This window comes from Quercus lobata, chromosome 3 (assembly GCF_001633185.2).
Source record: "Quercus lobata isolate SW786 chromosome 3, ValleyOak3.0 Primary Assembly, whole genome shotgun sequence".
NCBI classification, from domain to species: domain Eukaryota; kingdom Viridiplantae; phylum Streptophyta; class Magnoliopsida; order Fagales; family Fagaceae; genus Quercus; species Quercus lobata.
In genome coordinates, this window is record NC_044906.1 from 61382441 (window position 1) to 61453804 (window position 71364).

General features: G+C 34.7%; 6 protein-coding genes across 18 annotated transcripts in view; 4 read left to right on the plus strand and 2 right to left on the minus strand.

The window, feature by feature from the left end:
- The first annotated feature begins 2647 nt into the window (after positions 1-2647).
- On the plus strand, positions 2648-3580 carry LOC115981210. Its single transcript, XM_031103377.1, has one exon. The coding sequence runs from the start codon at positions 2648-2650 to the stop codon at positions 3578-3580; it is 933 nt and encodes a 310-aa protein (XP_030959237.1).
- Positions 3581-8048: 4468 nt separating this feature from the next.
- Positions 8049-10898, plus strand: LOC115981847 (serine/threonine-protein kinase STY13-like). Its single transcript, XM_031104241.1, has 6 exons — positions 8049-8348; positions 8443-8561; positions 9361-9557; positions 10036-10210; positions 10383-10517; positions 10606-10898. Exons 1-6 carry the CDS (start codon positions 8099-8101, stop codon positions 10801-10803), a joined length of 1074 nt encoding a protein of 357 aa, XP_030960101.1. The 5' UTR covers positions 8049-8098; the 3' UTR covers positions 10804-10898.
- A 10430-nt stretch (positions 10899-21328) lies between these two features.
- Positions 21329-24686, plus strand: LOC115981212 (serine/threonine-protein kinase STY13-like). The gene is made up of 6 exons (XM_031103378.1): positions 21329-21602; positions 21710-21819; positions 23050-23255; positions 23568-23742; positions 24263-24400; positions 24492-24686. The coding sequence occupies exons 1-6, from the start codon at positions 21329-21331 to the stop codon at positions 24684-24686; spliced, it is 1098 nt and encodes a 365-aa protein (XP_030959238.1).
- Positions 24687-25385: 699 nt separating this feature from the next.
- Positions 25386-40081, minus strand: LOC115982652 (ubiquitin-like-specific protease 1D). Of its 10 annotated transcripts, none has more exons than XM_031105308.1 (15): positions 39504-40079; positions 39005-39047; positions 38474-38568; positions 37945-38207; positions 37808-37868; positions 35806-35847; positions 35398-35507; positions 35268-35300; positions 35067-35162; positions 33499-33601; positions 32866-32963; positions 31395-31517; positions 27983-28097; positions 26002-26109; positions 25386-25909 (listed from the first exon to the last, which is right to left on the minus strand). In XM_031105308.1, exons 1-15 carry the CDS (start codon positions 39855-39857, stop codon positions 25736-25738), a joined length of 1818 nt encoding a protein of 605 aa, XP_030961168.1. In that variant the 5' UTR covers positions 39858-40079; the 3' UTR covers positions 25386-25735. The 10 variants fall into 10 exon arrangements, 9 of the variants coding, with proteins under 9 accessions (XP_030961168.1, XP_030961169.1, XP_030961167.1 ...); XM_031105309.1 differs by having other exon boundaries at positions 37808-37841; positions 38996-39047; XM_031105307.1 differs by having other exon boundaries at positions 35398-35501; positions 38996-39047.
- Positions 40082-51035: 10954 nt separating this feature from the next.
- Positions 51036-58635, plus strand: LOC115982655 (RNA-binding protein 25). Of its 2 annotated transcripts, XM_031105319.1 has the most exons (8): positions 51734-52182; positions 52431-52856; positions 53006-53268; positions 53412-53564; positions 55701-56112; positions 56237-56917; positions 57009-57610; positions 58134-58635. In XM_031105319.1, the coding sequence occupies exons 2-8, from the start codon at positions 52841-52843 to the stop codon at positions 58374-58376; spliced, it is 2370 nt and encodes a 789-aa protein (XP_030961179.1). In that variant the 5' UTR covers positions 51734-52182; positions 52431-52840; the 3' UTR covers positions 58377-58635. The 2 variants fall into 2 exon arrangements, with proteins under 2 accessions (XP_030961177.1, XP_030961179.1); XM_031105317.1 differs by lacking the exons at positions 51734-52182; positions 52431-52856 and adding an exon at positions 51036-51711.
- Positions 58636-59349: 714 nt separating this feature from the next.
- The window catches only part of LOC115982654 (methyl-CpG-binding domain-containing protein 9-like), an 18047-nt gene continuing 6032 nt past the window's right edge, over positions 59350-71364 (minus strand). For all 3 annotated transcript variants that reach the window (XM_031105314.1, XM_031105315.1, XM_031105316.1), the window contains exons 6-10: positions 70863-71201; positions 68602-68700; positions 64067-64501; positions 61162-63510; positions 59350-60272 (exon numbers count right to left, since the gene is read on the minus strand). In XM_031105314.1, the coding sequence (XP_030961174.1) occupies positions 59913-60272; positions 61162-63510; positions 64067-64501; positions 68602-68700; positions 70863-71201 (3582 nt within the window). In that variant the 3' untranslated portion in view covers positions 59350-59912. The remainder of the gene's footprint in view (positions 60273-61161; positions 63511-64066; positions 64502-68601; positions 68701-70862; positions 71202-71364) is intronic.

Consider the following 71364-nt stretch of genomic DNA (forward strand, 5'->3'; position numbering starts at 1 on the left):
AGTATATAAAGAAAACCCTAAGCACGTTTTTGTGTGGCTTTTCAGAGAGAAAAGAGTGTGTCTCTTTTGTATTTAGGGTTTTGTTCCTAAAAAGCTCTCTTATGTCTTCTACCGGTGCTATTCCCTGAAGAATCTCAAGATCCAGTATTGTTGAAGTTGCTACCTTCTCTTGTCATCAAAGGTGTTGATGATCTAAACCTTCAAGGGTGGTCTTGGAGTCACAAACAGGAGAGTTTGTGTTGCTAAACCTTTGAGTGGGATCTCAAAGTCACAAACGGGGGTGTTTGTGTTTTGCAAAAGCCAAAGAAAGAAGGAGTCCGTGGATTCGGAGCTTGCACGTGGTCGTGTCAGTAAGTTCTACTGGTTGGTAGCAATAAGAAGTCGAGCGTGGGGGCTTGTAAGTCTTATTGTATGAACTTCGATTCTTTCTAGTGGATTTGCTTTTTACCTTGAGGATAGCTAGGTTAAATCCTCCCCAGGTTTTTTACCGGTTTGGTTTTCCTGGGTGATCATATCTTGTGTTATTTATTTTCCGCTGCTTTGCATGATTTGATCTTTTATATTGTGATAACCTAGACTTGTTTAATTGGACTAAGTAACAACTTGGCTAATTACCTAGGTTTAATCAATTGTTTAAGGGTCTAAAAACCTACACAGTCCATATTAAAACTAGTGTGGTGAATAGTTATTGATAAGTAAAAAAAGTGTTGTTAGTAGTGGGTCCAGATTAAAACTAGTAAGAATTTATCATACCAATAATTTGAAAATATATTGTAAAATAATTTGTAGTTATAGCATTACTCACTTAGAGAAATGTTACGTCCACAACATTTTTACAACATTTTTACAATAAATCACAGGTGGTTAGTTGTTATTAGTTCAAATTTGAAATTAACACTAAGATTACTTTTTTGCCTCAACAATAACAACTAGTAATAACTTGCCACATATACTTAAAGTTAAATCATTGACTAGGGTGCTCTCGCACTTTGGTGCGTAGTAGCAGTTGAGTGTCTTGCAGTTCTTGCAAGAAGTGGAGTAACCTCCGAGTGTGTGAGGTAGTGGTAGTGGGGTTTTCTTTTGTCCCCATTTACTTTTAGTGGTGCAAGTTTAGGTTTCTGAGTTTTGGAGGAAAAGCTCGGTTGAAAGAGTTAGCTATGGCAGAGGAACTGGAAGAGTTGTGGAAAAAACTAAAGTTCACGGAGGAGGAAGATACTAGAATAAATTTAGACAGTACTAGTACGAAAGCAGCAAAAGCGATGGGAAAATGTTGTGCTCTAATGAAGATTTGGACTCAGAGAAGTATAAATCTGGATGCTCTGAGGAAAAATCTGAGAATGCTATGGAAACCCAATAAGGGGGTCCAAATATCTGAAGTAGATGAGGAAGTTTTTCTTGTAGAGTTTGGAGATGTGAAAGACAAAAAGAAAGTGTTGGATATGTGTCCCTGGAGTTACGAGAAGCAACTAGTTATAATCCAAGAATTTGAAGGGGAGTTAACCCCAAAGGAATTAGATTTAAAATGGGTTCCCTTCTGGGTTCAGATTTATAATCTTCCTTTGAAAATCAGAACGAGAGAAACAGGGTGGGTTATTGGTTCAAGCTTAGAGGCAGTGCTGGAGGTGGATGTGCCAGACTCAGGTGTGCAATGGAGTAGATGTTTGCGTGTTCGTGTGCGCATCGATGTTACAAGGCAGCTGGTGCAAGGGAGGAAGATTACCATTGAAGGAGGTGAAGTAAAATAGGTTAACTTCAAGTACGAGAGGTTACCCAACTTCTGTTGCAGGTGTGGGCTTCTAAATCATGCCCTTAAGGACTGCTCTGATGATCAGGATCAAAGAATTTCGAAAGAAGATAACCAGCTTCAATATGGGGCTTGGCTAAGGGGTGAACCAGTCTGGTGGGGTGGAAGGGAGCTGAATAAACAAAGCTATGGTGGTGTGGAGGTACAACGATCTGGGGTAACAGGGGAAGCTACAACGAAGCCAGCGGAGTTAATACACACGGTAAAGGAAACATCGAGGGGCGGTGGAAGTAACATGCATGAGACGTTAAACCAGGAAGACAGCTATCCTACACAAAGTATGGAGGGTCTAGCTCACCCTATGCCCATGTCAGTAAACTTGCATAAGAATGGTAAGGTTAAAAAGGTGATGGGAAAGCTTGAGGAGAAGGAAGCTAAATTGGGGAAGTCAAGTGTTGAAAAGCATGTGGCCAAGTCGAATGTGATGGAAGACAAGCAAGTGAAGACAGCTCATAATCACGTGGCTCTGGAAGTGAAAGCCTCAAGTCAGGCGCCAAACCTTGTGTCCAATTTAAATGATGTTAGGCCAATACTTGAGTGTAAGGAATTGGGCCCAATAGCCATGTGTTTTGATGAAAATAAGGGCTGGATTTCTGAAACCTTGGGTCCAACTAGTAGGCATTGGAAAAGGCTTGCACGGGAAGTTCACAATAAGGCAGCCCAGATTGGAGGAGACCCAATTAATGGAAAACGTGTTGGCCCAACTCCACTTCAGGAATTAGATCCTAACTTAAGTGATCTGAAACGTAGAAGGGGGAGTACGGGACAGAGCAAAAAGAAGAATGGAGAGGAACAAATGGTTGGCTGTGTGGTGGTGGCTACGGTGCAGCACCGCCGAGCCACATGAATGTCATAGCCTGGAACTGCCGGGGACTGGGGTCGTCCCTGGCAGTTCGAACACTCACCGACGAGGTGAGAACAAAAAAACCCCTACTGGTTTTCTTGTCGGAAACGAAGGCTGGTATGAGTAGAATCAAAGGTATTCAAAATAAATTAGACTACACTCAGGGTATTACGGTTCCTAGTGATGGTCGAAGTGGTGGGCTGGCTATGTTGTGGAGAGAGGGTACGGATGTGAGGTTTAAGAGTTGTTCCAATTCACACATCGATGTCGAGATCCACGAAAGATCCTCAGTTGCTCCTTGGCGGGCTATCGGTTTTTATGGGCAACCCGATGTAGCCAAAAGATTTATTTCTTGGCAACTGATGGAAGCTCTGAAAAAACAAAGTGATTTGCCGTGGGTAGTGTTTGGGGATTTCAATGAAATTTCCCAGTCTTATGAAAAGCTAGGAGGACCGGAAAGAGATGCAGGTCAAATGAAGGATTTCAGGGAGTGCTTGAGCAGTTGTGGTCTCTTTGATTTGGGGTTTGTGGGCCAGAGATTTGCGTGGTGCAATGGAAGGGAGGGGGAGCAGAGAACAAAACTCCGACTGGACAGGATGGTGGCAAGTGAGAGCTGGGTCCAATGCTTCTCTGAGGCAAGTCTACATCACTTTTCAATGTCTATTTTCGATCATTGTTTGTTAACATTGTATTTAAACCGGAGACAACCCCACAAACCGGTAAGAAAGAGGTTTTTCTTCGAAGCGATGTGGACTAGGGAACCTGGGTGCAGAAAGGTGATTGAAGAAGCATGGGATCCTTTGAGAAGGGACCCGGATTTTAGAATCACAGACCAATTGAAAAACTGCCAAGAACACCTTTGTAGGTGGAACTGGAAGGTTTTCGGGAATGTGAACAATACCTTGAAGATGAAAAGAAACCAGCTTCAATAATTTAAAGCCATTGATGGAATGGTTGACAAAGCTGAGGATATAAAGTGTCTGAAGAAGGAAATCAATGAGGTCCTGTTAAGAAAGGAAATTATGTGGAAGCAGAGGTCTAGGGCATTGTGGCTGAAGTCGGGAGATCGAAACACAAAATTTTTTCATGCAACAACTAGCCAACGGAGAAGGAAAAACCGGATTGAGGGGCTGCAAAATCAGAATAGGGAGTGGATAGATGATCAACAGGGTATTGAGTCCATAATTTTAGAATACTTTGCTAATATCTTCAAGTCGGACCTTCCTTCCAATTTTGTAGAAAGTTTGGATGCAATATCCCCTAGGGTCACGGCCGATATGAACAAGGAGTTATTGGCAGAGTTCAAGGCAGCTGAGGTCTGGAAAGCGCTGAAGCAAATGCATCCTACTAAGGCACCAGGCCCCGACGATATGTCTCCCTTATTCTTCCATCAATTTTGGGATGTTGTTGGCCCTGACATTATTAGTTGTGTACTGGAAGTATTAAATTCTGGTGTGCTGCCTTGTGAACTTAATGAAACCTTTATTTGTCTTATTCCGAAGGTTGTTTCCCCTCAAAAAATCACTGAATTTAGGCCTATAAGTTTATGTAATGTAGTGTATAAAACCATTTCTAAAGTTCTGGCGAATAGGTTGAAAAGAATCTTAAGGGAGGTGATTGATGAATCTCAAAGTGCCTTTGTGCCTGGCAGATCAATAACAGATAATGTGCTTGTCGCATTTGAGACGATGCACTGTATCGATCAGAGAAGAAAAGGTAAAGAAGCGCTAATGGCGGTGAAGCTCGACATGAATAAGGCCTATGATAGGGTCGAATGGTCTTATCTTGAAGCCATTATGAGGAGATTGGGGTTTCATGAGAACTGAATTGAGCTTATGATGATGTGTGTTAGCACGGTGTCATATTCAGTTTTGATAAATGGGGAGCCAAAAGGTAAAATTGTTCCTTCAAGAGGATTGAGGCAAGGGGATCCTATTTCGCCGTATTTATTTTTATTGTGTGCCGAGGGGTTGTCAGCAATGCTGAAAAAAGAGGTGAGAGATGGGAAAATCAAATGGGTGGCAATGAGTAGAGGGGCCCCGAGTATTTCACACTTGTTATTTGCAGATGATAGTATAATCTTCTGTAGAGCTTCAATGTTGGAGTGTGATAGAGTGATGAAGGTATTGGAGGATTATGAGAGGGTTTCAGGCCAAAAGCTTAATAAGGAAAAAACTTCCTTATATTTTAGCAAGAACACGAGGAGGGATGTTCAGGACCAAGTTAAGCAAAATTTTGGGGCAGAGATTGTTAGACATCATGAAAAGTATCTAGGTTTGCCACCACTAGTTGGAAGGGGGAAAAGAAAAGCTTTTAACCAGATTAAAGATCAAGTGAGAAGGAAAATCGCAGGATGGAAGGGTAAACTATTATCCAACGCAGGTCGAGAAGTCCTTATCAAAGCCGTTGCACAAGCCACACCTACATACACAATGAGTGTCTTCAAGCTGCCAGATTCTTTGTGTAAGGATCTGAATTCTTTGATGGGTAATTTTTGGTGGGGGCAGAAGGAAAAGGAAAGAAAAATGGCTTGGGTATCGTGGGAGAAACTATGCACACCGAAGGCAGAGGGGGGTATGGGATTTCGGGACCTTAAGGCTTTCAATTTGGCCCTTCTAGCTAAGCAAGGATGGAGAATTCTGAACAACCCGAATTCCTTGGTGCATAGAGTTTATAAGGCGAAGTACTTTGCAAAGGACTCTTTCCTTCACGCTCAATTGGGCCGAAGACCTTCTTATGCTTGGCGGAGCATTATGGCAACAAAGGAGGTTATAAGGAAGGGGTATCGGTGGAATATAGGTAATGGTCAAAGAGTAAATATATGGGATGATCAGTGGATCCCAAGACCAGATGCCTTCAAAGTCTTCAGCCCAAGACAGCCCCAGCAAGAAGTTGTGCAAGTCTCAGACTTGATTGATGTTGATAAGAGAAGCTGGAATATTACCAAGGTAAGAAGCACTTTTCTCCCTCATGAAGCTGAAGCCGTGTTAGGAATCCCACTTAGCTTGAGACTGCCTAAAGATTCAATTATATGGGCTTGGACCACTCATGGAAAGCTTACCGTTAAGAGTGCATATGTGGTTGCACAAAAATGGCTGAAAGAAAGGAATACTCGTCCTGATGTTGGAAGCAGCTCAGATAGTTCTAAGATGAGGTCCATATGGAAGCTTATTTGGCAGCTGACTTGCCCAAGTAAAATAAAGCATTTTATGTGGAGAGCTGGCAAAAACATTCTCCCTACCAAGGATCGGCTTATGGCTCGGGGTGTTGGAAGGGGTGACTACTGTGTACTGTGTGGACTAAGGGAGACATCTGGTCATATCTTGTGGGGTTGCCAATATGCAAAGGTTGTGTGGAGTGGAACTAAAATTAAGCTTCCATGGCTGCAAGATCCTATAAATGACTTCGTAGATATAGTATGGGAGATTATGAATTCACACCCGCAGGTTGATTGGACCATGTTTGCTGTGACGACGTGGAGCATATGGAATAATAGAAATACGGTTATTCATAAGGGGAAATGTAAAGGTAATGGGGTTTTGATCCGGGCTGTGGCTGAGTACGTTGCTGAAATTAAGGAGGAAAATCAACCTCATCTGTGGCAGCCCCCTAAGACCACACATCCCTGGGCTCCTCCTAGACAGGACTGGTATAAGATTAACACAGATGGTGCGGTGTTCAGGGAGATTGGGTGCTGCGGAAGTGGGGTGGTGATTAGGAATGATGAGGGACAAATTATGGGAGCAATGAGTAAAAGATGGGACATGCCTCTGGGTGCATTAGAGATAGAAGCAAAGGCAGTGGAAGATGGGGTTCAACTTGCGTGGGATCTTGGTCTCAAAAGGATTATCATTGAAAGTGATTCGCAAACTATGGTCGACGCAATTCGTGATCAAAGCGTAGTACCGAGTAGCATCCAACACGTCATTAAAGGCATAGGAGTGGATCTTAGATGTTTTGAGGCGTGGAAGGTGTCTCACATTTGCAGGGAAACAAATTCTGCAACTCATATTTTGGCAAGAAATGCCAAGTCTGTATTAGATAGGGTCATTTGGGTGGAGGATACCCCACCTATTGTCTCTGCACAAGTGCAGCAAGATGTTATCTGTATGAAATCAGTTTCAATTTAATGAAATTTTTAAGTTGAGAATCAAAAAAAAAAAAAAAAAAAAAAAAAAAAAAAAAAAAAAAAAGTAACAACCTGGCACTTAGGATTTATTGTAAAAATATTGTGAAAATGTTGTAAACATATCGTTTCTCTTATTCATTTGCTCAAATTATTGGTCTTCCACAAGTAAATATTTTTGTGAGAAGATATATTATAATGAAAATTTTTCATTTTAAACCCTATAGTTGGGTATAACAAATTAAACCCTGAGTTTTAAAAAAATAACAAAATAAATTCTTAACTTATATAAAAGTTCAAATATAATATCATTCTATTTACATAGTTGAGAGGTTTAATCTGTTATATTTTTTTTATTAACCTCACTCTAATTTTATGAATATAATTTTGAGCATCTCGATATGCTAAATGCTTTCCATTGAGCGAAGTCCAATTAATATATTTATTAACAAAAATGTTTTACTATATGCTCATATGAGTTTGTGTAAAAATCACAAAATATTCAAATGACGTAGCTAAAGGAAGTTGGTATCTCATATTACACATACGCCCACCAAATCTGGTTGTTGATGATCTCATTGCAGCATCATGCTCAAAATTTCATACCCATACGCAATCTCACTTGGTCAAACTTTTAACAATCTTTTTTTTTTTTTTTTTTTTGGGCTTTTGAGTCTTTGACTTACACCCTAGTTAATACTTGTTACGCACATCTTGTTGTACACATGCAAAATTGCATTAAAAAACGTGACTTGAAATTGTTACTTTAAGACTTTGAAAAATACTTGTTGCACCTTTTGTTGCGCACACACAAAAATTGCACTGAAAACATAACTTGAAGTTGTACTCTTAGACTTTAGTCTCGCCTCAATTGGAGTATTGTGCTTGCAGACATGCCATCAGTGTTCAGATATGTTGAACAACCATGCACCAAATTCACTTATGTGTCACATGCAAATCTTCTTACTCCAGAGTACTCAAACGCACGTGTGCTTCCGATACCAAAGGAATACAAATCCAAGGCAGGCAATTCTGGATTTTTTAGATAGAAGATTGCTTATTTGCTTGTACAAAGGAAACAGTAGCCAAGTAGGAACATATAACTTGTTTCTCTTATCAAAATCTAAAACTACTTACGTGTTTTATTAATATTATAAAGTATAAATGTGATATTTTAAAATTAATAAAAATTAACTCGACCGGCTTTCCTTGACGTAATAGAAAACCTTTTTTCCACTTTAATATTCATTTCATCCAAACCTTCTTAAAGAGAATTCAATTTGTTGATTATCCCAGCAAAGCAAAGCTTCAAAGAGACAGAGATATGGAAGAACCGAGTAAAGGGTTTGTGAGGGCGGACATGTTAGAAGACATAAAGAGGATAGACGAGCAACTTCAGAGGCATCTAAACCGAGTATGGGCCATGCAGAACCTTGACAAAGAAAACAAAGTGAGTATCACCCAAAAACAAGACTGGGAAATTGATTCCACCAAGCTTATCATAAAACAAGTGATTGCTCATGGTTCCTTTGGTACCGTCCATAGAGGCCTCTACGATGGCCAAGATGTCGCCGGTAATTGCAATTTCTAAGCCTCTTTTCTTTCTTTAAGAGATTTTAGATTCAGATTTCAGTGACCCCATTTTTTTTCTGTATTATAAATTATTAGTTAAAGTCTTGGACTGGGAAGAAGGACAAAGAACAGAAGCTGAAATAGCATTGCTTAGGACTGCTTTTAGACAAGAGGTTTCTGTTTGGCATAAGCTTGATCATCCTAATATTGCTAAGGTACGTAATGAATTTACTCTCTTAATTTGATGTATTCCCTTTTTTTAGGGAAAAAAAAGGTACCGTTTAATTAATTTATACGTGAAAACATTTCTTTGCAAAAATTTATAATTTTTGGTTGATTTTCACGTGTGAATATGAAGATAGAAATTAAAATTCAGTTGCATGTTTAATGAATACTGGCATCAATCTTAGCCTAGTTGCATATTTGATATTACTTGTACTTGATACCTCTTTCACTTTGTTCTAAGTCTTGCTCATTTGTATTTTTTAAGAGAAAATTTGAGAATTTTGGATATATATATATATATATATATATACATACACATACACATAATCGTTCCAGCCAATAAAAGTAAACTATTGTCAAACAATGCATATTTCTTAAAATTAGTAATCAATAAAAAAAATTTATTGATTAAGAGAATCATGTGGTTGTCTTCCTATTATTAACACGATTGCATATTTTGATATACTTCTTTTTTTCATCGACGCCAATAAATGTTGCTTTTCATCTAGCATGAACTTTCTTGATTCGTATAACTACTTGCATTGACAATGTCGGATCATGCTAGTGCCTTCCATGTTCATCCCCTCCCAAAAAAAAAAAAAAAAAAAAAAAAAAAAAAAACCAGAAAACAAAAAAATTGCCTTCCAAGTACAAAAGAGACAGTTTTGACTCTCTCTCTCTCTCTCTCTCTCTCTCTCTCTCTCTCTCTCTATATATATATATATATATATAACCCTGATTCACATGCCCATAGATCTCATTTTTCTTTATTTTTATTTTTTTCCTCAGTTCATAGGAGCTACATTGGGTACATCAGGCTTAAAATTCCAAACGCATAACAAGAGAGTTGACATGCAAAATACTGCTGGTTGTATTATTATTGAGTATTTTCCTTGTGGTACTCTAAAATCTTACCTGTTAAAGAACCGGGAAAGGAAGTTGGCTTTCAAAAATGTCGTACGAATTGCACTGGATCTTGCAAAAGGGTCAGACAAATTCCTATCCCACTTCAATTCTCTTACATTTCTCTAATGTTTCAACTTACATTAATTAAATATTATTTGGGTTTCATAAGTCTAAGGAAAACTTTTTCAAAAACTTTTTCTCACAAATGCTTACATGTCATGTGGTGATTGGTAATTTGCTACATAATAAAAACGATGTGAATGTTCAACTCACCTGAAAGGGTAAAGTCTAGTATCACACATGTATTTTGCCTCAATTTGCACACCTCATGAAGCGGAGATATTGGATTACTTTTTACCAAATACCAATATCGAATCAATGTATAAGTGATATTTTTAATCTCAAGTAGTTCACACATATGCAAGTTGTGGCAAAATGTTTAACAAAGATGTACATCTTGAAGCGTTTCAAATAGTCCATGCCCAGTAGTTTACTTTATTGTAGTAGCACATAAACAACTAATTACTTAAGGAGACTCTACCCTCTTCTTCCTTATAGGTTGAGTTACCTTCATTCTCGGAAGATTGTTCACAGAGATGTAAAGACAGAAAACTTGCTTCTTGACAAGAATCTTACTCTAAAGATAATAGACTTTGGTGTCTCACGTCTTGAAGCTTCAAATCCTATTGACATGACTGGCAGTACAGGGACCCTTGGCTATATGGCTCCTGAGGTAAAGTTCCTACTGTAATTATTTGACTCTGTTACTTCGCGATTTTGGTCACTTTTTAAGAACATCTGATCGAGCTTTATTAGTACAATCGTTTTCCTTTAGTTAATTTTTGCAAATAATGCCTGAATCCAATACATTTCTAGCCGAATAATATGATGTCAATTTGATGCAGGTACTTGAAAATAAACCATATAACAGAAAATGTGACGTGTACAGTTTCGGAATTTGCTTGTGGGAGATATATTGTTGTGATATGCCATATCCTAACCTTAAATTCTCAGATCTGACTTCGTCTGTTGTTTATCTGGTATATAATTTCCTTCAACTTACTTATCTTTGACATGTATTATTGCACATTAAATAAAGCTTGACAAATGTTGTACTTTAAAATGTAGAGCATGAGGCCAGACATACCAAGCTGTTGCCCAAGTTCTCTAGCAGAAATTATTACACGATGTTGGCATTCAAACCCCAACAAAAGACCAGAGATGAAAGAGGTAGTAACTATGTTAAAAGCCATTGACACTTCAAAAGGCAAAGGGATGACACCTTTGTATGAATCACAGGGTTGTTTATTCTTCTGCTGCCAGTGAGGACCTTCAATTTGTACTTATCTAGGGAGCAGAAAAGCTTGTAATATAACAAACATATTCAATTTGTATAGAATACTTTCAGTATTTCTTTGTTATATTATATTTATTGGAAAACGATGCTAAGCCTCTATTATTAACATAAAGCCCCACGTCACTTTGTATGAACTATATGTATCTCTTTGTTTGTTCTTCTTTTTTAAATCTTTCCTAAGCATGGACGGAGTCAAAAACTTGGAATTAGGGGCAAAAATATAAACAAAAAAAAAAAAAAATCTGAAATTTCAAATAAGCATCCATTTATTATTAACAAACTATCAAGCAAGTAGTATTCTAATTTTCTAGGACTATGCACTTAAAACTTTTTAAATATTGTGTCTGACCATCCACTTAAAAAGTATGACCACTCTAGTTCTGTCTAAAACTTTTTAAAGGACTATGCTATTTATTTTGGGTAAAATTGGTTATCTAGCCTTTTTAAATTATAATGAATAAATAAAAACTTTGCTATTGGTAATTTTTTGTTGTTGAACTAATTTTTTTTGAACTTATTAATTTTGTTTTAGATTTTAGTACTGAAATTAGTACTAAAATTATTAAATTTTGAACAAAATTATAAAATTATTAAATTTTGAAACTAACTAAAACTAAGTGTAATTTTATTGAACCAAAAACATTAATAAGTGATGTATTTAATCACAAGTACTTATATTTTGAACCAAATTATACGAATCCTACTTAGATTTTAGATCTTAAATAAAACTACTTAGACTTTGTCTCCACTTATTTATTTATTTATAAAAGTATAAATTTATTAACACTTCAAGAGAAATATACATCAAAAGCAACCATAAACTATCCAAATTTATATCTAAAAATGAAATTTTGTTTTCAATTTTAATATTTTATTAATAATAATTAGATGATGATGCATTTTTTTCAATTTTTTAAAATCAAAAGTACTAAAATTTGAAATTAGTTAAAACCACATGCTACTCGCAATTGATGACAAGGGCTAGTGTATAATTTTCCTCTCTTTTTTTCCTTTTAAATATTGGGTAAACTAAGTATTTGGCCCCTAACCTTTACACTATATGTCAATTTAGTTCCTGATCTTTCAAATGTGTTAATTTGATCCCTAACATTTAAATATTGTGTTAAAATAGTCTATACCATTAAATAATGGATGAAAAATACTAATGTTAGCAATATTGTGTTAAAATAGTCTATACCATTAAATAAAGGATGAAAAATACTAATGTGGCTAACGGCCTGAATAAAAAATCATTTTTATACCATTTGTAATGCCACATGAAATAAAAAATAAAATTAAAAAATTTTGGTCATAAGAATATGCTTTAAAATTTTAATTCTAAAATAAAGTAAAGAAAATCTTTTGAACCCCAAACACCCTTCAAACCAAGACCCATGGCAACCCATCTCCTCCACCAATTTACAAACCCCAAGAAAACCATCACTGTGCAGTCGAGACTATGGACTCGTTTCTTCAAGCTCCACCCACCCTATACAAGGTGCTGTTCGCTTTCTCTCAACCACTAGTGGCTTATGTAGTGGTTGGCATTCCTACGTGCTCCTCCTTGCCCCTAGCAAATAAAGCCATACAAATAGCATAGGCTACAAGTGCAAGAAAGTAAGAAATTGTTTGAGAAGATGAGGATGGAGGCTCACGGTACCCATGCCTCTATCGCCAAACCCACTTACCGTCACCCTATTTAATTTCACTCCCATATTTCAGTTGCATACACAACGTCGTCATTGTCTTTATAGCTTGCATCATCATTGGGCATAATGTGTTTTCTCTTTTGGGATGTTAATTGGATTGAGCATCAACGCTAGCTGGTAGTTCCCTTGTTTCGTTGCCCAAAACAAAGGACGAAATTGGTGGTGAAATTGCATATTCTAAATTTGAGTCATTTTCCTAGTAGATCAACAAGTAAGAATGTTTTCCTTGGTTTGAAAAGTGGTGCAAGAGATGGGGAGTGTTAGGGATTCAAATGATTTTCTATTTGGATGCTGAGAAAGTGATGACAATATTCTAAAATGATTTTACTTTATTTTATATTTTTCATATTTCATTTTTAAAGCACATTGTAATTTAATATATTTGATATTTCAACAAATTCTTAATTTTATTTTTTATTCCATGTGGCATTACACATGTCATCTGATGTGCCATAAAAATAATTTTTTATTTGGGCTATTAGTCACATCTATATTTTCCATCCATTATTTAATGGTAAAAACCATTTTGACACAAAACCAAAATGTTGGAAACCAAATTAACATATTTGAAAAGTTAGAAACCAAATTAACATATGACATAAAGTATAGGGACCAAATACATAATTTACTCGTAAATATTTTATTGCCTAAATCTTAAAAGACCTTCCATGTAATTTTAACCAAACCATTGAAAAAAGATTCAACATAAACGTTAACTGATAAAGAAAGCAAATCCACAATGGTTTTTAACAGTGAATTATTTTAGGATTGTGTGTTTGCCTACGTACTTACCTACTGAGATAAAGAAGGAGAAAGAGATATAGTGAAGGAAGAAGGAATGATCATGTGAGCAGCAGTTGAGTTCTACGTTGTTGGAAGGATCGAAGATTTAATAGAAGGAAAAAAAAATTACATGGGAGTCCTTCCAAAAAAAATCTCGCGCATGATAGTCACTCAACAAATGTAAGTATCGGTTAACAAATATAAGTGTCAGGTTCAAGTCTCTAAAAGAGAGACTCATACACCTACACTTAGATTGGGTTATAGTAGAATTCTATAAATAAATAAATTAAAGATTTAATAAGAAAAATTAAAATCCATGTACATGTCCCGCCAGAAGTTAATGTGATAATGTAAACTCTTTTAAACTATTTTATTGGATTAATTCAGCTACTTAAATTTAGGTAGTACAGATTATGTTATTCACACCACGGTTAATTATACTCAGAATCTCCCCAAGAAGTACTATTAATGAATTGTAAATTATATTTGAAAGTTTCAGGGCACTATTCGTCTCTCTTCTTACTAAATATATCGTATAAAACCATTGATGGCCGAGGCCAAAGAATTTAACTCACTGCGACCAAAACGTAAAACAAAAACAAAGAAGATAAATACATAATACTTTTTTAAAAATTGGGATGGTGAGTGTGACTAAACCAAAAAAAATAGAAAATATATAAAGTTGGAAGAAATTCATTATATTATAAATATTGTAATGAATTTAGACTTCTAATCAATATAGGAGTTATAAGAGAAGAAGAACTACTGACAATAAACGTGGTGCATAATTATTTTTACTAGCCGAGTTTTAGCACAATGTTTTATTATTAGTTTCCTCTAATATTTCAATAATTATCATTAAAAGGCTCAACTGGTTGGCATCTCTTTGTGAACACATCCATTGTTCAAATCTCCACTCCCAACTCCCAACTATTGAATGCATAAAAAAATATTTCAATAATTTTCCTAAGACAATAAGACTAATGTAGTGATTTTGATCATAATATACGTATTTAAAAATTGTATGATATAGTGACTAATATAAATAGGTATGTTTCATGCCTTCTAAAGAATGCAAATATTGTTTTGATAAAATAAAAATGTAAATATCCTTCCTTTAATTTTTTTACATTCTTGACTGTGTGATATTATTTTTTTTTTTTCTTTTTTTTTGTTAGACTTTGGTTCAATTGTTACAAAAGCAACTAACTTTTGAGCAAGAATAATATATTTCAAATCAATTGTTTCTCATATAAATCTTAGATAAATTAATGACATCTAAATATCATTATATATATTACATGTCACTGAAAGGATTAGGATATATAAATGGTAAAGATTAATTTTAGTGAATTCACATATATTTAATTTGATGGCATTTGTGGCAATCCTTTTCGAAACAACTAAAAATAAGTAAGAAGAATGTCATATTCTAAATTTTTTGTTGTTGTTATTGTTATTGTTATTGTTATCTATATATATATATATATATATATAACCGAAACCTCTGAAACTCCCACAAATTTCCACATTATCATTTTAATTTATAAAAAATTTTAATTTTTTAAACTAAATAGTGAGAGAGTCCTAATAGGAGTCCCTTATATATATATATAATATCTCACTCCCCTCTCATCCACTTCTCTCAAACCCTAAAACATCCCACGTAGCCTCTTTCATTCGCTTCTCTCAAACCCTGAGAAAACACACAAAGGCTGAAACTAAGCACGTATTAGAGGTTGTAATCTGCTATTCAAAATCATATTTTGCCTGGCAGATTCACCAATTTTGTCACTGTCTCTTTGTAATTCTCTCTCTCTAATGATTTTGCTGGTGTAACGTTTGAAGAACGAATTTAAAAGTGGTATCTTTTGTTTCTCTATTTTTTTGAAGGTAACTTATCTTTCTCTTATATTTCTGTATTTGGTAGTAATATATATTTTGTTTTGTTTCAATAATTTCTAGGCAATGCCAGTGAATTTTCTGATTTTTTTTATTCCTTTCAAAAGTTTTAACATTAGAATTTTTAGCTATTTTTTTGCAATATCTAAATTTGTTAGCTAGATGTTTTGCAACCCGTTGCATATTCAAGCAATGATTTATTCATCAAATTGTAACTCAAAAAGATAGTATAGTTTCATATCAATTTAAAATTTTATAAAGTTATTTTAGTCTATTATAAATAGGTAAGTTCCAATGCGTTGCACGGGTTCTGACTAGTTATTATTATTCCAAATAAAAATTGTTTCTTATATAGAATTTATATTAAAAAAATCATATAAATTCTTTTAATATAGGAGTAAAAAATTAATGCACAATTATAGATAATTAATGTATGCATTTATTCTGTTGGCTAATATAATGAATTAATACTTTGATATAATGCAAATTTTGTTAAGATGGAAACCTAAATAAAGAGAATATCAAAGAACATATGTATATATATATATATATATAAAGAATATCAAAGAATATACGTATGTATATATATATATAGGGACAAAACTTAGGTACAATAACTTATATGTTGTTCCTTAGGTTCCTTTTTAAGATTTAATCATGTGGCTAATTAACTAAAAAATATACTTTCTTTCCATGAGAAAAAATCCACATGTTAGAACCTTAAGAGGGGAATCTAAGAAACAACACCTAAATATTGTACTTAAATCTTGCCCTATATATAATATTATCTGGCTAATAGGTATGTGCAATATTTTATCATAAACTTATAGACTACATAATTTATTTGAGGGACAATAAAAAAATTATTATATAATTTTAGAATTCTAATCTAACATACCAACATTTTCATTGGCATAGCTGCTAACATATAGGTAATACTATAAATTAAATATGAGGCAATTACAAAAAAGTGTTACACTTCTAAACAACAAATAAGAGGTGCATGTCTTATAGCTGAAATTTAGGTAGCTAAAAAGCTTAGGTCTATTCAAGAGAGACATAGTTTGACTACAAACTTAGTTAGAGCTTTAGGCTACAACTCGCAATAGGGAGATGAAATGCGTCCTTGTACTTAACTACACTTAAGTGATTGTATACAATCGAACTATGTGCATTAATGCACATGACAAACACATGTTACCTTCGTGAGTTGTAGCTTAAGACGCCAACCAAGTTTCCAGTCAAACTTTGTTCATTCAAGAATGACACATAATATTTGTAATGCTTGTAGATTCCTTCACTATGAAAAACAAAAAGGAATAAATTGCATTGGTACAACAACCATCAACCAATTATCAATGACATTTGTAGTTATATATAATGCAGTGTTTGCATTTGAATTTTTTATCTAAGGGAATTGCAATAGAATGAGTTTTGTAAATGAATTGCACTTTTATTAACAATAATAATATTAATGAAGAAATATGTTAGTAGTTTTTACCTTTAGGAGGTTGTTGAATGCCTTTTAATTTGTACACTATGTTCTTAGTGTATCTTTCTTCTTCTTTGTCATTGCTCTTTATAAAAATATTTAGACGTTCAGAGCTTTTTACTCAAGGCAAAGCAACATATACATTTAACATTTGATTTGAAAAAAAAAAATCAAATTAATATCAACATTTAACAAAATAAGATGTGTATGTAATCTAAGCATTAAAATAGTATTAACATAAAGAGTGTTAGGGTACTTTTTTTTTACACCTAATTTTATTTGGGTACCACCTATTTATTTTCAAACACCACTAATAAGTTATTGGGTTTTCCCAAATATTTTTTGCTCTATTATTATGTTAATCACAAATGCTTCATATCTCATTATCTAAATTGGGTTATGATATAAACTATCACAAAAAGCCCCAAAACTCATATTTTATCCAATTTTATTATCATATTCTATTTAAAACCCAAGAATACTTATGCTTGGCAATATATAAGAAGCCTATGATTCAAGTTCATGGCAAAACAATTTTATCAATGGAATTCAAACCCATGATCAAAGCCCATGATTTAAACACATGACAATTTATTTATCCAAAACCCAATTCTCATTAGCAATATCAAAACCCAATTTTCATTGGCAACATCAAAGCCCAATTATCATTGGCAATATCACAAGCCCAACTTATGTTGGCACTATTTAAAGCCCAATTTTCATTGGCAATATCAAAGCCCAATTCTCATTGGCAACATCAAAAGCCCAACTTACGTTGGCACTATTAAAAGCCCAAGCTAACTACTTGGCACTATTCTATCAAAAGCCCAAGGTTATTAAATACTCGGCAAAATACTATATCATAATTATTCTTAAACATATTATTACAATATTACAAGCTCATGGAATTTATGAATTATCTATTCTCAAAACCTATGGCAATCATCTTATAAAAGCCCATGAAAAGTTATAATTGTTAGACCCATGACATATATTTATTGTTATAAATCCATGAAATACATGGACATCATTTGCATCGCGACATCCATAATATACGCCTTCGACACTCATGGTAAACATTCAAACCCACAAGCTCATCATTTAAGTTATGATGCGATTATTAGAAACCACGAACATTATTGCAACATGGAATTCATCAAAGTAAATAGTATTTACAAAAGTATTTTGAAACTTGTCCTATTGTTTCAAACATTATAACTAATTGCTCAAAGGCCCGTTGCAAGTATTTATGAAAAACTCAAAAATATTTACTAATAAAATCCATGAGGAATGAAAGCCCATGACAACATGTGCACACAACCCAGCCCAGGTGAGCAGCCCAAGCAAAAAACACAAGCAACTAATCAAAAGGCAACTAGAGACTCATACAAGGGAACCAAGCCTTTGAGAATGGACTAAGGGCTGTCCCATCAATTTTCTGCCACCATTTGCCTAACGTGAACAGTGCCCAAGGGCTATCATATCAGCTGAAGTCAAAGGGATGAAGAGACTCTATGATCTTCCTCAAGACTGCACCTCCAGCGGAAAGGGAGCTGAAACCAAATTATCCAAACTTCAACAAATTGATACTATAAATGTTAAAAAACGATCAAGACATGATTCATGTACCAAGGTCATGAATCCTAAAGGGGAAAATTTGGGAACATGTGGTTTGGAGGGCATAAAGAGATCTCCAGTGGAACCCCCTGAAGTAGACTAGAACTTGACACCTGGCTTGGGGTGTTGAAATCTTACTTCTTGGAGGACCAAATCTCAGTTTGCAGCATTAAGATTTACTCTTGATACACAATAATTAAGCTCAGCCCCGAAAATCTTGGCACTTAATGCCAAAAGCTCTAAAATCCCATCATTACCTAAAGAAGCAAGGCAGCCCCTAAAGTGAATCTCTTACTGCTGACCAAAAATTCTCAAGAAACTTAACCTTAATTCGTCACCCCTGATGAGTCATGCATTTTCGGATTCTTGTCAATCAATGCTTCTCTCAAGCTCCATTATAAAAAGACACACACCTCAGCCCATAGGGGAGGAGAAAGCCTCTCTAAAAATTTTCTGTCATTAACTAAACTCTGTAGAAATTCAATCCCTATTTGCTTTCTTTAAGCTTCCCCAAGCTCTCTTGAACTCACTCACAACCTTTCTCAGCCTATAGTCACCATAACACCAACATTCACCACCTTGCTTGCAACTTCCTACTCCATAAACGTCCCATAACTAACCAAGACAGCCACTCCCTCTGAAACCCTTGGTTTGTTTACTACTTTGCTCGTGGTTTAGCTTTCCTCAAGCTTACCACTCATCATCTTTAGCCCACACTCATCCAATCTCAGACACTCTTTTCCCCTTTCACACAATCACAGCCCATAAATGTCTCTCAACTAGTCACAAATAGACCACTACTCACAAAAAGCCTTAACCTCAGAGTTAACCTCATCCCGCTCACTCAAAACAATCCATATTGTCTCATTCATGTCTTATGAACACACACTCACTAAAATCTTAGTCTAATACTTGCTACACTGAGCTGGGGATCTTTCTCTCCCTTCATTCCATCCTATTTTTCCTCTTTTATTTGTAATTATGGAACCTTTAATTATTGTTTATTATTATTATGATGAAGGATATAATGTATTTGTAACAATTGATTTTTTCCCTCACATTAATGTAATGATAGCTGAAAGTACTATAAATTCCCTTGACCAAGACACACAAGGACCCCTAGGAGTGAACACTTTCCTAAATTTATTTGATCAGTGACTGCTGGACTCTAAGTATAATTTCACCTCTACCGCTGGAGATTATACCGTACCGCTAGAGGACTGATTTGAACTATAACACCGTAAAAGGACTAATAATATAACAAATTAACAATACTAACGTGTTTATTATGCTTTATTGTTGTCTTCTTGTTAGGGTGTAGCCTCTATCTCTCGCTTGGGCGGACTTACACCATACCAATAACCTTTGGGCTTTATTTCAAGGGCTCATCGTCGAGTTTCAGCTTGGCTACCCCATATTCTATTTGAGAACATCAAAATTTTTCCCTCAACAAAGAGCAAGATTTAGGTACAGTACTTAGGTACTGTTTCCTATGTTTCTTTTTTAAGATTCTGCCATGTGGATTTTTTCTCATAGGATGAAAGTTTATTTTTTAGTTAAGTAACCACATGGTTGAATCTTAAAATGAAAACCTAAGGAATTACACTTAAGTTATTGTACCTAAGTTTTATCTTATCATAAAATTAGCACATCAATCAACTCAGTATATTATAAACTACTTCTAGTACATAACCTTTTCTTTTTCTTTCTGGTTAGTATTTTAAATATTTTATTGCTCAAATCTTAAAAGACCTTCCACCTAATTTTAACCAAACCATCGAAAAAAGATTCAACATAAGCATAACTAAAAAGATAGCAAAACCACAATGATTTTTAACAAGTAAACTATTTTAGGATTATGTGTTTGCCCACGTACAGAAAGAGATATAGTGAAGGAAGAAGGAATGATCATGTGGGCAATTATTGAGTTAATAAGGGGGGAAAATCACATGGGACTCCTACCAGAAGTTAAAGATATATCTTTTTGTTAATAAAATTACCGTTTTTCTTATAAAATAAAAATTAATATCACCATGCACCCTTTGTGTGATAATCACTCCACAAGTTTAAGTGTTCGTGAGAATGTGGAGTCAAGTGTCGGGTTCAAATATGCTGAAGGAAACTTCACACACATACACTTAGCTTATATTAGAGTGGAATTCTATCTCAAATTTATTTAAAAAAAAAAAAAAAAAGTTAAAGATATAATGAGGAAAATTAAAAACCATGTAAATGTCGGAAAATTCTTAGATACTCCTGGCATATGGAGAAATGGTGCTCCCTTCTTTCACATTTATGGTAAATCTCACAATGAATTTAATGAGTGAACTCCACCATAAATGTAAAAGTATGAAGCAACATTGTCCATATTTCGAGAGTATATACCTAAAAATAACCCGTAAATGTCTTGCCAGATAATGTAAACTAATCTCAAACTGTTTTATAGGATTAGTTCATACTCAGATTCTCCCCAAGAAGTACTGTTAATGAATTGTAAATTATATTTGAAAGTTTCAGTACACCATTCATATCTCTTCTTACTAAATATATCTTATAAAACCATCTGAGTCCAAATAATTAAACCCACTGGGACCAAAAAAATAAAAACAAAGAAGATAAACACATAATACTTTTAAAAAAAAAAAATTTGGGGAATAAAAATAACACTTAACGGATAAATAAATAAAGAAGGGAATCCCTAAAAAGCTGATCACACAAATTCTAAAAAAGAAGTTCATATCAACAAAACTACTAATTACTCACACAAATTCTAAAAAAGAAGTTCATATCAACAAAACTACTAATTACCTTCTGTGTTTATCCTAGTTTATCAAAAAAAGTGTTCTAGGATTCGTATAATTGTAGTAGTATATATTGAAAACAGAAGGAAAGGATTTGCATTCATGTATTCATTATACGAGGATTTTTTTTTTTTTTTAAAGAAAAAAAAAATGTTCTATTCGTATATATTGAAAACATATTGAAGAAGTTATGAAAGAAAGGAGTAAGGGATTTATGATGGAGGAAATTAAGAGAATAGACGAGCAGCTTCAAAGGAGTCTAAGCCTACGGAGCATGCAGAAGCAGCAGAACCTTGACGATAAAGGCATGCAGAACCTTGAGGATAAAGAAAAGAAGAAAGTGAGATTTACAGAAAAACAAGACTGGGAAATCGATCCCTCTAAGCTTATCATAAAACAAGTTATTGCTCCTGGTGCCTTTGGTACTGTTCATAGAGGCATCTATGATGGCCAAGACGTTGCTGGTAATTACAATTTCTATGCTTTCTTATCTCTATATGTGTTTACATCAACTTTTTCGATTCAGATTCCTTGTTTTTGTTTTTCTTAATTTGTTATAAATTCCTATTAGTTAAAGTCCTGGAAGAACAAAGAGCAAAAGGTGATATAGCTTCACTTAGGATTGCTTTTACACGGGAGGTTTCTATTTGGCCTAAGCTTGATCATCCTAATATTGCTAAGGTGCGTATAATCCTATGAATTTGCACTCTCTTTGATGTAGATAGATAAATTCTTTACAAAAATTTATATTGTTTGGTTGATTTTCATGTGTGAACTTGTAGATAGATATTAGAGTTTATTGTATGAATATTGACATCAATCTTAGCCTAGCTAGTTGTATATAATTACTTGATACTTTTCTATATTTCCAAGTTCATTATTTGTATTATGAGAAAAGCCTTCCATAATCACCCTAATCAATACAGGTCAACTATTATATATGAATCTTAGCCTAGAGGTTTTTTTTTTTTTTTTTAAATAATTATTAAGAGCTGATTTTAAGGAGTACCCTAGAGTTTTTTTTTTTTTTCTTAAAATATTAAGGGCTGATTTTAAGGAGTAATAAGAACTGATTTTAAGGAGTACTCCTTAAAATCAGCTCTTAATAATTATTTGAGAAAAAAAAAAAAAAAAAAAAAAACCTTCTTATTTATTGGGAGAGGCATATGGTTGTTCTCTCCTTTATATTGAATGATTTTTCAGCCCATAAAAAAAAATAAAAAATAAAAAATAAAAAAACACATATATACTCTTTGTTTTTTTCTATCAATGTTAATAAATATTGCTTTATTTTCACCATTAGACAAAGTTTAGCCTACAAAATTGGTTGTAGCCTTAGGCTACAATCTTACTCAATAAAATAAAAATTAATACATATTTTTAAAATCTAACTGTTAAATAGAATGTTATTTACACTCTTAATACACATGTCAAATTTTATGTTAATCGAATATTATTTGTTATATGATCTATAAGTTTATATTTTATACATAATTTTAAACTACAAAAACTTGCGATTTAAACAATTTATTGATGACATAGCTATTGATCTTTAATTTTTTAAAAATTTTGCAAGTATGAAGGATATAAGAAAAAGATATAATCTAATGGTGGATTTGTCAAAATACACCTCCAATAAAAAGATATTGAGTAAAGTTGTAGTCTAAGGTTACAACCAATTTTGTAGCTAAACTTTGTCCATTACTTATTATCAAGCATGAACTTTATTGATTCGAGTAAACACTTGCATTGACGATGTAATCATGCTATCTACATTGTAATGTTTATATGCTCTTGCGCATAAGTGCCTTCCATGGACAAAAGAGAGAGTTTCGAGTCTTTTTCTCTAGCTAAATATATTACTCTTATTTACATGCCCTAACATTCCAGATGAATTTCTTTTTTTCTCAGTGCCTTGGAGCTACATTGGGCACATCAGGCTTAAAAATCCATACACATAACACGCAAATTGACATGCAAAGTGATGCTGCTACTACTGCTAGTGTTATTATTGAGTATCTTCCTTGTGGTACTCTAAAATCTTACCTAAGAAAGAATCGGAAAAGGAAGCTGGCTTTCAAAACTGTAGTACGAATGGCATTAGATCTTGCAAGAGGGTCAGACAAATTCCTTTCCCACATCTATCCTTACTTTCATTCAATATTCCAACTTACATTTAAAAACATTTTGGTTTCAATAAGTCTAGGGACAACTTTTCTCACAACTATTGACATGACCTATTATGTTTGGTGCATTAAAAAAAAGATGGTGAAAGTAACTTTGTTCTAATCATAGCAGGCTATGTCAACAATTGGGAAAATGATGTCCCTAGCATTACACTTTTGGTTTAGGCTTTTCAAAATGTCCATGACTAGTAGTTCATTGAAGTAGCACTTCAACAGCTAAGTACTTTTCCTTCTTTTTTATAGGATGAGTTACCTTCATTCTCGGAAGATTGTTCACAGAGACATAAAGACAGAAAACTTGCTTCTTGACAAAAATCACACTCTTAAGATAATTGACTTTGATGTTGCTTGTCTTGAGGCTTCAAATCCTAATGAGATGACTGCGAGAATAGGGACCCTTGGCTACATGGCTCCTGAGGTATATTGTTTGTTACTTTGACAGTTCTGCTTTGCTTTTTTAGAATAGTCTTTACTAACACACAAGTTCACAAGTAGAAATTTCACTTAGGCAATGCTATATAGAAGCTTTTCCTTCTTTTTTTCTAACCTTTTTTTTAACTTAGATGTAGTACCTTAAATGCCTTACATTCTCTAATTGAAGACAAACACTTAATTGCAATGAATTTAATTGTCATTGGGAAAAATAACATTATTTATGTTTTATTGATAAATGAAACAAGGTGTTTGAATTTGATTAAGGAACCTAATATACTTTTTGTACCTAAGTTTCACTTTTTTTTTCTTTTTCTTTTTTTTTGGGGCTAAGAAGTGATGCTATGGAAGCTGAATTAGACATAATTGCCCATACATTGTGTAAATTAATCGAGATAAGAATTTAGATTATTAGCAGTTTTGTTTTCCTTTATTTGTATGTTCCACAATAATTCTTAAATCCAAGACATTCTTAGCATATTATATTATGTCAATATAATATGCAGGTACTTGAAAGTAAACCATATGATAGAAAATGCGACGTGTACAGTTTTGGAATATGCTTGTGGGAGATATATTGTTGCGATGTGGCACCATACCCTAATGTTATATTATCGGATCGATCTTCAACTGTTGTTTATCAGGTATATAATTTTCTCTTCTACCTATCTGTGACAGACATTATTGCACATCAAATCAAATAAAGTTTGACATATTTTGTGCTTATATATGCAGAATATAATACCAGAGATACCCAAATGTTGCCCAAGCTCTCTAGCAGAAATTATGAGGAAGTGTTGGGATGCAAACCCCAACAATAGACCAGAGATGGAAGAGGTAGTAATTATGTTAAAAGCCATTGACACTTCAAAGGGAAAAGGAATGAAAACTTTGTATGGACCACTGGGCTGTTTACTCTTCTGCAGATGAGGATCTTAAATTTGTATTTGTACGTATCAGCTCAAGAAGCAAGCACACATCTAGACTACAAGACCTTCAATCAAACTTTGATTAAATTTTCTTTGTTATATTTGGTCAACGAGCTCAAACTTAGTTTCGAATACATTGCATACAAAAATGTAGCATGAGATAAATTACAATTTGCTTTTAACAAGGTCACGTAACAATGAAGAACATACGCTCGGTATTTTGCGTTAATTGTTGATCAATACGTTATATTACAATGGCTCTTTTTATTCGTATACAAACGCTAGTACCATTAGTTTTTGCATAAAGATGGCATCCCTGATCCCACATCAGAACTCCTCTTGACTACCCAGTGGCTACCAATTCCAGCCAGCAAGTGTTTGTCAAGAGTCAAATACATTCATTGCGACAAAGCTTTTTTTTTTTTTCGATAATTTGATAGCTACAACAATGAAGGTGCGAGAATTCATTCAAACCCTAATTATCCTGATAGAAGAAAATAGTCTATGTCTCTAGGTTACAAATCTCTTGGCGTGGCAATCAAAAATATTCCTAATGCTGCAAGCCAATCTAGCGGAACTAACGAGCATCAATCCATAAATCATACAACGATAGCCGTTATTGTTTCTGCCTTCAAGTGAAATCGAACTTAACTCTTAAACTACCTGCAGAACTCCAAAACATTTAAATAAAAAAGCAAAATGAAATGAAAAATTATTAACTATTTTCAAAAATCACTGAAGTTCCTCTATACATCTGGTGAAGCAATTTAAATGGGCTTTTAGCCCACAAAACTGGTCAGTACTTAATGACCAAGATGTGCCTCAGTGACCCAGACGAACTGGCGTTTACACCTCTTCCAGTAATGATATTTGGGCCTACGTTTTCAAGCTATACAAAACTAATTTGAAGAATCTCTACACAGCTGATTTACCATTGATACACTGACTAAATGAAAGGTCAGAAGCAAAGTACTTGCATTAGCCATATGACCTGTACATATATGACACGTCCATTTCCCGGCGAAGTACTAAGTTGCATCTGCACCAAATTCAGTCAGAATCCGTCTGGTGGTCAATATTGGCTGGATCATCACCCTTAGTAAAAGGGGAAGATTCTGAGTCGCAGTTAACATCAGATGCTTTTTTAAACTCCAGCATGAGTATCTTCCGGATTTTTACTCTCAAACCAGAGGCCTCCTCAGGTTTGAACCACTGCCTACCAAACTGAGAACAAAAATATATAAACCAAGGAAAACATTTCATGAAATTAACAATAAGGATTTTAGCAGTCATTTTCATGAAAACCAATACCGTACCATTGCTAGATCTTTCTTTTTCAGCCTTTCAGGGGCCTCCTCAATGAAGCGCTCCATGAAGAAAAGAACAAAGAGACCACAATCAGAGTCATTCTTCTGTTGAGGAACCTGGTGGGAAATAAGAACAGAACACATAAGAAGAGGTAAGGTTCTATTAATTTAGAGATTAAGAGCCCAAGATAAACTGTCATTAATGAAACTCCATGTCAACAGTTTCGAATGAAAACATCGCAAAGATGAACGACCTTAGTGTTTAAAAAAAGTGACAATCAGGAGAAAGAATCCCCTCATATTCTGGTTCAGTATAGGGTTTATGATCCTCAAAATCAACCTTTCCCCTAGCAATAACTCCCATGCAAGTTTATTGATTCAAGATGCCAACGCCAGATCCTCAATAAGAATCAATCAAAAAGGGGCCAGCTGGTTTTTTGTTGACAATCGGAACCTGAGAATATTCAAGGAAACGTTATTCCCCTGAATCTTGATCTGCCTACTTGCATTGATAGCAATTGATCAAGTCAAATGTTAGGGTTCAAAAGTGACTATTGACTAGCACTCTAATCAGCTCCCCCACCCCCTTCCTTTTTTTCCATCAACTACTTGTATGGCCCCTAAGCCCCAACCATTTTGACAAAGTGGACATACAAAGGTCCCTAATCATCAAGCTTAAACCCTGCTGACAAAGTTTCACGTTGACATGTATAACCTTCAAATCTGAGCAAGACTGAAACAATGACCTTTTTAGTTAAGAACAGATTTTTTTTTCTTTTTTGGTTATAATAAAAACCGGGTATATTGCACATACTAAGGTTCCAAAACATCATATTCACATTCTACCGACCAAAATTATTTTTTTATAATAAGTAATAAGTTTTATTGATATCAAAAATGGAACACCCTAGTACACAGGGAGTGTACAAGGGGTCAACAATTCAAGTACAAAAATTAAAAGAATCAAGGAAATCAAGAAAATAATAGAATGATTGGTTTCGCATAGCAACCAACCAATCCAATAAAGTTCTAAAGAAAAATAGCTTGAGGTCTAGTGTGGATCTCTCATTATCTTCAAAAAACCTACTATTTCTCTCCCTCCAAAGACACCACGTTAAGCAATGGGGAACAATGAACCATATATGACCATTTCGATGATGACCAAACCTACCTTGCCAACAAGTTAGAAGCCCCACAACGGATTGCGGCATAACCCAGATTTCATGGAAATTGTCATTAGTGAAACAAACTCTATAGTAAAACAGAAGCTCTTCCAATTTGTCTTGCAGAATTTCAAAACATTCCAATGGCACCTACTCCCAAAGGCAGAGGGTCGTAATTTTAAAACCCACCAACTGCGTTTGTAATTTACCAATGAAATAAAATAACTAACCTTTTCACTGAAGACCAACAAGCAGTATTTGAGGGCTTTGCTTTCTTTGTAAATAAATTAACTTCAATGCGCAAACTTAGATGGCTGGACATAGATGCCACTCCTATTAAGCCATCCAGTGTTTATTTTATTTTCATTGTTTCCCCTCTTAACATATATTCTGACTTATTAGCTACACTAAATTCGAAGCTAAAAATTATTCATTGGACCATTATGATGCTTCAACGTTTTTAATGCAACTACTGTCAAAAATAGTCTAAGTTGAGAAAAGGAACCAGAAAAGGTATGTCTCACTCAATGTTTCAAGGTAAGCAGCTTCACATAGTAGAATGGAAAACATAAGAACTATGCTCAACCCCAATCTGTCACCATCAGTTACCACATGAGTTAAGGTGACCTTTGGTAGGTTTAAGCTACTTAGATGGTGAAACCCCTTTCCATGACACAAGAGGATTGGGATCAATTCCCAATTCCCACCTACACCAGGGAAGAGGGATTAAGTGATGGAAGGGGGTTACCTTCCATTGCATAGGCCATATGCCCAATTGATCTTGATGGTCCAAGTAATATTACAGGCAATTCAGGAAAAAAATTTACCGCTATTGCTTTCTCCTCAATTCTACGAGGGAGATGTTTCCATATCTTGTCTGCAATTGGAAGATTTAAAGGAGCAACTTCTGAAGCCAAATAGGTCCATTCGGCTTTCATAAAGCTACAAAAAAACAATTACACCATCCCTTAGGTTCAAAAATTACAATTATGAAGGCACTACAATTGAAAAACATGTTTCCCCAGATCAATATTATCTGATATTGAATTTATTTTAGACGTAGGAAAAATGCATTTAAAAAATGGAACCATGAGTAAACAAATAATATTGTCATTACAAGGCATTCCAATGAATAGTTGGTTTGAGGAAATCTTTCTCACGTCAATATTATAAAAATAGCTTACACTGGTAAAAAAATATTTCTACATGATAAAATTAATATAATAAACAGACAAGTTGTTTTCACACAAAAAGGTTGGTTATTTAATTCATAAGCATGAGTTTGCTGCCCTCTCCAACATCCAATGTCTCAAATAAAAGCTTTGCTTGTAGGAGTCTCATGTGACATAAAATAAAAAATCAAAATTCAAAATATACAATCCGCACTAAAAAAACAAAATGCTCTGAAGAACTCAAAATTATTCTTCTATTAGTCTATAAAATACTCAGCTAAAAGAAGAAAAAAATGAGAGATAGAGAGAGAAGGGAGTGTTACCAGATGAAAATCCAGGACAAAATTTTATATGTATATGTATACATATACATATCTATACATGTAGATCTACATATGTATATGTGTGTGTGTGTGTGTGTGTGTGTGTGTGTGTGTGTATGTATACTTTGCTTACTATGTCATATTAGCTAATGTTGGGTAACTCTACCAAGAATGCATTTTGCAGATTTTTATGTATAAGAATGCATTTTGCAATTTTTTTTACTTGTTTACTAAATCTACTTTGCAGTAGATTCTAAAAATGCATTCTCTATATCTCATTCTTTTAAGCCAAAATGAGAATACCCAAAACTGAGGATTCCCATTGAGCAATAAAAAAATTATGGGACCCCACCGCAATAATTTTTTTCTCCATTTCTTTCTCAGCTTCTCTCTCTTTCTTTTCCTCATTTACTTTCTTCCTCCTCATGGCAGAGCATCTCCTCCTCTTTTCTCTACGACTTTCTTTTGTTTTGCTCTCATCCCTCACTGACCAGCTGTGGCAATTTAGGTTTGGAGGTGGTCTTAGGGGGATTTTAGGTTGTAGTCAGTCACAGTGGTGGTTTTGGGTTGTAGCAATTCAGGAGTCTGGCGAGGTTGACGACAGCGATGCAGAGTTGGACTTCATGAATTTGTTGGTGGTGATTTTGGGTGGCCAGTGAGGCTGATGGCACCGGTGTGGAGGTAGATTTCATGAATTTTTTTATGGTGGTTTTCAGTGGCCGGCCAGGTTGATAAAAACAATGTGGAGGCAGATTTCAGGAATTTGTTGATAGTGGTTTTGGGTAGTAGAGGCGGTTTTGGGTGGTGATTAGGTCACAGTGCCAGAAATGATGATGGGCTGATGATTTTTTTTTTTTTTTTTTTTTTTTAACAATATGTCCAATTCTTGGATTTCTGTGAAAAATTGTTTGTGCATAGATCTGGAAATAGTAGAGAAATTATAGAAATTATGGAAAACTGTAGAGAAATTAAAGATAATAAATTTTTTTAGAGGACTTTATGGCCTACCAGTAACAAGGTATATGTTTTAATTTTTTTTGTACAAAATTATCTGATTAAAAATAAACTAAATTTTTTTTTTGTGCATATATTTTATTACAGTTGAATTATTTAGAAAATTATTAAGTGCATAATAAGCTAATAATAAATTATTATTTAATGAGAAAAAAAAAATGCATTCTTCAGTGACATAACCAAATGCAATTTTGTTCAGCATAATAACTTTTTAGTAAGAATTTCAACACAACACCAAATGCTATTTCTCAGCAAATGTATTTTGGCAAAATGAAGAATTCCAAATCTAAATGCAATAGGTATCCCAAAATATATCTAAATGCAATAGAGTTACCAAAGGCCTACCTTAAACAAGAATTATTACCTCAGTGATCATCATTTATAAACTTTTCCACTTATAATCTCTGATTTATAGATTCAATTATATCATGAAGGGACTTGTGCACATTGCCATTACTGTAAAATGATCACTTGCTTTCTTATAACATGTAAAAAAAAGTTTTATTTGAATACAGGAAACCTCATGCACACAGGATGCGAAGCACATGGGACCTTTCAAACAACGATCTCAAAACAATAATTTTAACTCTAATAGATTAGACATCTCCATACACTAAATGTACAATTATTTCTTTCCCTCCAAATTGTCCGCATTAAACAAAAGGGGTAGCATTTCAAATAAGAGAACTCTTCCAAAACAACTCTTCCACCCAACGAGGACAACAATCACTCATTGGGCTCCAAAAAGAGAAAAGACAAGAGACCACAGCCCTCTAGCCACTACAAAATGCATCAGTAAATGATACATAGTTTCACCACTAAACTTGCACATACAACACCAATCCACTACACTATAGTTTTATTCATCTTAAATTAAAACGTGTTTAACAAACAATATATTGTTCTGACTAACATACAATCAAATTAGTAAGTGAAGGCTAAAACTAATGGCAATAATGTTAACTAGTCGCTAACTCATGTGATGCATGAGAATAAATACTGAATGAGTTTTAGGAGAAAAAAGCCATTATTTTTTACTTGGAGTAGTAAGCAAAAATGCATGAAATTAAAAAAAAAATTAATAATAATAATAATAATAATGATATTGAAAGAAATAGCACAAAGTTTTATTAGTCAGGCAGAAGGAATCAACGTTTTTTATTTATTACTTTTTTGTGGGAAGGAATAAAAGATAGAATGTTGCATCTTTAGTTTAGTTTATGTTATGTGTGTAAGTATATATAAGATATGTTGTAATATATATGCAAAAAGGTGTCTATCGAGAGGTCATAACCCTTCAAATTTGATATACCAAAAGGTGTCTATTGAAATGTTATAACCCTTCATATTGGATATATCAAAAGGTGTCTATTGACCAAAAAAGTGTCTATTGAATGAAAAGGTGCCTATTAATTGAAAATGTGCTTATCGAATGAAAATATGTCTATTGACCGAAAAGGTGCCTATTGAAAAATGAAAAAGCACAACTGTTCGATGTCTTTAAATGTATACGTGGCATTAATTTATGTAGCCAAGTGGTGCAATGAAAAGTAGCCAACAAAAAGTCAAACGTTTTGCCTTTATATTATATATAGATATAGATAAACTAAAAAATAATGAACCATATGACAAAAGATGCACCTAATTTGACAAAGTTACACATAGTACACTGGATATTAGACATAAGATATCCATAATTAATCAGCTAAGTCTTTTTTTTTTTGTCTCACCTTTTGATGTTCTCAAAAATTGATCTGCTTGAGTGAAGTCTTAATGAATCCAAATGAAGAATAATTGGTCCTGTTTCATCTTCCTTGTCTGGGATACATATAATTACCAAGCTCCAATGAAGACTGAATACATCAACAACATAAATAAGTCAAAAAATGTGCAGTGGTTTTAAAGCATAGCACATTATTATATATCTCTCATTCGCATGTTATGTGGAAAATAACATTAATAGAAGTAGTGAAAAGAGACATGTCAATTATAGAGGTAACTAAGAGTGTGACTTTAGGTAGAGACTGGTTTGTTGAGGATCCATACCCGACCCAAATTTTTAAGACTAAAGGCTTCGTTGTTGTACATGCTACATGGAAAGTAGCCACTAATATTTGTTTTATGTACAATGCACTAGCAACCCCAATCAGGCACTCTTCACCAATTCTTTTTTCCTTTTTCTTTCTTCTTGCTCTATTCCTGAAGCTCCAATGCCATACTACTTGTTCCTAAATCATTCTGGTAAACAATTTTATTTTTTTATAATGTAGGGAACCTTTCTAAAGAAGAGCCCTTTGGACTTGCCTCTAGCCAGGAAAAACTACCCACAACTAACCCCACCCGTCAGATTCTGTTGCTGAGTAATCCAGGGGCATTCACCCCTGACAGGCGAAGCTGATATACCATTTTAAGATGATAAAATATAATTTCCCATTTGTACTACACTCCATTCTTGAGCATTACATCTCATATTTAGTTCAGTTCCAATTTATTTTGGTATTCATCCAGGTTCCTATGCCAGGCATATCAGACCAGCCTCATTTCAGTTAAACAACGCAGACTTCATCCAAGCCCAGGCATTTTTACAGCATGGCACCAACTATATAGTCTATATTGATCAGCAAGCAACAATGAAAGGGGATGATTGTTGGACAGGAAACTTAATTAAATATTATGCAGAGCCTCATGTTGACATTCCCAACATAAGAAGGTGAGAGTAGTTTGCTTGCATGATCATGGAATGTACCTGTTTTCAATAAGTAGCAATAATAATAGTGCCAGGAGTGAGATCTTAGCTCAAACTTTTTTGATAAGTAAGTTTTATCCCCAAGGGGAGAGGGAAGGGGACAGATAACAGCTCAAATGTCTCGTTTGTATAATTTTTACCTTCTTTTTTTTTTTAATAAGAAAAAATTTTAGTAAGAGAATAAAAAGAAAGGGAACACTTAAGTAGACAGGGTGGGTACAGACCACAAGCTGTACCATTCTGGTCATGATAACAATAACTTAGGAATTGCAATAATCAAAAGGATGCTTGCTGGAACCAAAGAATTTCCAGTCAATCTCATTTGTGAATAGCAAATGATCTTTCTAAAAAAAAGACTTAACTCCAAATAAATATGTCGAGGCATTAAATGTTACTCTGACCATATTTACCATCTTACACATATGGAACTCCAAATAAATTAAAAAAGACTTAACTCTTCATGTATCGGAATAAGTACATATGCCTTCTGAAATATATTGACACCCTTCCACCACCTTCTGAACTTGGCAAAATAAGTATCCTTATCACTTCCCTGCATATTACAAGGGAATACAAGTTAGATATAAATTGGGCCAAAACAAGAAAACGCAACACAATATCAAATACAAATATCAAAACTTATCTAAGATACATCATTAATGTTTTTTTTTTATAGGTAAGATACATCGGTAATGCTGTTCCCACATAAACCGATAAACGCACTTTGTATAATTATTTTTTTTTATAAGAAAACGCACTATGTATAATCACCACCGCCCCCCCCCCCCCCCAAAAAAAAAAAAAGAGAGAACTGGTATCCATATGTCCCCACATGCAGCTGAGTTGCCTCAGTTTCAAAACTTAAAAAGCCACTATCAAAATGCTCTATTCATAATCAAATCAAAAACAAATCAAACCGTGCCAATAAGTAGCTTAACAAGTAACAACCAAGATCAGCATTTGCAACCCCCAACTGTGAAAATGACTACATCATTAGTAGCTGGAAACTTTTTTTTTTTTTTTTTGATAAGTTAGTAGCTGGAAACATTGACTTAAGGAAACATTAAGAAACCGAGAGAAACAACTACCTTGTATGATACAGCCTCTTTAAGCTTGCTGTAAAAATATGTGTTGAAAAAATGATAATCACACATTGCTCTATTTGTAGGAGATGCTTGTAGCTGAATATATCTAGCAAAATGAACCAGCAAGTGATTAAAATATAGAAACTTAAAAAGAAAATTTTGTGTGTGTGTGTGTGTATCTAGTTGAGGGAAAAAAACAAGAGAATAACAACAACAAGAAGGCATGCTAGACAGTGCAACTGAAGAGGACTCTTGCAAGTTAAACTTGAGAATTAGCAAGGGCAACGTAAATATTGTGATTCCACTTAGTTAATACTTAATAAATGTGTATGCCTGGGTGTGCATGTGTGCAAATATATATGCCTCCAGATTACTAAGCCAAAGGCATTATCATTATCAAATCCTATACATAGTTTATCCTATTTACCAAAAATTGTGTCTTGTGTTCGTCTTTTTTGTTTTGTGTTTCTCACAATAATAGAAGAACCAGAATCCAGGTTTTAGAAGCTACAACAACCTTACTCAAAACTGTAATAAAGATAAACTGAATCTCCAATACACCCAAAAGTGTTCACACATTAACACACTAGACAAAGCTTAGTCTTCCAACTCTATCACTCACAAAAACAAAAACAAACACCCAGAAAAAAAAAAAGGGTGCAAAGGAGACTACTTCGCCACTCTATTTATAGGAACTATCATACACAACTACTTTTCCCATCAATGTGGGACAAACTCTCTTAACAGGAACTAGTGCATATTTTTATTATTATTTTGACCGATGTAGAATTCCAAAACTAATTGAGTTCATGGACTAGACTTAATAAATCTCCACCTCCAGTCCAACATTGGATTTCAAAACCAAAAGAAAGGCCTCTAAACTTATCCCAAATGGACTGAACTTAACATCTATTATATTCTAAACTAGCCAAATAACCGTGCTATGTATTGCTTAAATTACCCCCAAAAAAAATGTATTTTATTTAGTACATTAAAAAATGTATATATAATATTATTGAAATTACTTTAAAAAGAAAAAAATAAATAAAAATTCATTAGTTGATGAAATTACACCACGTCAAAATTAAAACTCAACATCAGCAGACCAACAAAATTCAACTAAGATCATTCCAAAGCATCATTTAGAAAACTGAGGACCCATTCGCATTTTTGTCCTTTCTTTTAAATTATCGACCATGCACAAAGAAGATCAAAAAGAAAATGATAAATAAAATTTTAAAAATAAATAAATAAAGGAAAAGCTGCATAAGAGACACTGCAGAAAACATTGAATGCCTTCAGGCAAACAATATCTAAAAAACTGAGATACAAATTTTAAACAAATGTCAAAGACCAAGTTCATTAAATGGAAATCACTATAAAAGAAGATAAACAAAGTAAAAGTTCCCATTCAACCATCCAAGACTTGCTGGAAGAACAATAGCACAACTTGAAGAATGAAGCTGGAACAGTGCAATACAAGGTATGATACTGACAGAAAGGGCAACACTACTGCCATAGGTATTATTCATGTATATTTCCAATTATTGCAACAATCTAAATACACGAACCGGATGTAAAAATTCATAATAGTTGATGTCAAATAGCCTTCTGGAGCAAGGCAGTTTATGTCCACGTAACAAATTTCAATAGATTCTGGATCATCCCTGGCCAACAAAACATGATGAAGTATATAATGCACAAATTCTAAATAAACAGAAGTAAGAGGAAAAAACAGTCTGCATCATTTATAAGGAAAGTTATCGGTGTACCTCGAGGGGTAGGTGATCTTTGCATCTTTCATGCTGAAAAGAGGGGAATCAAATTATATTTGACCTCATTAAGTATTAGCTAAAGCTAATGCAGCAAAGAGTAACAACCAATATTGGAAGTCTTATTTACCATTCAGCATTGTCCACTCGCTCTGTAATCTCTAGACTCTCAGATTCATCCTCCTCTATTAGACTTTGAGACTCATCCTCATCTATGAGAACAACGGTTTGCTCCTGAATCAATAATTTTGCCATTAATTTCATCAGTAAAAGAAGACAAAGGACCGAAAAGGTTAAAAAAATATATAAATAATATTGTATATTGTATAAGAGGAATCTTTATTGGTTAACATACATAGAGTAGTTTTGTTTGTGGCCAAAGAAACAAAAACAGCTGTTCTGTTCCCATTCTTTTAAAGACCTTTTCAATTTTCAAGAAAAGGATATATGAAAGTAACATCATGAACCATGACAATAGTTTCAAGGTTGATGACAAAATGGCTAAACATAAAATGCAAAAACAACAAAGAAGGTGTACCTTCTTATGCCTTGAACCATTTGGATGGACTTGAAAAGCATCCTTTCTATCAGAAAAGGAGAAGTATCAAAATTGAATACAAAATACAACAAACTCATTTTTTCAAGCCATTCATGATGCACACAAAATAAGACTAGTTAGAATTTTGATACTCAGACAGCAAAAAGAGTTTAGAAATATGTTCTTGTTAGAATAATGGTTAAATGATAAATTCATCATTTTCTATCAACATAAACTTTTGAAACAATTGGTAATTTATCTTGGTATCAGAATAGGTGGTCCTAAGTTTGAACTTTGTCTCCACTACACCTCACATTTAAAAATCTCACGCGTTGGGTCCACTTGTCTTTTTTTTTTTTTTGGATAGGCACAACTTTTTGGGGTTAGCTTTGGCTAGGAAAGTTATGGATCAATATGCGTGGTTTTCATAAGTTTCTAGCCACATGTCTAGTCAAATTTTCTAAATTAGATGCCATAATCCTGTTGAAATAGGAATCAGTCTAAAAGACTAGAAAGAGCAAATGTACTTGGGCAAATTCAGACATCTATTAATGGAATTTAGAGTATATTCATCTATTGAAGGCGAAATCACCTACTCTCTTTCCTTCTCTCTCTTTCTCTCCTTTATTTCTAGTCTTCTTCTTCTTCAATTCACCATTACCATTCACAGATATTGTTTAAAGCCCCTAACTACCAAGTTTCAGTCTCTTACAGCCTGTTTTAAATTCAAACCAAACCCTCTTTCTTGCACCTTCATAAACCCTAAAAACATAGTTCTACACACTTTTTCCATTGAATTCATTCCTTAAACCCCTAACTCAACATCTTATTTTGTTGCAGCCAAAAAATAATTTTAAACCTCAAACCCCTTTTGCCTTAAAAGTTCTTTGGATGCTATCAATCTAAAACCCCAAAACCCTTTATCTTCATCATGAATCCTAAAATCATATTCCTAAACTTATCTATCTAATTTATTTCCTACGTGCAGCTCCTGGCCCCTCCACTTAAGAATCCAAGGGTGACCTTTGGATGTTGTCGTGATGCTTTGTACAAAGGTTGCCAGAGTCTAGGTTTATTGATGGATTTAGTCTGTGAAGGTCCCTCAAACTCAACCAATATCAACATGTTGTGACCAATAAGGCTCATTATTCCAGAGTGTAGGTTTTGTGATTCATGCCATCATAGGTCAATTCAGTCAAGTAAAAGGATATTCAAAGACTTAGGCCTTGTTGGCAGGAATTGTGATTTGAAACTTAAAAAAATTTAATAAATAAATAAACACTCAATCCAAAACAAAAGAATGGTAGCTGTGATTGGTATGGCCACTAGGTAAATAGCTAAAAAATAGACAAAAGAAAGAACAAGGAGAAAACTGGTGAAAGACAATAATAAAATGAAATACAGCTGACAACGAGATATTAAGGATACATGTACATTGATTATCCATTAAAATATTGTCAAGTCATATTGACTAAAGCTTTTCCATGAAAAATTCCTTCCAAGCAATTTTGGGGGTATTTCCAATATTTGAGTAGACTTTAGATGTCCTATTCTCTTTATTGGAATTTCCTCCATGTAGCCATCATAATAAAATTGCAGCGATCCCATGTACATGGCCCTAGTTTTGGGGAACCACATAAATCTGGATGTTTGTGCGTGTGCATCAATCTTTTCTGCCCTTTCTTTTCTGTTGTTTGCATCCCATAGATATGGGCTATATTTCATGTTTCCTATTAAAGCTTATGCTAATAACCAGAAGAAAAGTTAATAGATTTTCAATACTATCTTCTATGGCCAATTTTACACCACTTTGAAAAACTCATAAACTGAATAACTAAATATATATGCCATCGTTTCAATACTCCAATCTACTAATCCTATACTGCCATATCACTCTTACCTAGTCATCCCTATGTATATAATGAAATTAGTACCAATATCTCAAAACCCGATACAATGGGAACACACATATGGCGTGTGAGTTCAGTTACATGTACACAACCTTTAAATTCAATGGCAGCCACACAACCTTCAATCTGCAAAAAACTCCATGAGCTCTTGTACTAGTAAAAAGGTGGAAATTAATCAAATTTAGAAAGAGAGAGAGAGAGAAATCCAGCAAAAGGGAAACATGCTTACTTCTTGGCGAAGCTGCTGGACCAATGTTCTCCATTCTGGTGAAGAGAATAAGTAGGAGAAGCTCTACGTTTCTTATTAGCATTCAAGAGAGCATGTTTTGAAAGTTTGTTGTGATGTTGAGAAGACCATTGTTTTGATGATGATCGACCTCTACGTCTTCTACTTTGTGATAACTCTTCCTTACTTGTCATTTTCCGGCGGTCACAACGACTCAAAACTGATAACTCTTCCTTAAATGCTTCAGTTTCCCCACAAATTATCTGCTTTAAAAATTAAAAATAGTTGAAAGGTAATTATATTGTTCACTTAGAGGGCTATTTTTCAGATCAAAACTCTCTCTTTTCATACTTTACAGGATCGGAATGTTTCTCTTAAACTTCTTCCCTGCCCTAATTTATTAGATATGAGCATTGTGATTTGAAAGATTGCTTGTATTGCTCCCCGAGTACACCCCAGGTGTGCACAGGTGTTTCCTTTTTATCAATAAACTTTCATTACTTATCAAAAAAAAAATAGTAAGGCACCATACATTTTCTTCCATCTTTTGACATAAACGAGAAGCAAATGTGGACCCTGAATTGGCTTGAGATGATGTGGACTCTTCCCTAAAGCCATTAGAAACACCTACAGACAACATTAGATCTGTTAACCACGTGTCTTCAAAACAAATATCATGAATTAGAGAACTGCAGCCTGTTTTAACACATTGTTCATACTTGAAGTATGAGATATCCTAAGTGTAACATTAACCATTAGCACAATTAAAAACTTCTAAAAAAAAAAGTAACAGGACTTTTTTTTTTTTTGTTTTGATAAAACTAACAGCTGAACCCTTGACATCCATCACATGTCATGCCTCCATTGCCATCCCCATTGTTCATATATATGACACTATAAAATCTACTGTTCCATAACGGCTTGAGCATTAGATAATATTCATCGACCAACCCCGCTTGTGTCTATGCTTGGTAACATATATTTTACCTACTGAATGCTCTCTATTGGTAATCAAGAAAGGTACATGATGAGAGCAGAGTAAGTAGAACCTCACCAACAGTACCTGAGCTCCTTGATTGAGTGGGCTTCTCACATCCATCACCTTCCTGCTTAAACACAAAGCACAAGTAATCACTGACAGACAGTTCAAAACTTCAAATCACTCACTAACTAAAATGACAGCCCACAAAACAATCAATTTCATTTTTTTAGATTGTAAAGAACACCACTTTTTGTGTGGACTAATTTGCACACTCTAGTGTAAAGTTAGTGCTTTTTTCCCCCAATAAAAAAAAAAAAAAATAACGCTCTAGAAGATGAGCATTAAACTGCTTAGCCCGTTAGAGATGAACGCTCTCGGGTTAGTGGTGGGGTCAGTTGCATATAGGTTTTACTTACTAAAAAAGCGAGTCTTTTTAGAAAGATTATTACTTTATTATTATAAAAAAAAAATTTAAAAAGTGAATTTAACTTTGCTATGTTGTTGCAATTCCTAATTGAGTTTTGAGAGAAAAACAAAAATTGAGAGAAATAGTAAATTTTATTGAGGGAGGGGGGCATACATAGGCATAGGAGGAGTTGAGTTTTTGGGGTCGAGCGAGTTTCCTGCGCTCTCTCTCGTCCTCAATTCGCTTGAGAGTGAGGCGTAACTTCTCCCCTTTGTCCGGCATTCTGGGACCCATGGTCTCGCAAGTGCGCCGCTTTCTCTCTATCTGCTCTTCCAGCATCCGATCGCTCCATTTCTCGAAGTCTTCGTGCCGCTCGTCGCCACTGCCCATTGCGGCGGTGGTGGTGGACGACTTCACGATCAGTTCCGGCGGTGCGTCGTCGTCGTCGTCGTCGTTTTGACTAGAATTGGGTAGAAGCTTTTCCCAATCAAGGTCTAGAGGTCTTTTCTTTGCTCTGTCTTCTTCCATGCATGGAAATGCTCTGACAGACACTCTTTCTCTCTCTCTCTCTCTCTCTCTCTCTCTCTAAATTTCTTGAAATTCGATTTTAAGAGCCCAATAAGAGCTTTCTGTCTCTGTGCTTCTCTCAGTGTTTAAGGCTCAGTTTGGGAAGAGAGAGACGCAGCTTTTTATAATTTTGGGGTGCTCTGAGAGAAGGGAGCTGCAAAATTAGGGGCGAGAGGGGCGCTCTATGGTAAAAAAGAGTGCATAATAATAAGTGCTTATAAGGAGTGGGAGGCAAGCGTCAGATTTAAGTTTTTAAGGGGAAGTTCGCAAATATATATACTAAGATTAGACTATAATAAAATTTGTATCTTGTATAAAAAAAATAAACAAATATAAATAAATAAAGCATAGTTTACAATTTCCATAAGGGTTTACATAGTTCATTGTGGTTTGCCCGAAACCATCGTCGCACCTCATCTTAAATTGATTGATCACCATGTCATTTGGTGTGGTTTATAATTATGCAGTTCAGTTTGTGCTAGTTTGGGGCCTTTTGTTCCCATTTTGAGCTAGTTTGGGTCAAGTCCAAAAAATATCTCTTTTTTTTTTTTTTTTTTGGTAATTTGACTTAACCCAAATGTGGTTAGACCGGTTTTGACTAAGCCACCTGTGTTTTAAAAATTATCACTTAATCTACCAGTGATATGCTCCGTCAAGTCTCTGTAATCCACTTTAACTTTTCATTGTTAAAAAATAAGGATAAATATGTCTTTTTGCCGTCCTTTTATGTTTCTCTCCTCCCAAAATATAAAAAACTTCAAAAAAAAAAAACACACAAAAATAAAGATCAAAATATTAGGTTTTGTAAAAATCAACAACAAACATGGTTTCAAGAACAAACATGGTTTAAAAAAAACTATGGAGCTTCTCAAATCCTAAATCAGAATCATAGCCACTCAACACCACAAATTCCACAACCACCATTTGATCCCCTGCTACCCACAAGCAACCAAATCTAAACCCAAATCCACTAAAACAACCAAACCCCAAAATAGGAGAGAGAATGTGAAAAAGGAGACAAAGTGACACATAGAGAGAGAGAGAGAGAGAGAGAGATCGAAACCTTTTTCAAAATCTCTTGTTCTTGAGTTGTGATTATTAACTATTGTTGTGTTCTTTTGATTATTCTTGTCCCCAATCTAATTTTTGTGTTTTAGGCACTAAGGGGCTGATTAAACAACTTCAAATTTGTGATTCTAAAGCAAGGTGAGCTTTCTTTTCCATGGTTTCCCACTTTGCTTGATATGATTCACATGATTTTCTTGATATAGTTTCTCATTTTGTTATATTTGATTTGTTTGATGATTTTAATTATGTTTGATATGTTTTAATATGATTTTAAGTTGTTTATAATCTGTTTTAGGTTGTTCTTATTTCATTATTTTGGTTTCATGAAAAGCATAACATGTATGTTTATTTTATGTAATTTAGTTTAATCATTTGATTTTGTTTCTTGATTATTTGTTTATGTTGATGTTTGTTTTATTTGCTTCATGTTAGTTTAGTGTTTAGGGTTCTAACATGCTTGTTTGATCTCAGATGTTTATATCTTCAAATGATAAAATCTGAAAAAATATAAATTTTTCGAATCTATGCTAAAGGATGCATATGCATTTTTGAGCATGCGTATGCACCCTGAACCCAGATTAGGGAAAAATCTTTTTTTATTATTTTAATCATTTTTTAACACGTTATTTGATTCTCTTTGACTCTATTTTAGGTTAATTATGTATGTTTAATTATTTACCATGTTTATTTGAAACTTTTTGCCATATCTTTTCCTTGTGTGTTTATATTTAATTGTCAACTTGCCATATTAAACATGTTTAATTTAATCTATTTTATTGTGTTTTATTTGTTTCCTTTTATATTGTGATGTGATATTTATGTTGTGTGTGTTATTTCCTTAAGTGCATGATGTATGTTTAGGTTAAGGATTAGAGCTCTCTTAATAAAATTTTAAATTAAATATGACCTAGCAACACATAATGGAGGCCAGTCTACAAGCTGGGCAGTCTTGGGTTCCTAACACCTTCCCAAGCCGTACCCAAACTCGGGACCCATAATCTAGTATGTGGCCCCATGTATGTAAGTGATTGGCCCAAAAGGCCAATATGGTTCCTAGGCCTAATTTAGGTGGCAACTTCACTTTTCTCCGTCACAATCCACTCCGCCGGGATGTACTCTCCTTTGTGCCCACAACTATTGAGAATTAGCAACTAATTAATCCAAAAACACAATAAAACCTTTTTTTTAATATTCCATAACAAAATTACTATTACAAAAATACTCTTTCCTCAAGTTAGCAAACACCCAAAAACGCCCCCATTACCAAATCCATCATTATATTTAATTTGATAATCTTTACCATACCCAACAAATCACATCCAAGTGTAGACAAGGTAAGGTATGGATCTTTACCATACCTAAAAGTTCCTAGTCACCCAGATGAATAAAAATTCTTTGTATCACTTTTTTTTTTTTTTTTTTTTCACTTTATGCTTCACCAATCATGGGATGCCCTATGTTTGATTTTTTTTTGTTAAAAAAAAAAAACTATAGTCATTTTATAAGGAAATTTAAATAAACGTATGACATACCATGATTGGTTGAACACAAAGTAGAGATCTCCTGGAACTATGTTTATCGACTCCGTTGACGTAAATAAAAGTAAGGCGAAATTACTGTTTTGGTCCTACACTAGGCGTTTTTCGGTAGTGAGTTATTTATAAGGACTAAATTGACTACAAGAAAGCAAGTGATCATATGTTCTTAAGTTGTTCAAAGGTTTAGAGTGAGTAGGAAGTGTTGGGCACTATTACAATAATGGCAATGTGCACAAGTTCCTTCATGATATAACTGAATCTTTAAATTATAAATTACAAGTGGAAAAGTTTATAAATGAAGGTCACTAAGGTAATAATTCTTGTTTAAAGTAGCCTTTGGTAACTATTGCATTTAGATATTTTTTGGGAAACCTATTGCATTTAGAGTTTGAATTCTTCAATTTTGTCAAAATACATTTGCTGAGAAACAACATTTGGTGTTGTGTTGAAATTCTTACTAAAAAGATATTATGCTAACAAAATTGCATTTGGTTTTCACTAAATAATGCATTTTTTCTCATTAAATAATAATGGGTAAAGTATATATTTGGTCTTTATCCTTTACATCAAATTTTAATTTGGTCTTTAACCTTTCACTTATGTCAATTTAGTCCCTAACATTTTAGTGTTGTGTCAATTGAGTCCTTGTCGTTTTCTCTTAAATGAGACTTTTTTTTTATATTTTTTATTTAATGTCATAATTTTCTATTCATAATCAAAAAAAATTTATAACACCTTTCGTATAGTTCCCGCATCATAGAAGATCATAGAGTAGTTTGAAAATCTATGACCTTCTGTGATGCATGAACTATATGAAAGGTGTTATTATAAAATTTAATTATGAATATAAAATTGTGACATTAAAAAAAAAAAGTCTCATCGCATGTGTGAAGCACATGTAATGAGGCTAGTGTGTGTGTAAACAAACCTTTCTAAGATCATTCCACACTTCAAGCTATGCACCAAATTGTTGTCTATGAAAAATTACTCAGACCTTTAAAAAGATCAAGACTTGCATGAAATAGTGTTGGGCATTATTACAATAATGACAATGTGCACAAGTCCGTTCATGATATAACTGAATTTTTAAATTAGAAATTACAAGCGAAAAAGTTTATAAATGACGGTCACTAACGTAATAATTCCTGTTTAAAGTATCCTTTGGTAACTATTGCATTTAGATATTTTTTTGGGAAACCTATTGCATTTAGATTTTGAATTCTTTAATTTTGTCAAAATACATTTGCTGAAAAACAACATTTGATGTTGTGTTGAAATTCTTACTAAAAAGATATTATGCTAACAAAATTGCATTTGGTTTTCACTGAATAATGCATTTTTTTCTCATTAAATAATAATGGGTAAAGTGTATATTCGGTCCTTATCTTTTACATCATATTTTAATTTGGTCTTCAACATTTCGCTTGTGTCAATTTAGTCTTTAACATTTTAGTGTTGTGTCAATTGAGTCTCTATCATTTTCTCTTAGTTGAGACTTTATATATATATATATATATATATTTTTTTTTTTATTTAATGTCATAATTTTCTATACATAACCAAAAAAAAATTATAACCTTTCGTATAGTTCACACATCATAGAAGATCATAGAGTAGTTTGAAAATCTATGACCTGTGATGCGTGAACTATATGAAAGGTGTTATAATAAAATTTGGTTATGAATATAAAATTGTGACATTAAAAAAAAAGTTATCATCGCATGTGTGAAGCACGTGTAATGAGGCTAGTGTGTGTGTAAACAAACCTTTCCAAGATCATTCCACACTTCAAGTTATGCACCAAATCGTTGTCTATGAATAATTACTTAGACCTTTAAAAAGATCAAGACTTGCATGAAACAGTGTTGGGCACTATTACAATAATGGCAATGTGAACAAGTCCCTTCATGATATAACTGAATTTTTAAATTAGAAATTACAAATGGAAAAGTTTATAAGTGAAGGTCACTAAGGTAATAATCCCTATTTAAAGTAGCCTTTGGTAACTATTGCATTTAGATATTTTTTGGGAAACCTATTGCATTTAGATTTTGAATTCTTCAATTTTGTCAAAATACATTTGCTAAGAAACAACATTTGGTGTTGTGTTGAAATTCTTACTAAAAAGATATTATGCTAACAAAATTGCATTTGGTTTTCACTAAATAATGCATTTTTTACTCATTAAATAATAATGGGTAAAGTATATATTCGGTTCTTATCCTTTACATCATATTTTAATTTAGTCTTTAACCTTTTACTTGTGTCAATTTAGTCCCTAACATTTTAGTGTTGTGTCAATTGAGTCCCTGTTGTTTTCTCTTAGTTGAGACTTTTTTTAATATATTTTATTTAATGTCATAATTTTCTATTCATAATCAATTTTTTTTTATAACACATTTCGTATAGTTCACGCATTACAGAAGATCATAGAGTAGTTTGAAAATCTATGACCTTCTATGATGCATGAACTATATGAAAGGTGTAATAATAAAATGTGGTTATGAATATAAAATTGTGACATTAAAAAAAAAAAAAAAAGTCTCATCACAAGTGCGAAGCACGTGTAATGAGACTAGTGTGTGTGTAAACAAACCTTTCCAAGATCATTCCACACTTCAAGCTCACCAAATTGTTGTCTATGAAAAATTACTCAGACCTTTAAAAAGATTGGGACTTGCATGAAATTTGGTTCTAAGTGTATTTAAACGATTTTTCACATGATCTTTTCCTATTAGGAAGCCGAACTTTTGAGTTCATTCATTGAGAATATTTGCATAAGCATTAAAGGTAAAAGCATTATCCACTTTGTTGTCCTTAAATCGTTCATCTAATAATGTTTCAATAATAACAATATCCATATGCTCAGTCTATTTTAGGCTTCATTTGGGAGTTTATAAGGAAATTGATGGAATTGAATGGAATGAACATAAAGAAATGGAAAGGAATAGAATGAAATGAAATATATTTAAGTAAGGGAAAAGTGTGGAAAAGAAAGGAATAGAATGAAATTAAGTAACCTTATTTGGATGTTTTAAAATAAAGGAATGTGAAGCAGTGCAAATGAATGGAATATAAGGTTATGTTTGGTAACAATTTTTATTTTCTATTTTCAAAAACTTGTTTTTGGGAAAAAAAAAATTCTTATATTTTTGAAATAAAAAATGTAAGGACACGATTTCGTAACGAACCGTAACAGTTTGGAGTCGCACGTAAAAAGACCCAAACAATATCATTTGTAGAGTGTGGGTTTGAAAGGCTAGGCCTTGGTCACCAGATGGTGGGTTTTTCATGATGTTCATACAAGGTTAAGTTTTCTTCACCCCTGGAGTCCTTCTCCTGGAGGTGGGCTGGGAGGCTCTGGTTTTTGGCCAATTTTCCCAGCCCCTTGATTTGTGCACCTACCTTTTTATTATATAGTCCGTCTTGGTTGATCCTAGCCCTCCATTTGTCAGTCAGGCAGGTGCTTATTTCTGTATCCATCCCATCACTCGTCCCCTCTTACTTTCTATTAGTTGCATGGATCGAAGTTTACACCGTCCAAACGTCTTTTCTCATTAATCAGCTCTGGGTATTGGCAGGTGCATTTATTGAAGAGGGGACGCACTTTCCTTGATCCAATTTTACACCTTGCTTCCCTGCGGGCCCCATTCCATTCACATCCCCTTTAGGGGGCTGTTTGGGGGTAGCCTTCACCAAGACGTTGATCCTCCCATTGAAGTTCTGGAGCGTCGAGGACAGAGTAGCTTCTCAGCCGTTCCCCTTGACACCCCGACCATTGATCATTCGTCCTCGGCAATAGACCTCCTCGGCACGGACCCCTGGCCCAAATAGAGTTTGGGCCGGATTGTAAACTTTCCGGACCCACAAAAAACATGTTTGGTTAGTTGAAATTAAAAAGATAGTTTTCTGAAGAAAAAAAATAGAAAATACTAAAATATGTTGTTACTAGGATTTGAACTCTAATGCTAACTCATTAAATGAGACAGATTCATTAAATTAAATGCGTGTTTTCATTGACTTTTGAAAATTAGAAACTGAAAACATCTCCTTCACAAATTGAGTTTTAAGAACATTTTTTGTTTTCTATCTATTTTGGGTTGTCAAACAAGTATTTTAGTCTCAAAAATAGAAAACTGCGTTTGGAAACAGAAAAATAAGAGGAAAAAATAGTACCAAATATATTCTAAGTAATTTTGTTTGAGAGTAACATAGAGAAAAATGAATGGAATCATTTTATTACAGTATTACTAGTAGATCCTTATTTTAAAATAAATGGCTGAATATATAAGGGTATTTTGGGAGTTTTGGTAAAAAATTCATTAAATTTAGTTTCATTCCTTCCCACTCCTCCCAATTTCAGGAGGAATGAAAATATGAGGTTTAAGGGAATAGAGAGGAATGATGTTCCCTTCTACCCATTCCATTTCATCCACTTAAACTCCCAAATAAAGGAATGAACTTTCCATTCTCTCCATTAAAACTCCCAAACAAGGGAAATGAAGAATATTATAAAATTATTCTCTTCATTCCTTTCCATTTCATTTCATTCCCTTCTGTTCCAAATCATTCACTCCTCCCAAACGAAGGCTTAAAGTGTCATTAGATTTAGCATATCTATTGTTTTTTTTTAATATATAGAAATAATAGATCTATTGTTGTCTACTTTTATAGCTATTTTTCAAAAACAGAATGTTAATATCAAAATAAAACCATTTATAATATGACTGATATTCATAGAATAATATAAATTAGTTAGATCAATCTAACAAGTATTATCTTCTAAAAAAAATCTAACAAGTATTAGATAAATAATGAAATTCCATGAGAAAAATATTGCACAACCCAAGAAAGTGCATTAGCATTAATATATATAAATATATATATTTATATAACATTTTACAATATGATTTCTGACCCACTAGAAAATCCCATATTTATTACAACAAAAGATTTAAATATACAATAATTTTTAAGTTCAACCACATGAAATACTACCAAAACCCCAAAAAGACAACAACAACATATTTTCAACAATAATTCTAATGTCATGCTCTATGAGCTTAATGATCTTGCCACATACTAGCTATTATATTATCTCGTAAGATTGCACCTAATCTACCATTACCATCAATACCATTGGCAGTATTCACCTCTTCAAAATCTCTATCTCTATCCATAAGCTCTTAATCAACCTCAACAATAAGGTTTTGATCAGGATCAACACCCATAAAAAAATATGTGAAATGCAACAAACCAAAATGATTTCAGTTTAGGTTTCAAATGAGTAATAGGGTTATGCTGTGCCTGAAATATTTTGAAATTATTTTTTCAATACCCCAAATACTCTCACAATAACATTACACAACAAAGCATGTAGAAGGCTAAATATTTCCCTTCCTTTCTCTTCCCTTTCCATCGATCCAAACAAAGCCTTAGTGTCTTTGCTGAAATCAATATAGGATTTATAGTCAAGTTAGGATTTTAAGTATTGGCTAATGTCATATCAAATTTAATTGGGTTTTGTTACTGTAATGTAAATAATAAATAGTGATAATGAAAACTGAAGGTCAAGAGGCTATATGGATGAGTGATTTCCATAACTCATAACTCTATTTCCATAACTCATAACTCAAAAATGGTGGGACCTATAGCTGAAAAGTTTGTTTGGCACCACATAATTCTGTTTCCAGTTTTTTGTTTCTATCACTCAATTTTTTGATTTTTAAATTATGAGTTATGGAAACTAAAAACACATTTAATGACATTTTTATAATTAAAAACACATGAAGGGACCCACTGTCAGGGTCAACCACAACTTTTGACCATTTTTTTTCTTTCTTTTCCACTATCTTCGTTGGCTGGGTTCTTTTTTTTTTTTTTTTTTTTTTTTTTTTTTTTTTTTTTTTTTTTTACTGGGTTCAGTGAGTTTGGGTACCGGGGGGGGGGCGGGGAGGGGGGAAGCTATACCGAGTAACAGGTATGTGGCCCACAAATAATGTGAAAATATTGAGTGATGGCAAGTGAGTGATGGTGTCAAACGGGTAGGGTATTTTACAGTGATGAGTGACAGAAATTGAGTGATAAAAAAAAAAATCCAAACAAGCCCTAAGGGGCTGTTTGGTTTTTGTGTTTCCATCACCCATAACTCAAAAATAGTAGGACCCACGAAGAGAAAGCTTGTTTGGATTTGTTTTCAAGTTTTGTTTTTATCACTCAATTTTCTGATTTTTGAGTGATGAGTTATGAAAACTGAAAATACATTTTAAGTATTTTCAAGTTATGGAAACAGAGTTATAATGGCAATATTGTAAATACACATACATCGAGGGACCCATCAGCAGTAACTTTTGACTTCGCTCTCCTTTTTTTTTTTTTTTTTTTTTTTTCTCTGTTCTTCGCTGCAAGCATTAGTTCTTTTTTTTTTTTTCTTCCTTTTCGCCTTTCTCATCTCAGACCCATTAAAAAAAAATCAAGAAACAAGCTTTTCTTTCTCTATTCTTCGTTGCAAGCATCAGTTCTTTTTTTATTTATTTTTTTTCCTTTTCGCCGCTGTTGATGTTGATGTTGCGGTTGCTGCTGTTGTGGCTGTGGTGGGTTTCGGAGTTTTTAAGGAGCGGAATGTCATCGTTTGTCATTGTGGGTTGTAGCAGCAGTTATAGCGGTGGTTGTTATGACAGTTGGGATTTTAGGTCTTTGATATGGGAAAAGCATAAAAATAAGGATCATGGTGGGCTTGATTAAAATATGTGTTAACATGGATGAATAGAAAAGCATAGAAAAACAGGGGGAAAACGAAGAGAAAAGCAGAGAAAAACGAGGGGAGAGGCAAAGAAAGATGAGAATCAGGGGAAAAAGAAAAAGAAAAAAAAAGGAGAGAGAAAAGTTTTATGACATTGGGTCAGTGTGGGGGTCCCAATTTTTTTAGTTTTTTGGTTGAAAACATAACTGAGCAATGGGTGCCAAACGTGTGGGGCTTAGGGAATTGGGGTATTTTAAGTAATGAGTGATGAGTAATGAGTAACGAAAATTGAGTAAGGAGTGATGAGTGATTAAAAAAAAAAAAAAAAAAAAAACCAAACAGCCCCTAAAACTTTTGTTCATCAGGCAAGAAAGACAAGCTTGGTTGTGTGAAATTGAAGGCCGGTTATGTAAGATCAGGCAGAAGCATGCAATAGACTTAAAAAAAAAATAAAAATAAAAATAAAAATCAAGAAAAGCTTTCAATAGACTCATGGTCAACCAAAATGCTATTACAAATTTTTTTAGAGTTATTTTTAGAGTCTTGCGTATAACCACCTCTAACCCAAACCCTACTTATAAAAACCTTATATCAACTCTAATTTCATTAGAAAGAAGCTGAGTATTGAAAAATAAAGGAAAAACCATTTGAGAGTGTTCTTTGTTTCTCAACCCTGTCCCATTGATCATCTTTAAGAGATTGAAGAGTTCAAACACAAGTTCATCACCTTGAATGAATTGGACGTGTTGAAACCATAGAGGTGACACCAAAATCTTGAAATGACTTGGAGTAACCGAGAGATCGATTTTGCTGTCAGAGTTCAAACTGTATTAGCAGACTCAGAAAACTTGTTACAAATTTTATGGTTTGGAAAGTTCTTATAGGTCGCATTCAAAAGAGAAATCATCAAGCTTTCACTTAAGTTCACATTTGAAGAATCAACTGTGTTGTTTAGTATTAAAGAAAGTATGCCCGTATAAACTTTATTTCAAACTAGTTTATATTATTTGAATTGTATCAAATTCTCTACCATAAGAATGTCATCTCCAAATCTTAACAGTTAGAAACACAACTTGAAAATAAAATTGTTACATAAATGGTTTGTTATTTATGTGACTGTTCATAATTAGAGAAATTTAGTCAATAATCAAATTCATTGATTTGATAAGTTAACCATGGAAGACACCTTATTTTCCCCTTTTTAGCCAGATAGATTTTATAAAATTACCTAGTGTTTTGTAGTTAAATTGGTTTTGGTTGGCATATTTTGATATTTTCAATGAAAATACTTAAAATTCAAAACTTCAAATCCTCCTCTTTATTATCGAATTATTTAAAAAATAAAATCATAAATTTGTATTTTGAAATTGGAAACGACATGATTAGTTGAGTTACACAATAACACATGTATTTTTTTGGATAGTTACAATACATTGTATATATGGATGTGTCAATGAAGCTAAAAGGCACTTAGCACAAGTGCACCACATTGCATGTTTAACCTAACTTCATATTTTAATTTTGAAAAACCAATACTGAAATTCATTAATGATCTATTCAAAGAAAAATTTAATGGAAAAATAAAAAAGTAAATTCTAATTAATGAATATCCAAAGGCTGCTCGTTAACCGAATTCTTTAAATAAAAACAGATCAGCTACAACTACACAACGTGTACAGTCACCCAGCCTCCTTTAGCACCCAATTAAAAATAGCCACGCGTACTAATCCAAAACAAATATCTTTCCCCACGAAACACCCAAGCCTTCCTCAGCATATAACAAAACAAAACAAAACCCCCTTTCTCTCTTAGGGCACAGAAGAAAGAGCAATTAAAGCCCAGTGGAAAACGAAAACGAAAACGAAAACACAAAAAACAAAGAAAACATTTTTATTACTTATTACCAAAGAACGTTTCTGATAAAGTCACGCACAGCAACAACAACAACACAGATCTTTTATTTTTTTTTTGGTTCACTCTGTTTTTTTTGCAACTATGGCTGACTCTACTACTGAAACCCTAGAATCCAAACCTCCGCAACCCGAACCCGAAGCCCCAAATCCCCAACCCGATCCACAACCTCAATCGTCAACTCCTCCACCGTCGTCCACATCTACGCCGATCGCTGTAAACCCTAATTTGAACACTCCGCCACCACCGCCGCCGGCGCCGCTACAGCCACAGCTACAGCCTCAGCAGGTCTCCTACGTGGCGCCACCGCCGGTGCCGCAGGTATCCGGCGGCGGAGGAGTTGTCATGCCTCCTCCTCCTCCATCTGCGCCTTCGTTCCGGCCGGTGCCGCAGTTCTCGCCCATACCGAATTACCAAAACCATGGCGTTCAGCCTCCCGGTGTGGCTCCGATGATGCAGATGCCGCCGTATCAGATGCAACAGCAGCAGCACCCGGGGCAGCCTATGAGGCCTTACGCGCCGCCGCCGCAGATGCCTATGCCGAATGGTTATCCCGGTGGGTTATTCTGTCTCCTTATAATGCTTGTTTGTTATTAACGTTTTGGCAAATTCTCGATTTTTTTTTTTTTTGATGAATTCGTTATTGCATACATGTAATGTGCATGTTTGTGTTGCCAAATTATTAGTTGAACCAAGAAAGATTTACTTTTCTATGTGCAATTGATATGTGTTTTTGATGAGAGAGTTTTTAGTTCTTAGAATGTTAATTTTGGAAATGATGCATGATTGAATAATAGCTGTAAAAGTAGATTAAGGATTTTAGTGGAATGTGAATGATGAAATATTTGGGGAAGAGTTTGTTGTTAGAGATGATGAGTTGGGAAAAAAAGATTTAGAGAATTAATGAGAGTTGGTTTAGGGGTATCGATGACGGGATGTTTTCTCCTACAGTGTCTTGATTGAATTCGGTGGGAAGGTTTGGAAGGCGAATATTGCTTAGAGACCTCCCTCTACAACTACTTTTTTGGTATGCATATACATATATTTTTTTGCTTGGTTTTCTTCGTTTGTCTTTAGAATAAACTTTGTTTTAATGAGAAAAAGAAAAAAGAGAAAAGGAAAAAAGAAAAAACCTTTTGGAGTTTACAAGTTAACAGTGTTCAAAAATTCAGAAAGTTATATTGTCCCACTTGTCATATTCCATGTTTATTTTAGTAGGCTACTTTCTGGTAGTTATGAGGACACTTTCCCTTTCATGGGTTTATGATTTGCCAGAAGCAGACCATTTTTGCCACTGAATGCTCGTTGGCTTGTGTTCTAAGGTATTGCGATTCTTTCAATTTTAGCCTGCATCTCTCCCTTTCTTTTTCTTTCTCGCTCGCTTTTTCGTTTCTTCATGCTGTACCATGGGCTGCTAACACTTGTGATACATAAAATTGACATAATTTACATATAATTTTGTGGGATCGCATGAGATGCTTGAAGTCTCATGATAATTAAACGTCAGTTTTTTTGCAATTGGTGGATGGGATAGTGTGAGAAGGCTAGTATGTTGCAAATGGATTCATAAGGTAAGCCCATTTTACATATCCATGGTTTATGAACTGGATGCTACTTTTTAATGTTTCCTTCAGGTTATCTGTTCAGCTGGTGATAGTTGCCATGCCTGTGCTGCCATCTCTTATATGCTTTTGATGTGTGGTAACTGCGTTCTATTATTCTTGTCACATTCTTTTTTCATATATAAATATATCTATATAAACTGGTGACGGGATGTATAGTATTGCTGTATTTTTGTTTGTTAACTTGCCCTGATATATTTGCATAGATATTTGTTTCCTTTTATGCAGGAATTCCTCGTTATCCATCTCCATACCCAGCTATGGTTCGACCTACATTCCCTATGCGCCTACCAGGAGCAATTGGTGTGCCTCCAATAGTGTCACGCCCTCCTATTCCAGGGGTTCCTGGAGTTGTTCGCCCCATTATATCCCCTGTTATTAGGCCAGCTGTTGTTCCTACTGTGACTCCAGCTGAGAAACCACAAACCACAGTTTACATTGGTAAGATTGCATCAACAGTGGACAATGATTTTATGCTGTCTCTTCTTAAGGTAGGTTATTGATTTTTATTTTTTGGTGGTCTGCTTCCTTTTATATACACCCTACAACTCTGGATTCTTTTACATTATAAATATCTTACTTCAATGCCTTTTATTTGAGGCATTAATTTCTGATGCCTGTACACTTTATGAAGCTATGTGGACCTGTCAAAAGTTGGAAACGTGCTCAAGATCCCACAGATGGGACTCCTAAAGGATTTGGGTTCTGTGAATTTGAGTCTGCTGAAGGGGTTCTTCGTGCATTGCGCCTACTTAGTAAATTCAATATTGATGGGCAAGAATTGGTGGTATGTTTGGATTTCCACTGTTTTCTTTGTCTTTTTTAGTTTTTATGATCTTTTTTTGTCTTTCTCTCATTTTTACTTTTACTGTGATTTTGGCATTTAAGATGGTGTTCTAGAATATCTATCTGCTGAAAAAATACATTTTAAATCCTTGATTAATGGGAAACATGAAGTAGATATTTTTCTAATAAGTCATTAATATCGATTGGATATGCTGAGGGATCTAAACCTTTACCATGAGCATGCAAAGTGAGTTCTCTACAATATTAACTGTATCTCCAGTTAGGGAAGATTGAGTTGAAATAATTAAACAATCATCAAATCTATGGTTAACATGAGATTTAAGGGTTCAATAACTCTTACTTTCTTGATCTAGTAGGTTTCAAGGCTTGAAATCTCCATTGATGAATGTAAAATGTAATTTCAATTATTCATAAATAAAAGCAAGTTCAATTGTTAAATGGTTACCTGGCTGGAGGATACTTGTTATAAAGTATTGGGTGTTCTCATAGTAGGGCATTTGTTATTAAGTTATGTGTTTTAGGTGGTGCTGAAGTTATGGGCTTATCATCCATTATGGACTTCTCTGTCTATTCTGGATTTTGCCTTTCTGTTTACAAACCAAAAAGAATTATGACCTGGAAACCAAATTATTTGTTAGTTGTGTGCTTAAAAAATTAGATCTGAGGGAGCAATCCAGTCATGAATGTACTTCTGTGTTTATGCAGTTGTTACTTCTCATTCCTTTTAACATATATTCTGTCAAAGTGAAAATTTATCAAAGAAAAAAATAAATCTGTCAAGCGTCATGATCTCATTATTGAAATTTGACAACCAAACTTGAGATGAAATAAGAAAGACTACTCAAATATAAGATCAAAATTTATAACATTTGAAAATTGGACTTAGTTGCCAAAGATTTTTGTTAGGTTGTAATTCGTAAGAACTTACGAGTTGCTCCAGTATACTTCCAACGTACTGGAGTAATCTGCTCATCTTAATAAAATGATGTTTTACTTCTCAAAAAAAAGAAAGTTCATAATTTCTTCAGCTTTTTTCATAACTGAAAATTTGCTTTTAATTTATGCATGCTTCCATATGATATTTATAAAAGAGATTTATTGAGATTGGAATTTGTCCCTTTGTCCTACAAAAACCTTGAAAAATAAGCCAATGAGCACTTGTGTGTATCTATGTTTTTGTTTCTACCGTTAGTAGTTTAGTTACTATTGGTATCATGCTTTTTTGTTATGTATTTTGGTTTCTAATAATATCAAACATGGGAGATGATTAGATAATTAGAAATAATGATAATAATCATATTTGGCTAAGTTTATACTTGTCTTGTTAATTCTTTTAAGGGCAAAACTAAGGTTTAGTTCCTTAGTTACTGTTACTTAGGTTCCCCTCTTAAATATTTGACACCTATCAAATCAGACGGCTTAGCTAACGGACGTTAAAAGTCCCATCTCTTTGTGTTTTCTTCCCTTACTTTTTTTTTTCCCCTAACCTGCAAGAAAGCACAAAGCAGAAGACTTCTTCTGTTCAGATCTGAGAAGGTTTCTTCAGTTCGGATCTTTATGGGTTAACTAGCAATCAACACACTCTCTCTCTCTACAAATTTTCCTTCTAGCTGTTTCTTTCTTTTTTTCTTTTTTTCTCTGAGAAAAATCATATACACGTTTGGCGCCTCACTCTTTCTAATCTGTCTTTTGGTTTTCTTGCAGGCTAGGAAGGGGAAAAAAAAACATTAAGAAAAGAAAAGGAAAAAAAATAAAAGAGAGAGAGAGAGAGCTAACATCCGTTTGCTAAGTTGTCTAATTTGACGGGTGTCAAAAATTTAAGAGGGAATCTAAGTAACAATACCTAAGGAACTATATCTAAGTCATCTTTTATTATGTTTGGGAATAATCTATAGAAACCGATTTGATGGTTGAGTATGTGGATAATCATATAGATTAGGGAGATGGAAATTGCTACATTGAACCTATGTGTTCACCTCTAAAAAACATGAAAACAAGCACCTTCTTGACCTTTTGGTGCATTCTGAGATTTGGATTATTCTCTTTCCTGCACGAATTTATTGGATTTTTATTTTTAAAATATTTGATCCTTGTCTCTTTGTAATTTGATTAATAGTTAAATGTCAATCAAGCTACAAAAGAATATCTGGAACGGTATGTTGACAAACAAACTGAAAACTCAAAGAAACTTAAAGATGCACAAGCTGCAGCGCCTGAGAAAGAGGAGGGAAGTGCAGTAGGGGTTGAGAAGAGTGAACATCTGAAGGCTGATGTAGAGAACTCAAATAAAGAGGACAATAGTTCAGGGAGCAAGGAAAATCATGACTTTGCTAATTTTGGAATCGTGACTGACGAAGACAAGGACACTGACCGCGAGGCTGTGGAGAAGCTTACAAGCATGATAGAAGAAAGATTAAAGACCAGGCCTCTGCCTCCTCCCCCTCCTCCAATTACTGATGGTGGCTCTGGGAATTCAAACTCAGACGTCCCTGCTAAATCAAGGGATGGGGACTCAGAAATGAGAAATGGTGAGTTTTCATTGTGGAAATGGGTAGTTTTGTCATTTGTGGTAGTTATTAGAAGAGATTGTTTTTAGTGGCATTTAAAAAAGACATAATTTTAATATGGTTATGCTTGTTCATACTTTTGCAGATGCAGCTGAAGATAAAAACGATGACGAGACAACTAGTGAAACCAAACCAACTAGTGAGCACGATAGGCCTGAAACAAGTTCACCTGATAGGAATAGAAAGTATGAGAGGAGTAGAGATAGAGACCGAGAGAGGGATCTGAAAAGGGAGAAGGACCGGGAGATTGACAGATATGAAAGGGAAACAGAGCGAGAGCGGGTTAGAAAAGAAAGGGAGCAAAGAAGAAAGATTGAGGAGGCTGAGCGTAAATATGAGGAGTGTCTTAAGGAGTGGGAGTATAGAGAAAGAGACAAAGAGAAACAGCGGCAGAATGAGAAGGACAGGGAAAAAGAGAGGGAACGCAAACGGAAGAAGGAGATAAAACATGATGAAGAAGATGAGGATGAGGATTCGAAAAGGTGGCGGCGCCGGACATTAGAAGAAAAGAGAAAGAAGAGGCTACGGGAAAAGGAAGAGGACTTGGCTGACAGACGTAAAGAAGAGGAAGAAATTGCTGACGCCAAGAGGAGAGCTGAGGAGGAATTGCAACAGAAACTACAGAGGGATGCATTGAAGGTTTCATCCAATCCTGTAATGAATGGAGTTGCAAAAACTGTTTCAGTCGAGCCATCCAGTGTTGAAATGAAAGAGAACGCTGTGGAACAGGGTTATGAAGGTGATCCTGCTCAGGAGCTCCATACAGGTAAACTTATTGGAATTTACTTGGAGTGGAATTTTTCTTTTATTCACCCCCTTTCCATTTCTTTGAATTTGGTTATGATTCTAAATGATAGGTGATGGGGTTGTACGAAATGGTACTGGTGAAGAATCAACCATGGCATCAGTTGCTGTATCAGACACACGACATACTGGCAATGCCCCTGCAAAAAAGTTAGGGTTTGGTTTAGTTGGCTCTGGAAAACGAACTGCTGTCCCTTCTGTTTTCCATGAGGAGGAGGATGATGATGCACATAAGGATAAAAAGATGAGGCCCCTTGTCCCAATTGATTATTCAACTGAGGAACTGGAGGCTGTCCAACCTACTGCACCTGGGGCACCACCATCAAATTTGGTTGCAGCAACAGAATTTGCAAAGCGCATATCAAATGTTAATCCCAAAGAAGATAAGTTTGATGCAGAAAGGGAAAGAAGTAGACGTTCCAATGACAAGTCAAGCCAGCGGGATAGGGACCGGGGTGATGAGGATGTGAATCGCACCAGAGATGAGAATAAGGAGAAGAGTCTTGACCGGGACAGGGATCGGGGACAGGGGATGGATAAACTGAAGACATCAGAAAACACAAAACTTTTGAGTTTAAAACAATTGATAGATATGATACCAAGGACAAAGGAGGAGTTATTTTCATATGAGGTTAATTGGGCTGTATATGACAAGGTATGCAACCTTAGGCTATGCTTCAATAAATGAATTATTTAAATTTGTGGACCTCTTTTATCCTGGAAAAACTAAACTTATTTGCTTTGAGATTGAGGCAGGGCAAGGGGACTGGCTCCCTGTCAATTTTTATTATTCCCTTGATCATGGTTTATGGCCTAGTAGTTGGTAAAAAAATTTGGTGTCTACTTGGACATGTTGGGATAGCTACCTATACTATGCTTGCAAAACCTTTCCTTAGAAAATAACAGATTGACCATTTGAGTTGTCCAACAGTGTCTTTTGGAAACTGTATCTTCAAGTAGGCTATAAATGAAGAACAGGCATCCTATGTTTGCTTGTTCTGTCTAGTGCTACTTTTAGCCTTCAGAAGTTTAGATAACCTTGTCTTGATATTCAGGAGTGAAAATAACATTTAACTGTTGGTGATGTTTTTAGTGTATAATATTATTATTGGTTATAACCATGGTCAATGTCTTCTAAATAATTTTAACTGTTTATTTGCTATCTTCCACTTTCACAGCATGAGCTGCATGAAAGAATGAGGCCGTGGATTTCAAAAAAGATAACAGAGTTTTTAGGAGAGGAAGAAACCACACTGGTAGATTACATTGTATCCAGTACTCAAGAACATGTGAAGGCAACTCAAATGCTGGAACTACTGCAATCAATTTTAGATGATGAAGCCGAAATGTTTGTGCTCAAAATGTGGAGGATGCTCATCTATGAAATCAAGAGAGTAGAGGCAGGCCTTATTTCAAAGTGAAAAATATTTTAGGATTTTATTGTTTGATTGCTACTTCGTTACTGCAGGACCTATATGCTTCACCTCATTGGCCCTGCTCTTGTCATCACTCACTGTAGATTAGAGATTATTGATTTTGTATTTTGCTTCAAAGGTTAATTAGCGATGGACCCATTTTTGTACCAATTGTTTCCATTTGGATCCAGTATTCATAGTGGAAAGCAATGTTTGGAAAAGACATCCATCAGTTATCTTAAAACAAAGTTATTTGATTTATTTTGATGTAGTTGCTGGTTAAAAATAGTTGCTTGAATCATATAAGCAGTATTCTGTGAGGGATGTAATTTATAGTTGTCTTTGTGGGATGTTTCTGTACAAACCAAGTCCATAATTTGAATATGATCTTGTAAGTCTGAAAATGGGGGAAAGGAAAAGGTTCAAGGCCAATGCTCGTTATAAAGAGTTGCTAGTATGTGCTGAGCACTTATTGAGACGTAACTTGACATTAGCATGAGATGAGGTTTTTGGGTACTGTGCGTGCTTACAATGGGAGCATACTCCCAAGGGTTTTACTACAATCTTTGGATGTGGCTTGATTGTGTCAGCTCGTCAGCAATAGCCATGAGGGTCCGAACCAGCTTTCTCCAGAGAATCAGCACACCACAACGGGAAAACATCTAGTGTGCAAAACATAGCAGTAGAATTCCAATAATCCAATTCATTTGAAAATCCAGTCAACAGGAAGGTACTCAAATTTCACTGTTGCGTTTCATTTGCTCTGTGATTTATCCTCAACCAGGCCTCATGGAAACCTGTAGTTCTTAACATAATCTGGTTTTACCCAGCGTGCTCTTTGAGGATAAAAACTAGTGCACACAAGTGAGTGCAAAACCCCCGTTCCTGTCAATTGTGAACGGCTACTTAACAAGAGAAAAATCAAGGAATATGAAACCCAAGCAAGATAGTAAAGGTGTTTGTGTAGAAAAGAATGAAATACGAGAAGATAACTAATCAGTTTCATTACCTTCACATAACTTTTACATATATTAATTTCTTACATACATTGAATGTGGGTCTCGCTATTCAGCAGACGACTCCAAATATCTTCCTTCTGTGCCTCTCTCTTCCATTTCTCTGTTTCTTTTTCTAATCAAACATATATCTCAAGCTCTAAGAAACTTGTCTCAAACTGCAATTGTACTAGCTCAATTCATAACACCAGCATGTATCAACTTCCCCTAACAACACCCAATGGCGTCTGCTTTTTGATCCAAGTTAGTGTGTCAAGTAGCTCTATAGTTACACAGAAAGCAGCAAAAGCAACACTTTCACCTGCCTGTCTTATCTATCCTATACCTAATTTACTAGCTATGACACTGAGGTTAAAAATTTATTGTACCGTTAAACAGTTAGGCATGCTTCTGCTTTACATGCCACCAAGACAACTTGGTAAGTTAGTTTCTTCACAAATGAAGAGAAGCCCATCTTCTCTCTCTCTCTTTTTTTTTTTTTTTTTTTGGGGTGGCGGGGGTGGTGTTTGTAATTACCTTTCCATACTCATCCCCCTGAATCTTTCCTTTTCTTGCTTCTTTTGCTACTTGGGTTGGCATTATCTGTTAAATCTACACCAAAAGTCTTCTGGACTGGCTTGCAACTTGTCATTGGAGTATCTAAAGGATTTGAACAAGTCAAAATTTTTATATCTGATTCGCTGCCCAGATTTTCAATCACAGTAGGACTGGAACTTGGCAAAGGCTTCTCATAAACAAGGGAAGCATCTAAGGTGCATATGTGAAGAGCAAGGGAGGAGATGGTAGCAATCCTGGCTGCAGCAGAGAGGGATGACCAATACTGCCTTCCATTCCTCAGGTACTCAGTTTTTATCATTTCCTCAAATACAATAGTTGCTTGAACCATCTGAAAGAGTAAGACAAGAGGATTTTCATTTGAATACGCATTTCCATCAAAGCAATGCCAAGGAAACAAATATGGTGCAGAACTAGAGCTATGAAAATGTCAATGTATCATCTAAATCTAAAAAATTTCTCCTGACAAAGAAAACATGAGGTTCAGTAATGTCAATGGTGGGTACTGATACGTAATTTTGTATCATGCATGGTGTTGTAAAACATACTACAATCACAAGGTTCTAAACTGTCTACATCAGGGGAAAAAAATGATTTGTTGGAGAGATTTGATAACATGCTACATAGCAGCCTAGCTTATGAAACTTTGATACTAGGAGGGTGTTTGGCTCTGGCCCAATAGGAAAAAAAAAGTTCTACGGATACAACAAAAGCCAACGACATTTTCACAACAAGCTGAGGTGTCAGCCCAACATAAGTCAAAATAAAATAAACTAGAATAAAAAAAATATTATATGGGACCCACTACAAAACAAAAGTGTTGTAAGATTTTGTTATGCCCCTAGACTTCATTGGAAGAGAAAAAAGTGTGGTTGGTGAATAATGGAAGTTGGCCACCTAAGAATATTATTTTTTTGATAAACTTTTTAAAATATGGAATTGGTTCTAAAATACATGTCTTTTTAAACGGTTTAGCTTATCTCCATTACTTTTTTTAATTGGATATTTCATTTTGTTTTAAATAACAATAGTAAGTGGTAATGAGTTTTAATCTCCACATTTTATTTAATTAGTGGGTGATGTGACAATTTCTCATTAAAACAAAAGAAAATTCTAATTTAAAAAGTACTGGAAGTAAGCTAAACCCCTTTTTAAAATACATCCTCAAGCTTTAGCACGGGAATAATATTTCCATAATGGAAGAGGAGAAATTGACTAACCTCCATTATTGACTTGGCAGATTTAACAAACACACGCCAGGCATGTCTTTTATCCAAACCAGCCATTGATGGTTTCAGAGCTTCCTCAGGAAGGGCAGCATCCATATCGAGCAAGTTCATTTTGAGCTGCCTAAGAAGCTGAACTGCCCTGCCAATAATGGGTCTTGATGAAGATTCACAAATTATGGAGCAGTTCACAACCCTCAGATCTGAATTTTTCAAGAAAGGAGATTTAACTCCTTTCATAGATCCCTCAAATTTCCCATTCTTGGCAAATCTTCTAGTCGAGTTAATGGAAAATTTGCCTTGTCTCCCATTGATTTTCATTTTCCCTTCCACTGAATGTTGCAGCTGATTTTCTATGTTCTTGGAATTACCACCTTGCTTCCCCTCATTTTTCCAAGAAGGCTCTAACTTTAAGGTGGGGTCATCCAGGAAAGGAGATGTGCTTGGTACAAATGATGGAACACCATTTGAACCAATAAGTCCTATTTCCTGTACCAATTCCTTATTAGAGTCTTTAGTGATAAACTTGGTACTTATCTCCTCAATGTCAAATGGGCAAGCCAACTCCTCTGTGATTTTATTAAACTCAACCCCAACCTCATGCATTACACTTCCCGACACTCTACTAAGACCTATTTCATTAGAGCACTCCCCCAGTGAGGTTTCAGTCATCATCATCCCCTTCCCCTTCAAGACACTACCATTCACCTTGTTCCCAGAGGTAGGCACACTTGGATGGCACATTCCATTGTCATGCCTCTTGAGTTCCTCACTAGTGGAGAATGATTGGTGGCATGAGTAGCAATGGCATCTAGAAGGCCATATGAGTTCTAGGCAGTCACATCGGCACATTTTCTCTGAAAATTTTACTTCTGCCTTCCAACTCTGCTTCATAGGAATGGAAGATTCTGATTTCAAGCAAGCACCAAACTTCTTCTCCAGTACAATCGAAGCCCCAATAGCATTAGAATTTACAAGTTCTTCGCTGTTATCGGGCCTTGACGAAGTTGGTTGATCCACACCCTGAACACAATTTATTGCTTCATTGGAATCCTTGTATCTTATATTTTGCCACTGTAAAATAGCACCTAATAGGTCTCTCTCTAGTGGGTGAGTATCCCTCAACCATTGAATTAGTTCTTCAATTTCAGTGTCAGATTGAAAAGAAATCCATGGAAAAGTTGTGTTATCATTGTGCACGTACATATAAGGATTAGATATGTCAAGTCCTTCAGAACTCAAAACACTCCCAGTTCCAAAAGGACATCTCAAAGTTGAACTGCTAGGCAATGAAGTTCCCTGTTTTTCTATTTTCTTTTGCAGCACTAACATAGTCCCATCAATAACCACCCATGGAGGCGTACCCAGCCAGGAAAAGCCCCAGTAGAGCCGGCCAGCAGAGTCCCTGCCCAGAAAATCCTTCCGCAATGATACCTTCAGAAGTTGTGATTCTAGACAGGCAATTGAATCCTGCAAAACAGTAATCTCATTCTTGAGGAAGCTTGCCTTGAGGTTCTTGGCTTGTGATTCATTCACAGCAGGTTGAATGACGCCACGATAGCTGGGAAACAAATTCCCACTGTTAATGTGCACTGCATGTACATGTTCAGCTACATGGGTTCTAATGGTATCTGATGAGAGATGACCTCTTAGAAATTCACAATAAGGCACCCTTGAACCATCAACACTGCCATTTTCCAAGTCCTGCTTTCCTTCAAAATTACTCCATGTGACATTTGCTCCGCTAGGCTTAGCTTTCTGTTGTTGAGGAATGGAAAAGGGTAGCATGTTTTGCCTACTGTATGAATCTTTTTCACTGGAAGGCATCATACGACATATAGAATTCTCAGATATAAAACCATTCTTACCAAAAGATAGTTGATTTTTTTGAAATTCAACATCATGCATCTTGACAATTTGACTACCACTACTGGTAGAATGTTTCTCTGAACTGCTTTTTGAATATAACCAACATGGTTGTTTACTGGAATCATTTGGCACAGGCCACCCTAATCCATCTTCCAAAGTATTCATATTAGTGGAGAAGGGCGACATGCAACTGCTTCTACTAAGTAGTTGCCCCATCAATTTACGATAACTTGTACGCACTATAGCAACTTCTTCTGTTACAGAATTTCCAACACCATTGAGCGTGCTTTGGTTCACTTTCCCCACTTGGGCAGCCACAACTTCTTCTCTCAACTTCAGGTTTCTCCATTCTGAAGATAGTGAATGCAGTTTCTGCTGCAAATCAGCAGACATAGAGGCACACTGTTCTAGGTGTTCCCGAATTTTAGCAGAGTTCAGCACCTCATCACACAAGAACTTTAGAAGAAAAATCCTCTGCAACCAAGATAGGAGCAGAATCAGTTAAACATGATAGATATGAACAATAACAACTTAGATAAACCTAACACACATAACCAATTACAAATATAATGCAGCTTGTAGTAAAAAAAACCTTCAGACTAAATCTAACATATTTAATTAGACCAGAAACATCCACCATGTGCTGACATTGGAAGCTCAATTCCACAAAATGAAAATAGAGAAATAATCACTATATAGTTTCTGAAGATCAGATATTAAACCATCAATCTCTCTTTGCTCTTAAATTTATATTATTACTGAGGACCACATACTGTATTATCATTCTACTTTTGTCTAAAAAAGAAATGGCAGAATGTATATGCAACATACACACAGAGACCCAGTAACTATACTGGTTACCTGTATTGGATGAAGAGTTCAAAAAATCCAAGCTTTCAATAGAAAAAGCAATGATCAAAGAGCCACTACTTAGATGGCATACATTCAATATGTAACTTAAAAATGCAATTGGGTCTATCAAAAATCAAGTTGAGGCAGTAATAATATATAAAGGGACCAATTGACAAACCTCCTCTACGGTGTATTCCCAGTACTCCTTCATCGCCATTGTGGTTACCAAATGGGCCAGAGCTTTTGGAAATCTGTGATTGAACTCTCTTTGACATCTCTTTTTCCGGAACCTGCTAATGACCTCAGTACTTTGTGAAGATCCTTGAGTGATACAATTACCAGTCACACAAGAAGGACAATACCAGTTTCCATGAGGAATTTTGGCAAGTGGAGGATTTAAGCAATATGTATGATACCCCGAATCACACGTATCACACAACAACACATTCTTATCATCCTTATTCACACCGCACAATTTACAGACACCCTCATCTGAACGAGCCTTGGGATTCTCTCTTGCACATTCATTAATATCTCCCATCTTGTTTTTTGCTTCAGCACTTGAGCATCCTCCAGTTTCATTATCCACAAGTTTTGGGACAAAATTGAGAACCTGCAGTGGATATTAACCATGCTAAAGCTCCAACTGGATTGGAAAATATGTAAAGGTAAATTATATAAGAAGTGAATTTATGACTGCATGAGAAGGAAAGCTATGCTTTCAACCAATTAGCAAGCAACAAGTTAAAGGTATTGGCAATTCCTGGTCACTATCCTCTACACCTATAGAAGCAAACTGTCATCAGCATAAATTCAAGGCCAATTAATTATTTTTATGCATGCGTAGGCAAAGAGAGAAACTCAAGACACCAAAAGGCAAGCACATACTGAAGGCCCAGAAAAAATGCAGCCCTGAGGATTACACTCTCTATGGTTAGTTGAGTGAATCAAGTTGTTTTGTCATTTATCACCCATCAGGATCACATGGAAAGGAATTTTAACCATTGTTCATGTGGCCCTCATAGTTATGATGTGTTATTGAAAAGAAGATAAAGAAGGAACAATGGGAAAAAGAGAAATAATTTTCTTGCCTAAGCTACATGTAGAGACCAGTCTATGTAAATCTGTTGCCATCCGAAATTATTTATTGCCAGAATTAATTTTTTATGTAAATTAATTCCCTATGCTTCATTTAATTTCTCAGAGGGGAGGTGGAAGAAAATAGGAATTTTGCAACAGTCATCCCTACCCAACCTGTTTTAAGATTCAATCTTTTCAATTCTCTCAGCATGTGTTATTGGCAATGTAAACAAGAATGAAGGGTATAATCGTCCTAAATCTTCAAAACAGTTCCAAGTTTGTCATGACAACAGAATCTCTGGGTATTCCTTGCAGCATAAGGACTAGCAGAAGATCAAAAGAAAGTGTTGCATTAAAAGTGACAACATATTGATCAATGCTTTACAGAGAATTTTTACTCAGAAATAGTGGAATGGCTAACAAGATTATGCTTTAATGACATAAAGCTAAGGTGATTTTGTGTAGGTAAATCTTTATGTAAAAAAGAAGGAAAAAAGAAGAAGAAGATCTTGGCCTCACTTAGCCACAAGCACAAGATTAGGGATTCCTGCCTTGTATATACAGCCACTACAAATTTTACTACAAATCCTTTACAAACTAATGTAGCATGCCACATCAGCTATTAAAAAACTAAATTGCCATGACAGATTTTATTCATTTTAGCTTTAAAAGCTTAAACAGCCAAAGTTTTTTTTTTCAAAACCCCATAAACAGCCAAATCTTAGATAATCCCAATTTGCACAATCTGATCCAGATTTCCACCTCTATTCTCATTCTTGGCACCAATCTTGAATCTCTTTTCTCCAGTACCTATATCTAGAGAACTTGATTGTTCATATCCTCTGTTCTCACTACTGGCACTGACCTTCAACCTTTGCTCTGATCCCTGCATCATCAAGTAGGAACTTTCCCTTTTAATTACGCTAATCTGTCTTAAGCTTGCACATGTTGTGGGAGGTTGTCAATTTCTGCCGTGCATATCTGACAATAAGCCAGGAAGCTTCACATACTTATCAATGACACAAAGTAAGATCTATTGTTTATTAACCCTCCATAACTGATAAATCATTCTATGATGTTGCCTATATTGAATTAAAACATAGCTTACATGTCTCTTTACCTTCCACGTTTGGGTTAAGGAGTATTGAGCACTCTCAGGTTGCTACCTTCTTTTTTGTTTTGCATGCTAGATTAGCTGTTGATGTGAATGGAGTTGTAACATCTAGTATTAGTTGTTTCTATGGACAATCAAGTTTTCTAGATCTAAGTGCTGGAGAGCAATGATTCAGTATTGATGCTGGTGAGATTGGAGGAGGAACTCTGGAATAAGATTGTGCAAATTGGGGGATTTTTGAAGATTTTTCTGTTCAAGGTTTTTTTTTTTTTTTTTTTTGGGGGGGGGGGGGGGTTATAACCAAAAAGAATAAACACCTGACATGGCAATATAGTTTTTTAATCGCTAATATGCATATGCCATATCAGTTTGCACAGGACTTGTAGTAGTTGTAGCATTGCTCAATCACTTATCTATGATGTATGTGTTGTCACACAAAATGGTGACAATCCCTAATATTAAAAGATTAGAATTTTGCATGACTTCCTCATGAAATAACTTTTGAAGATTCAAAACCATTACTTCTTCCTCATAATGCAAGTTTTGAATTCAATTCAGGAGTAAGAATAACATACAACTTGGTGATGGCGCAACTATAGCATTGATAGAGAAAATATATCCTTTTTGGAAGTCTAAGCTTAAGGCAAAGACCAAGAAAAAATGAATCTGGTAGTTAATTAGGTTTTTAGTACATTATTTTATGTTTTATTTGGTTTTTCTAGGGTGACAGAAATTTTCAGGATTCTATAATTGTTGGTTTTGGGTCATAGTTGTGGGCCTTGAGTTTTATTTTATTAATAGGTAAGTCTTATTTAATTCACGGGTATTTATGTGAGAGCTTTGGTTCAATTCAATTAGGATTGGATTTGCTGTTCAAATTAGTTCTAATTCTTTTTTTTTTTGATAAGTAAGGAGAATATTATTAATAAATGAAAAGCAAGAGAAACACAGAGTTCACGGTAGTGAACAAAGGAAAAAAGGAACAAAAAGACAAAGGCAGCCCCTAATCTATTCTAATAGAAGAAAGAAAATCCAAAAGGGTAGAACAATCCGAGAAACCCCAACATCAAGACCAATCAAAGAGGGTCCGTTGGCACAACTCTAATAACTGAACCACAGTTTTCCCCTCATCTTCAAAAGACCGCCGATTCCGTTCAGTCCAAATAGTCCACATTAAGTAGCCTGGAACCGAAACCCAAATATTAGAGCTATGCTTCCCAAGCCAATGATACCAACAAAATAATAAGTCCACGACTGAACCTAGCATGACCCAAACGATCCCAAACAACCGAAGCATATTCATCAATAAAGAATGAGCTATCGGACAAAAAAGTAATAGGTGATCCACAGATTCCGCATTGCAACAGCACAAACAACAACAATTTGCCAAAGGGCGACCACGAAGCATAAAATTATCCAAAGTTAGAATCTGACCATGGGTTGCTGTCCACATAAAAAAAGCCACCCGTTTAGGAACCTTAACTTTCCAAATTCCTTTCCAAGGGAAAATGGAAGGAGCTGCATTTCGAATCTTGTGATAAAAAAACCGAGTATCAAACTTCCCACTGCCATTTAGATCCCAACAAAGCCTGTCACACCCTCCACCCCTAGATTGGGTTGTTCTAGATGCAGTCAACACTGCAGGGGGGGGGGGGGTGTTACTAGTTTGGGACAAGAGAGTTTTTGAAAAAGTTGACTATGTTGTTGGTATGTTTTCTGTTAATGTTTTATTGAAGGGGGTTGTTGATGATTTTGTATGGGCTTGTTTAGGAGTGTATGGGCCTAATGAGGATTATCAACGGGGTGCTTTGTGGGAAGAACTTTCAAGGATGCACTCCAGGTGGAATACGGCATGGTGTGTTTTTGGGGATTTCAATACCATCCGATATCCGAGTGAGAGATTTGGTTGTGAGGCTTAGAACTATAAGGAAAAGTGAAGATTTAAGGACTACAAAGTTTGCTGTTCTGCAACAAGACAGTTAAACAGTAAGTGTTAAGTATTCGGTTGCAAAAAGCATGTGTGCCCTAGTGTAAGTGTGATCTTTCTTCTTTCCCCTTTCCTATCTCTTCTCCTTCAATCTCTATTTTCTTCTCATCTTTCTCATGATACCATTCATGGGTATTCTTTATACAACCTCTGAGCACCATGAATTTCCTTCTTTTACTATAGGGGCAAAAATCAAGAACCAAAGTTACAATGATCAAGTAAAACAAGAAGAAGATGAAAGAATTAAGCTCCATTCAAGGAGAGTATGAAAGAAAAAAGACTTAAACTTGAGAATAGACTGTCCACAACCCTCAAAGCTTCTAGCATTCTGTTCTCACCAAATACTCCGCATCAATCAATATATGATAACATGAAAGAATTTTGCCAATGAAATACTGGAAATTCCCAAATAACAAGGAGCAATAGTGGAAGTTTTGTTAAGACATGACTATATATGGATCAGTTAGACATGAAAACTAATAGTGAGCGAACTGAAAAGAAAAGGGAAAGATGCAGAACGGTACCAACAAACCTCTTTTTTATAAAGTACTTCAAATTTTTGGGATAATGTTTCAGCCAAATGGATCAAATCTGCCTGATCTCCACAAGCAGTTCGAATGTTACGCCAAACCTGCCCAAAGAAGATAAGATCATGAACTTCACATTTGCATGTATCATGTACCAAAAGATTTAGCTTAAGATTTTCTTCTGAATGATGAAGCATTAGATGATGCGGGCAGCAAAAGTTTAAAAAATAAATAATAATAATATATAAATAAATAAACCAACCCAATACATTTTGATAAAGGAAAAAATGAATTCACAAACTTGCTTCATGTGGTGGTAGTGTTCTGTGCGTGTGTATGTTGCCATATGGTTAGAGAGGCTGCACAGTGAAAACCTTTTTATTTATTTAATATGTAACAAATTTTATTAAATAAAAAGAAGGGCATAGTCCAAGCACACAGGAAGTATACAATTGATCTGAGAAAATGAAGTTCCTATTTAATTGTCAACAAGAAACTAAATTTTCATGTGAAGCTCTGAGCAATTTGGATCCCACATCAGAAGTTATCATATCTTCATCTAATAAAAGTTAAATAAACTGGAGGACATAGTTATATGTGGAATGTAGTAGACAGCATGTCAACATTACAAATTGCTTGCTCCAAACACATTTACTGTGATTCAGAATCTTGAAGAATTTTGCTATCTTCTCCTCCCCCACCATTCTTTGTGGAGTAGGCAAGAAAGTTGCTATTCCTTAAGTAACTGAGAAAAACTATTGGGGTAAACGAATTGCAAGATATGGCACACCTTAGCAGATACAAAAACTTGCAACTTTAGACATGAAACACATTTCAGACACAATAATTGCACTTACACACGCACACACACCTAGTTATCCTTTTTCTTTTTATTTTTTTATTTTATTTTTTTTTTATTTATGTAGAAGAAAGACATGATCTTTACACACCATGCCTGTTAATCATTTACTAGGCAAATTATAGACAAGTATCATCATGATCTTCTCTAATTTATTTGATTGTGAATATTTAATTTAAATTTTTAAATATATATTTATTTAATCTTCTTGCTTTAATTAATGTAATGTAAGAAGAACATTTATCCATGTTGTGTCAAGTGTCTTAGCAGACAGTTTTTAAGGTGACACTGCAACAGGATCAAGTTAAAAGCATTACATTTACACCTATTTGGTTGTGAGGGTAGAAAATATTTGTGATTTCCACCATGTGTGCTTGGTATCGAAGATGGCAAAATTGGTATAGAAGATGGCAAAGTGGAAGATTGGAGAATAAATTACTATCATGCCTTTATTATATAAAAGTTAATAAATGGAAGGAAAAGTAGAGGGGTAATTTTGTAACTTCTCAATGTCATTTCCCCCCTCATTTTTCTCCAAATTTAGATGGGGGAAAAATGGACCTGGGTGAAAAACTCCAACTACCCCATTTTCTTTCCTCTCCCTTTTCCAAGCTCTCCCTTTTCAAATTAACCAAACACAACATAGCATTAAATTTTCTCATATAAACCAGATGTCTTCAATCTTCATAGAGAGGTTCAGGGACTTCACTTATATGGTAGTTACACGATTAAATTTAAGGGTTATGTCACATGAACTTTTCTTGCTCACATTCTCAGAAAATTCTTAGACCAATATTTTTGTTATGAGTACTAAAAATCCCAATGTGATATTTTCCTATACCAATATCCAATTGCTTGCTCACACTTGTAAAAAATATAGCTTGCCCATATTATCTGTTAACAAGTTAGATAAAACTATCACGGATTTATCGTTATTGAAAATTTTGATCTTATACATCTTTCAGTGTTGTTGTATATACACTAAATAGATGATTTCCAAACATATATTCCTCTATACACTGATAAATAAAAAATCCTCTACATACTAACCGTCCATGAACTGAAATACATCAAAAACCCACCACGATCCCATCTGAACTAATCACAACTTACTCAACTCTCTTGGCCATTAAAAATTTTTTTTATGTCAAATGCATTTGAACCAAACAGTTGGGATTTATGCTTTCTTGATCCGAGTTCATAGAATGTCTTCATGTGTTCAATCAATTTTATCTAGGATCTAAAGCAAGCTCTTTCAATATATGAGTATAACGGAAATAGCCTTTTTGCCGATATATATGCATACTGGGAATGAATTATGCAACAGCAGAAAATAAAAAATTTTAAAAATTAAAATTAGACATTGAAAATCATAGAGCCAAATAGATTAAGTAACATAGAGCAAACCTCTCGAACATCCTCAAGAAAAGCATCATGTGATCCACCATATGCCCCAGAAGTCAATTTCATATCAATAATTCTGAAGTCTAAAGGACGTGACAACATTGAAGGAGATTGAAGAAGCCCCTCATCATCATCATCATCATCAGAAATATTAAGTGATCCTCCAAGCACGCTACCAAAAACCATTTTTTTATCTGCAGCTGCGGCTAGGTGAAGCACATTTCGGCATTGTTTCATAATCACATCAGATACAGTGTTAACACACTTGTCTTTCCTCTTTCTATTGGGTTTCTGCTGCGGGTCTTCACCACACACCTCTGCCAGTATTGAGAGCACAGCTTTCTGCAACCAACCAATAATAACAAGCCTTGAGTTTGGCATAAGGCTCCATATAAATGTCTTTAGTTTAAATTTTTAGATACTTTTAAGTTTTAAATTATAATTTAGGATAGCTTGATACACGTCCTCTGGATTTGGGTTTTCTCCTCATATAAAATAACATATC

Excerpts from the sequence above, each read along its gene's own strand:
- LOC115982652 (XM_031105305.1), bottom strand. The coding sequence starts at position 39,857 with ATGGAAGAAGACAGAGCAAAGAAAAGACCTCTAGACCTTGATTGGGAA. Across the intron at positions 35,848-37,807 it reads GGCTGCCATTGAATTTAAAG|GATGCTTTTCAAGTCCATCC; the intron begins GTTGTGTACATG and ends TCTGATAGAAAG. Across the intron at positions 31,518-32,865 it reads CTTATTCCGATACATGAAGA|TCTTCATTGGAGCTTGGTAA; the intron begins GTTAAGTCTTTT and ends TGATGTATTCAG.
- LOC115982655 (XM_031105317.1), top strand. The coding sequence starts at position 51,240 with ATGGCTGACTCTACTACTGAAACCCTAGAATCCAAACCTCCGCAACCC. Across the intron at positions 56,113-56,236 it reads GGACTCAGAAATGAGAAATG|ATGCAGCTGAAGATAAAAAC; the intron begins GTGAGTTTTCAT and ends ATACTTTTGCAG. Across the intron at positions 56,918-57,008 it reads TGCTCAGGAGCTCCATACAG|GTGATGGGGTTGTACGAAAT; the intron begins GTAAACTTATTG and ends TCTAAATGATAG.
- LOC115981847 (XM_031104241.1), top strand. The coding sequence starts at position 8,099 with ATGGAAGAACCGAGTAAAGGGTTTGTGAGGGCGGACATGTTAGAAGAC. Across the intron at positions 8,562-9,360 it reads ATCATCCTAATATTGCTAAG|TTCATAGGAGCTACATTGGG; the intron begins GTACGTAATGAA and ends TTTTTTCCTCAG. Across the intron at positions 10,211-10,382 it reads TTGGCTATATGGCTCCTGAG|GTACTTGAAAATAAACCATA; the intron begins GTAAAGTTCCTA and ends AATTTGATGCAG.
- LOC115981212 (XM_031103378.1), top strand. The coding sequence starts at position 21,329 with ATGAAAGAAAGGAGTAAGGGATTTATGATGGAGGAAATTAAGAGAATA. Across the intron at positions 21,820-23,049 it reads ATCATCCTAATATTGCTAAG|TGCCTTGGAGCTACATTGGG; the intron begins GTGCGTATAATC and ends TTTTTTTCTCAG. Across the intron at positions 23,743-24,262 it reads TTGGCTACATGGCTCCTGAG|GTACTTGAAAGTAAACCATA; the intron begins GTATATTGTTTG and ends TATAATATGCAG.
- LOC115981210 (XM_031103377.1), top strand. The coding sequence starts at position 2,648 with ATGAATGTCATAGCCTGGAACTGCCGGGGACTGGGGTCGTCCCTGGCA.